This window comes from Coffea arabica, chromosome 11c, assembly GCF_036785885.1.
Source record: "Coffea arabica cultivar ET-39 chromosome 11c, Coffea Arabica ET-39 HiFi, whole genome shotgun sequence".
NCBI classification, from domain to species: domain Eukaryota; kingdom Viridiplantae; phylum Streptophyta; class Magnoliopsida; order Gentianales; family Rubiaceae; genus Coffea; species Coffea arabica.
Window position 1 is genome coordinate 33,724,693 of NC_092330.1, and position 68,710 is coordinate 33,793,402.

The following is a 68,710-nucleotide window of genomic DNA, read 5'->3' on the forward strand; positions in this document are numbered from 1 at the left end:
ACGGGCCAAGATTTAGAGAAACATAAATTGTCTTAGGCATAACATTAATTGACGCCCCCCAGTCCAACATTGCTTTCCTAATTGGAGTACCTTCTATCTTACAGGGAATAGTGAACATACCTGGGTCTCCACATTTTGGTGGGAGCTTTCTCTGGAGTATAGCTGACACGTTTTCTCCCACCGTCACTCGTTCATCTCCCCTTAGCTTCCTCTTGTGGGTGCACAGGTCCTTCAAAAATTTGACATATTTCGGTATCTGCTTGATTGCATCCAATAGGGGGATGTTAATCTCTACTTTCCTGAATACATCCAAAAGTTCCTTTTCCTTCTCTACTTTCCTTGTCTTTGCCAACCTGGAAGGAAAAGGGGGTAAGTTAGATGTAGTAGTGGGTGGAGAGGTGGAGGTTACCTTAGGATCTTCTCGGATACGTCCTTCCTCTTCAATTTCCTTTTCTATCTCCTACTCACTTTTACTTTTTAAATTTTTCACTTTAGACCCTTCCAACTCCTTGCCACTCCTCAGCGTCATGGCACTTACATTCCTGGGATTTACCTCGGGTTGCGATGGCAGTTTCCCATAAACGTGAGACTCCAAGCGGTTGATGGCAGTTGCCAGTTGACTTATTCGAACATCTTGGTCCTTCTTGTCAGCTTTGGTGTCCTGTTGGAGCTGCGCGGTATTCGCGGCCAAGGATCTGATCTCCTGTTGAAGCTGTGTAGTAGTCGTGGCCAGGTTGGTAGTAATCGTGGCCAGGTTCTTTACTAGGTCCTCCAAGGAGCTTCCTGTGTTGGAGGATGAGGGTTGAGATTTTGGTTGGCAAGGCTGGTGGAATCCTGGTGGACGATTCGGGAATGAACCTTATTGCCTGTTCCCATAACTGATATTGGGATGGTCTCTCCAACCGGGGTTGTATGTGTTGGAATACGGGTCATACTGCCTGCGCCTCCAGCCATATTTACCTGTTCCGCCCCGTCCTCTTGCAGAATGGGGCACGAATCCGTGCAGTGGTCCATGCTAGTACAGATTCCACACACCTTTGCTCGCGGTGTGTCTCTCATGGCCAATTGGCTGACTGCAGACGTCAACTCTGACAGTTACTGCTGGATGGATGATGTCTCTGCCTCATTTACTCTACGGGTAGGATTGCTCTCACGGAAGCCGAACTACTGAGAGTTTTCTGCCATGGCTTCAATAAGGTCCCATGCTTCCCTCGGTGTCTTGTTCGCCAGGGCTCCTCCACTCGCAGCGTCAATAATACTCCTGTCAGTTGACTGGAGTCCCTCATAGAAGTACTGGATCAACAGTTGTTCACTAATCTGATGCTGTGGGCATCTAGCGCACAACTTGTTGAACCTTTCTCAAAAATCGTACAATGACTCCCCGGAGTACTGCTTGATGCTGCAAATCTCCTTCTTCAAACTTGCAGCCCGGGACGCGGGGAAAAATTTCTCCAGGAATTTTTTTTTCAATTGTGCCCAATTGGTGATATTACCTGTAGATAGGTAGTATAACCAATCCTTCGCTGCATCCTTGAGCGAGAAGGGGAAGGCTCTCAGTCTTATTTGCTCCTCAGTGACCCCAGGAGGTTTCATGCTAGAGCAAACTATTTCGAATTCCTTGACATGTTTGTGGGGTTCTTCACCAGAAAGACCATGGAACGAAGGCAGGAGCTGAATCTACCCCGATTTCAGCTCGAAAGAGGTATTTTCAACCAGAGTTGGGAACGTGATGCACAAGGGCTGATGAGTCAGGTTTGGGGTAACCAGCTCCCTTAATGTCTGGGTGTTGGCCATGCTAAATTCGTTTTCTACTGGCTCGTTTGCAGAAAATAAGTGCCCTTCTTTTCGTCTCTTGGTCTCTTGCCTTCGCCTACGCGCTGCCTTCTCAACCTCAGGATCGTATACCAAGTCACCTGTGCGAGAAGAACGGGGCATAAACTAGCAAAAATACCAAGAAAAAGAAAAAAAATAAAATAAAACAAAATAAAAACTGAATTCAAAAAGAAGCAAATAATTCAAACGCCAGTCCCCGGCAACGGCGCCAAAAATTGACAGGTGCCGAACCTGTGCAATAATAATAAATAAAACCTAACTACCACTTAGAATAGTCAATAATCAATTCGAGTACTGGAGCAGGGACTCTAGGTGTGCAATGGGTTACTTGATTCACCCTGTTCCCGAAGAGTTTGCTTAATCCGATATACCTGAATTAATTATTTAACTGAATTCCCTAACTAGTAGACAGTGGTAAGCAGGGTCGTCTTCTCAGGGACTAACAAGATACTTTGTTTCTTTTCAAATCAGGATTAATGGGGGGGTTTTGGTATGTAACCAACTAAATAAATTAAATACAGAAAATTATTAATTAAAAGAAATAACTAAGAGAAACTCTAGCCAAGGGTACACCTCAGAAATGGTTCAGGCACTGATCATTGATTCACAGATAATTCCACATTTATTAATAGACTAGTTATAGTTGTCATGCACGCGATAAACAACCAACCTTTCCTTAATTTCTCGATAGTTAAGGTACGACCGTTAACTATTTTTCTAACCCAAAAATAACCCTAGGTACGACCGTAGGATTTAATTTCTAGATTGCATTAATAATTAGAAAGGCCCAATCCTAACTAATAAACACGCTACGAGGGTTTGTTTAAACTAGATCGTATGCTCCCCTGACATAAACCCAATTATGCCAGTCGCTACTGAGATAGAGATAACGAACAATTACGGATTCAATTACTTCTATTTAGCAAAATAGCCTATATGAATAATTAATTATTGCGCACTAATCAATCATACATAAGGACTATAACAATTAAAAACAGGAAACACATAAATACCAATAAATGAGGAAGCGATTAAAATAATTTCGATCTCACAGTAATTGTTCAACCAAGTCTTCAGTTGTCCCCTTGACTAGAATTTAGGGTTTAGTTCCTCATTAGTGGAAATTAGGCCGCGCGTGGAGAATTGAGAAAGCTGTGCAACTCGATTCTCCCGCTTCGATACACCACAGGAGGGAAGAAAAACACGAGATTGTTTCTGCTCTCCAATTCAATTCACGCAAGGTAGGACAACCAAAAGCAAAGTCAACAATGGCGGCTCCTTTAAGCTTTCCTACTTCTCCCACAAAGAAACATACGAGAGATTGGAGAATTGTTTTCATTTCTCAATTTGGTCAAAGAACAATGCAAAGCTCACAGAATCCCCAAAGTCAACAAAAATGGCTGGTGTCTGCAAAGAAAACAAAACAAAGCTGCCGCACTCCCGTGTCCTCCAAAAACAAAGAAAAAAGACTCCCCTTAAACCTAAGCCGCGCGAGAGATAAAAATACAATCCCCACAATAGCCGAAAAATTGTTACTTGTTCCAAATTTGCAGCCAGTCTCCCTAAGATATATTAAAATAAAATCTATTACAATTAGGTTTCTTCAGCTTCTCAAACGGGCCCCACGTCCGATGAATCTTCTAAAAGTTGAATTTAAGCACTTTTCAGCAACCATTCCTGCAATTAGCACCAAAACAAAATATCAGTAGAATCCACCCAATTAATGAAAATATTTAGTCAATTAATTGCGCAATAATGCCCAAAATACCCACTAAAATGCAACCTATCAACACATAAGGGCATACAAGAGACGACATGTAGCTTTATATATGAGTGGTGAGAAAGGATTCTTGGGAGATTAGAGATGCCATACAAGGGTTGAATTTGGATTCAAATTGTATTCTTGTATAAGATTCTCCTCTCATAATAAAGAAGGATTTCTCTCCGTGGACATAGATTTAATGATGAAGTCGAACCACGTTAAATCTTGTATGTCATTTATCTTTTAGGCTTATGGCTTGTTCTTCATTAAATTGTTGTGTACTTGATATCTCAATAGTTATTTGTTCTGCGCTTAGATCCCAACAAACTGATATCGGAGCAGGGTTCATGGTAGGATCCTGATTGACTATTGATATCAAGTAGGTTGATGGCTATTACCAATTGAACAATTTAATGGGTGGTATTCTTGTTTCAATGACTTGGTAAAAATTATTGATGGTGAGAAATGAGAAGTTGGAAAGCATAAAGATACTTGACAGTAAATTTAGGAAAGTGATTTAAAGGTTAAGAAAAAAGTGGAGTCCAATATTGATTTTGGACATGAATTGGTAGAGACTTTTTTATAACTCCAACGGTTGATATTTCATCCCGGATGGTTTTTAAATTCGAATCATATTCTTTAGGTGGTGTGGTATGTGTTCTAAAGAAATAAAGGGATCTAATTCCTAAGTGTCTGAAGACTTTGACAGTTACGAGTTTTTTAATTTTAGATGGAGTTTTGAAAACTATATGTGGCAAAACAGTCTTGAAAATGGGAAGAAGTATGATAATTTTACCACTTGATTGCATCAATGGGTAGAAATAAAGCTCACAAAAGAGGATTCCAAGTTACAAGTGGTGGTAAGAAAAAATCTTATAAAGAAAGATGGTGAATTGAGACACCTTCTCACGAGTTAACAAGAGATTAAACTCGAGATAACTATGCATGTCCATTTGCCGATTGAATTAATTGGATATTAGGACTGTATTGATTCGGATATGTAGTTCGGTACCATTTTATTGGGTAGTTGAAAGCAAATGATTACTAAAAGAAATATTCGCCAAGGTGAAAATTTGTTAGGAAATTGGTTTAATTTCTTTTAGGCAGGTTTTTTTTTTTTACTTTTTGTGAAAGTAACTAGTTTTCTAATTGGTTTTAACTACTTAAACTAGTAGCCAAGAAATTTCCTATTTTGTTTAAAATTTAGAAGTTATTTCCTATTCTGTACAAGTCTAGAAATTAACATTGGTTTCCTACTGTTATTTGATTTTTGGCCAAATAATGTTTTTTATAAATAGATGAATTGGCATACTACAAAAGACGCACATGGATTGGCATACTACAAAAGATGCACATGAGAACACATAAGAGGCGACATTTAACCTTATACAGGGGTGATGAGAGAGGATTTTTTAACTAAGGCATGCCATCACTTGCCATCAAGTTGATGTTTACACGGGGTCATGCGTCTCCTATCTTGCTGGAGAAAAGACTGAGCCAGGAAAAACATATTGCAATAAGGTGAGGAGCTTAATAGGGAACGTGAAGACACCAGCAGACAGAAGTGATCATGCAGGTGTTAAAGATGTAGCAAATCACTTCCCTCATCTCAAGGATGATATCCAGTATGTGTTGACGCAATCTTCTGGACTGTCTCTGGCTCATTTATTATTTCAGCTCTTGGATTAGCCTGATTCACTTGAAATGACACTCTGGGTGTCTCAACGCTGGATTCACATAGGTCTTGAGGCCTTCATCTCAGGGGTCTGCACCTCATTAGCCATGACCACTGGCTAACCTTTTTTTTTTGACTTCTGGCAGGGTTGAAAATGCAGAGGTGAGAGGCAAAAGAATGGTGAAAGATGACTTCCATTCTTTGATTGAATGAATGAAAAATCAAACAATGAAATATACAGAAAATAAGCTATAACAAATGAGGTGGCACAATATGGTTAGCCGTCAGTGTAAACAGGTTTCTATCGATAGTGTACAAAAGATTTACTCTTTGAGGATAAAAAATACTTCTTTTGTTCCACTGCATTTCATAACTTTTACTAAAGAAGGCTACTATTCTGCTGCATTTAGTTCTTCTGTTCAAGAAACTCACCAGAACTGAACAAACAGCAAATCAATTATAACGTTTGGCTATGCTTTCAAGGTTGATTCGTTTAGCTTACAGGGCTTCCAGAGCTCAAAACGCAACATGCGCTTTTGGACAAGTCAGTTAATTATTTCTACTTATCTATATAACGAAACATACATCTGATAATCTTGACAACTACAGTAGCAACAAACTTCGCGACAAATTGTTTCGCCATAGTGCAAGGGGAAACAACGAAATTTATTATCGAAGCATGACCAGGTGGTAGTATGTAATTTCCTTTCTAACAGTAGTGCCATTGTGCCAAAAGGGAGGTTCAGGAGCTCATGTTCAAAAACATTTCCAAACAGCCAAGGAATTGTCAGATTGTATGGAATGCGACAATCGATTTACATGTAATGTTTGCAGAACAGGCATTGCAACTATACTCCACTTTCTTCCTACTCATTTTTCTGCCTAATCCATCCCAAACAAAAAAATATGTTGTAAATGAACCCCAAATTTCAGAAGATAATAGGGGACTTGCAGTTTCCAATTGGTGGGGCTATCTTTTGCTTATCAGCAACGAATAGCTTCAGAAACTAGCCAGAAACATTAGCATTGCGGTTGGTACAAGTTATGGTGTCGGATACTTTGAACTAGCTTAAAAGATAAAGATTCCAGACCTGAAACATCAAATTAGCTAGTGAAACAATGCTTGGCTCTAGAGTCTGGATATCGAAATTCTCTATTTATTTATGTTAATTTTCCCAAAACAACACAGCTCATCTTTCTTCTGATGCTTGTTCTTACAAAGGAATAAAATATGTACAGTACAAAACAATTTGGTTTGCAAGATCGGATCGTAGAATCGGATCATAGAATCGGTAGATCCTACAAAAAATATAATAAATTGTTATATTTATAATTTTTAAGTTTGCAATTCATAAATATAGTAACAAATAATGTAATTCATGTGCAATCAATATAATTATATTGTTAATTAAGGTTAATTCATTTCTAAAGGCTCTAAACCATATTAATTTATTATAATAAAGACACAAAACACTAGCTCCATGTGATAACCTGTAACAAAGATCATTTATTCACTTTAGTGAATTATATGAGTCAAATTTAAAGATTCATCAAAATTTCTAGGTTTGGAATTGGGTTTAATTATTTACATGGATTTAAAGCACTCTGAGGCTCTGTTTGATAAAACTGAATCTAAATTCTGAATTCTGAATACTGAAATAATTAATTTGCTGAATATTAAGCACTGCAAAAAGATATATGAATATCTGAATTTTAATGCTGAACATATTTATACTGTTTGATAAACATTTATAACTTAATGTTTAATAAGCTAAATTGTACAATTTTGCCCTTCTATCTTTTAATCCAAAAAAGGAAATAGAACATATGATTTAATTAGTTTAAAATTGTTAGGTATGAAAATGACAATATTTATTTTTAAATCAAAGTACTATAAAAGAAGAAATATATTATGGAAAAGTTCAAATATCGGTGCAAATATATTTTTAAATCAAAGTTTGATAAGAAAAGTCCAAATATAAGCAAAAGGAAGCTGCAATAAACAAGTTTTAAATTCACACCAAATTATATAGAAATTTAATTACTTCAATGGAAAAATGCACTCATTCACTCCAAAGTGTATATGAAATGTATATAAGATGGCTCTCAAGACAACACAATAGAATGACACTACCATAAGCTTGCTCATATATCATATCTCCACCACTCACTCATGAATTTAAATGCAGCAATCAAGGGACTTGCAAGGTTGTAATGGGGTTAGGGTGAGAAAGTAGGATAAAAAGGAGTCAAGAGGGTGTAAAAGTATAAAGGAAGTGCTCAGAAATTCATTACACAGATTCTTGCACATTGGGAACTTCAAAGCATCTCAACCATTACACAAGTGAAGCAGATTAGCACTTGCCGCAACCTTCGACTTTTCTTTTCTCCTCCTTTCATTCATCTACTTCCCTTTTGTCATCTTTTTTTTTTTTTTCAATAACTCCCAACCAGCACCCTAGAAATCAATTTTACTTGTTGATTTCCTGCACTTTGTCTTCTTTTCACATTTCCCTTTCTTTTTTTTTCTTTTTTTCTTTCTCTCTTTTTTTTTTCGATACATAAATGGGTGTAATGCCCCCCGAATAGTACTCCAAAAGTCCGTATAATGAAATCAAAGCACTTCTTCACACGAGGTTCAAAAAGTCTAAAGAGAGGTTTTTCGGCTAAAAACTAGGGTCTCAAGCGAAAAATAGGATGTAACGCTCAACTTGGCTCCCTAATGGTAAATAATCCAAGGGTGAGTTTTAAGAAAGTCCAAAATGGCTCATTCCTAGGTGCCCTATCATTTCAATGCATTAAATTTATTTAAATGTGATCTTGACATGCATAACCGAGCAAGTTCTAGAATGACAAACCATGTGCACTAACCACTCAAAAAAACGAAAAATTAGGCTCAAAAATCGCACGAGTTGTCAAATTTATGTCAAGTTCAGCATATTCATCAATCAATTCGTCATCGAGGAAAATAGAACACCCCATGGCATGAACTTGCTACGTACACTCATATCTCGATTGCATTCATCACAGTTTAAAGAAAGGAACTACTAAGGCAATGGAAAAATTTAATCAGACAACTAAAAACACAACCAAAGCATAGTTAACCCTCCCCCACACCTAAACCTTACATTGCCCTCAATGTAAGCAAAGTAAGACCAAATCAGAGGTATTGGGGCAACGACACTTCCCTTAAAACGGAGGAGGGCAGAAATGAATCATGACTGCGGAGGAAAAGGCGGGTGGAAGCCCACGTGATGGAGATACTGCGCTATATTCTGGGCCATCCCTCCCATTTGACGCTCCATCCGATCCATACGAGTGTCCATGTGCTGCATCTGGAACCGGAGGGCTGCAAGCTGGCTATCGACGGAGGAAGATGGTGGGGGTGCCGAAGAGGATGGTCCGGGTACATCCGTGGACGGGCCACCAGCCTCCGTGGCAGTGGATTTGGATGCTCTGCGCTTCGGAGGAACGGAGATTGGCCCCGGAGGGGCAAACTGGAAAGTACCATTTACTTGTCGCACAAGACCCATTTTTTCCAAACAAACCAAATCAAGGGGCTCCATAATACAAGCACGATGTAAGTTATAATTATTCAAGTCCAAAACCCCAAGATTTACAGCTAACTAAGTGATAAAGGAGCCTAAGATTAATGGCTTATTTTTCTTACTTAGCACAGTTCGGAGGTGGAGGGCAAACCAGCTACCCAAATTGACCCTAGTCCGAGTGACCATGCACCAAACGAAAAAGAACTCGGGCTTAGTCAGAGTACCCGAGCTATCCTTCCTACCGGAGAAACTATAGGCCATGAATCTATGTAAATAGTGGTAGGCGGCGCTCTTAAGATAAGAAGCCTTAGACTGACTGGGGTCATAGCATTGCTGGTCAACCGACAAACCACTCCAATATTCGCACGCACTGTGCATATACTCCTCACTCTGAGAGTAAGGAATATCAATAAACCCAAGAGCCAAATTAAACTCAGTGATAGATTGGTTGAACTCTCTACCCATTAATCGAAACCTCACTACCCCAGGAGTGGTAACGGAGAATTCATCAGGAATACTAAATTCAAAGGTAGCATAGAATTCCCACGTGAGTTCAGTAAAAGCAAGTAGATTGACAGAAGCATAGCGGGTCCAACCTACGTTAGTCAAGTGCTGCGTGACCTCATCCCTCAGGTTAAGCATATCAAGTGTAGGGCCATGGATGTATTTACAAGGAATTATCTTTCTTGTGCAAGCCGAGGCATACCGCTCCTTGTCGGCAGCCCGGGTGAAGGTCAAATTACCGCCAAAATGGGCCGGAGAGGAGATATGAACCTCCCTATTCCGTCCAAGGCGGGTACAGGGCCTTCCAGGCCCAGTCGATGGGGCAGGTCCCTCTAAGGGGACCGTAGGCTGAGGGGTTGAAGTGGAAGGCTTGTTCTTGCCTTTAGTTTTTGGTTTGGTCATTTGGGCTAACGGGTAGGACAGAAGCAAGGCAAATGTGCACAAAAGAGGTCAAGAGGCAGCCGAATCAGCAAAGAGTCCCAATCACAGCTTACAATCGCAAACAAATGCACAATCAACAATATAACTACCCCAAAAGCCAATGAATCCTGTGAACAGCCAAAATTTTCTCCAAACACTACCAAATAACCCCAAAATCACTTAACAAGACAAACGTCGCAAATTTTCCCCAAATATTTCTGGTTGAGCACAAAATTTCACAAATAGACCATAATCAACCCAGATATATCACAGCACCCAAAATCAAACAAGAAATTAAAAATCTGGCCTCAGCTAAGAAAGTAAAAATCTGTCCTCTGCTAAACAAAAATTAAGAATCTGGCCTCAGCTAATTAGGGACAGTAAATGAAAGAGAGATATCACCGGAGAAAAATTTTTCAGCTCATTTGACAGGTTGAGGAGGGACGCGCGTGGCCTGCGATGGTGGTCTTGGAGATCGCGCGCAATGACTGCTGGAGCTCGCGCGCTTGGCTGCTGGAGCTCCCGCGCCTGGCGTCGTGCTGCTGCTGTGCGGTGGGGAGTGGCGCGCGGGCTGGTGGACTGTGCGGGGGATGCGCGGCTGGGGCTCCCGCTGAGCTCGCCCGGGCGCTGGGCTCGCGCGCCTGCTGCTGCTGCTGTGCGGTGACGCCCTTGAAGAGGAGCAGAGGAGCTCGCGGTGATGCGCGCAGAGAGGGGCTGGGCTGGGTCAGGCTGCTGGAGATGCGCGCGCGGTGGCTGCTGGCGGTGGAGGATCTGGTGGCAGAGCTCGCGCGCTGAGTGGCGTGGAGCTGCCGGGCGCGCGACTGGTGGACTGTGCAGTGGGTCTACGGCAAGGGAAGCTTGTGCGGCTGCTGCGAGCTGGGCTGGAGCTTGGTGGACGGCGGCGGGCAGCGAGGAGCGACGGCGTGCGGTGCGGCGGCGGACCAAGCAAAAGAAGGAAAAGGAGAAAAGAAAGAAAAGGAAGAAGAAAGAAGAAAGAAAGAAGAAAGAAAGAAAAGGGAAGAAAAGAAGGAGTAGGGCTACGGGTCTTTTGAATTTTTTTTTTTTTAACGTGATCACCTGGCGTGGGCACGCTCTACTGCCATAGAGTCCGCAGAACCTGAACGAAAATTTCCTCCGTCAGGCGTGACCATCTGACGTGGGCACGTCTAACTGCTATGAAGGTCGCAGAACCTGAGCGAAAATTCCTTTTCTTCAGGCGTGACCATCTGGCGTGGGCACGCTTAACTGCTATGAAGCCCGCAGAACCTGAACGAAAATTTTCTCCGTCAGGCGTGACCATCTGACGTGGGCACGTCTAACTGCTATGGAGGTCGCAAAACTTGAGCGAAAATTCCTTTTCTTCAGGCGTGACCACCTGGCGTGGGCACGCCTAACCGCTAATTCCCTGCCACCAAATATCAAACCATTAATTGACACTAACACTTAACTAAAACTTCAAAAATGTATGAAAACTAAAACAAATAGTCTTGGGTTGCCTCCCAAGTAGCGCCTTTCTTTAATGTCTTTGAATAGACATGGCCAAAACCCTCAAGCATGATAAAGTGGATCTTGGAGGTGTTCAACCTCTACTTCTTCAACATAGAAACCCTCATAATAAGGTTTGAGACGATGGCCATTCACCACGAACTTTTTCTTCGTTTTTAAACTTTGGATCTCCACTGCACCATAATGGAACACATTAGAAACGACAAATGGACCAATCCAACGAGAACGCAACTTACCGGGAAAAAGTTTAAGCCTTGAGTGATACAAGAGGACTTTTTGCCCCACTACAAAAGTTTTCCTAGAAACCTGTTGATCATGAAAGATTTTACTCTTTTCCTTATAGATCGTGGCATTCTCATACGCCTCATTTCTTATTTCCTCTAACTCTTGTAGCTGCAATTTCCTTTGGACCCCTGCTTTATCTAATCCCATGTTACACTGCTTCACCGTCCAAAACGCCTTGTGTTCGAACTCCACGGGGAGATGGCAAGCCTTACCAAAAACAAGTCTAAAAGGAGACATCCCAATTGGCGTCTTATACGCGGTTCTATACGCCCATAGTGAGTCTTCTAGCTTTAAACTCCAATCCTTCCTGTCCGGGCGCACCATCTTCTCCAAGATCGACTTGACTTCCCTGTTTGACACTTCGGCCTGACCGTTTGCCTGCGGGTGATACGGTGTGGATACCTTATGGAGTACACCGTATTTTCGAAACAAGGCCGTGATAGTCTTATTGCAGAAATGTGTCCCTCTATCACTAACCACAGCTCTTGGCATTCCGAAACGGACAAACATATTAGATTTTAAGAACTCTGCAACCACTCTAGAATCATTAGTACGGGTGGCTTTAGCTTCCACCCATTTAGAGACATAATCTACAGCAAGTAAGATGTATAGGAAACCAAAAGATGAGGGAAAAGGACCCATAAAATCTATCCCCCAAACATAAAAAATTTCAACAAACAATATGGGGGTTTGAAGCATTTGGTCCCTACGAAAAATATTCCCCACCCTTTGACACCTATCACAGGATTTACAGAATAAATAAGCATCTTTAAACAGGGTAGGCCAGTAAAAGCCACTCTCTAACACTTTGCGAGCTGTTTGCTTGGGCCCAAAATGCCCTCCACATGCAAACGAATGACAGAAATTTAAAATGGAGTGAAATTCACCTGCACTTACACACCTCCTGAGCACTTGATCCGAACATTGTCTCCAAAGGTATGGGTAGTCCCAAATGTAATATTTGGCATCACTCTTCAACTTGTCTCTCTTAGCCTTCGGCCTACCTGCAGGCAATTGATTCGTCACTAAGAAATTTACTAAATCGGCATACCAGGGTATAGACGCGTTCACAGCAAGTAGTTGTTCCTCTGGAAATGCCTCCCTCAATGGTGGCTCCTCCTTATGAGCAAGTAAGCGGCTCAAGTGATCAGCAACTAAATTTTCTGCCCCACTTTTATCCTTAATCTCCAAGTTGAACTCCTGAAGGAGCAGGATCCATCTGATGAGCATTGGTTTAGCATCCTTCTTCGTCATCAAGTATCTCAAGGCTGCATGATCAGAGAAAACTGTTATTTTTGCACCTAATAAATAAGGTCTAAATTTTTCTAATGCAAAAACCACAGCTAGCAATTCTTTTTCTGTTGTAGAGTAGTTGAGCTGAGCTCCATTTAACGCCTTCGATGCATAGTAGATTGCATGTGCAGCTCTGCCAATCCGTTGCCCCAGCACCGCTCCCACTGCATAATCACTCGCGTCACATATTATCTCAAATGGGAGGCTCCAGTCTGGAAGTTGGATAACAGGTGGTGATGTCAATGACTCCCTCAACCTGTCAAATGCCACCTTGCACTCTTTGGTGAAGTCAAATGCCACATCTTTTTGCAACAGTTTGAACAGGGGCGCTCCAATTTTGGAGAAATCTTTGATGAATCTCCTGTAGAACCCTGCATGACCCAAAAAGGAGCGCACCTCCCGCACACTTGCGGGGTAAGATAAAGCAGAAATAATATCGACTTTTGCCTTGTCTACTTCTATACCTCTGGCCGACACTACATGCCCTAAAACAATGCCCTGGTCCACCATGAAATGACACTTTTCCCAATTTAAAAGTAAATTTGCCTCAATGCACCTCTTCAAAATTAAAGCTAAATTATCCAGGCATTCATCAAAACTATCTCCATAAACACTAAAATCATCCATAAACACCTCAATAATCTTTTCTACATATTCAGAGAATATACTTACCATACACCTCTGAAAAGTTGCTGGGGCATTGCAGAGGCCGAAAAGCATCCGCCGATATGCAAATGTACCGAAGGGGCAGGTGAAGGTAGTTTTCTCCTGATCCTCTGGTGCTATTGCGATCTGAAAATAACCAGAGAAACCATCAAAAAAACAGTAATAGACACGGCCAGCTAACCTTTCTATCATCTGATCAATAAAAGGTAGAGGGAAGTGGTCCTTCTTTGTCACAGCATTCAGACGCCGATAGTCAATGCACTGGCGCCATCCTGTGAGTTTCCTCACCGGGACCATCTCACCCTCTTGGTTCTCTTCAACTGTTACTCCCGCTTTTTTCGGGACTACTTGCACTGGGCTCGCCCAGGGACTATCTGAGATGGCGAAAATGATCCCCACTTCTAGGAGTTTAAGTATCTCTTTCTTGACCACTTCCATCATCAGTGGGTTCAATCTCCGTTGCGCTTGCCTCACTGGTTTTGCATCCTCCTCAAGCCGGATCCGATGCATGCACAAAGAGGGGCTAATTCCTTTGATATCTGCTACACTCCACCCAATCGCCCCCTTATGATCTCGAAGAAGACGAATTAGTCTGTCTTCTTGCCCTGGTGACAGGTGTGCAGATATGATAACTGGTAGTGTCTCATTGTCCCCGAGAAAAGCATACTTCAAGTGCTTCGGGAGGGGCTTGAGCTCCAACTCAGGTGCCTGCACAATAGAAGGCAACAATTTTGCCTGAGTTTCTGGTGTAAAGACAGAAGTAAGCTCATACCTTGGAGAACTTGGTGGGAGTGAATGCAGTGCTCCAACAGCCCGGTATAACTCATCACTCAATTCTACATCAGGAGTTGCTCCCAACTCAAGATGTTTGGCTAATGCCACTGCCAGTGCATCAACCCCATCCAATTCAAATATTTCCTGTACAAGGGGCTCAACAACACTTAAAGCATAAACAGAGTTAGTCTCATCTGGGTACTTCATCGCCTCAAAAATATTAAAATTTACAATTTTCCCATCAAACTCCATCAACAAGGTACCCTCATTTACATCTATTTTTGTCCTAACAGTGCTTAAAAATGGCCTACCTAACAGAATAGGAGACGGATTTAGTGCCCTTTCATCCCCCATGTCTAGGACATAGAAATCTGCAGGAAAAACTAACTCATTGATCTGTACCAACACATCTTCAACTAACCCTTCTGGGTAAACATTGGTACGGTCTGCAAGTTGGATTATAATGCCTGTGCCTTTTAACGGGCCAAGATTTAGAGAAACATAAATTGTCTTAGGCATAACATTAATTGACGCCCCCCAGTCCAACATTGCTTTCCTAATTGGAGTACCTTCTATCTTACAGGGAATAGTGAACATACCTGGGTCTCCACATTTTGGTGGGAGCTTTCTCTGGAGTATAGCTGACACGTTTTCTCCCACCGTCACTCGTTCATCTCCCCTTAGCTTCCTCTTGTGGGTGCACAGGTCCTTCAAAAATTTGACATATTTCGGTATCTGCTTGATTGCATCCAATAGGGGGATGTTAATCTCTACTTTCCTGAATACATCCAAAAGTTCCTTTTCCTTCTCTACTTTCCTTGTCTTTGCCAACCTGGAAGGAAAAGGGGGTAAGTTAGATGTAGTAGTGGGTGGAGAGGTGGAGGTTACCTTAGGATCTTCTCGGATACGTCCTTCCTCTTCAATTTCCTTTTCTATCTCCTACTCACTTTTACTTTTTAAATTTTTCACTTTAGACCCTTCCAACTCCTTGCCACTCCTCAGCGTCATGGCACTTACATTCCTGGGATTTACCTCGGGTTGCGATGGCAGTTTCCCATAAACGTGAGACTCCAAGCGGTTGATGGCAGTTGCCAGTTGACTTATTCGAACATCTTGGTCCTTCTTGTCAGCTTTGGTGTCCTGTTGGAGCTGCGCGGTATTCGCGGCCAAGGATCTGATCTCCTGTTGAAGCTGTGTAGTAGTCGTGGCCAGGTTGGTAGTAATCGTGGCCAGGTTCTTTACTAGGTCCTCCAAGGAGCTTCCTGTGTTGGAGGATGAGGGTTGAGATTTTGGTTGGCAAGGCTGGTGGAATCCTGGTGGACGATTCGGGAATGAACCTTATTGCCTGTTCCCATAACTGATATTGGGATGGTCTCTCCAACCGGGGTTGTATGTGTTGGAATACGGGTCATACTGCCTGCGCCTCCAGCCATATTTACCTGTTCCGCCCCGTCCTCTTGCAGAATGGGGCACGAATCCGTGCAGTGGTCCATGCTAGTACAGATTCCACACACCTTTGCTCGCGGTGTGTCTCTCATGGCCAATTGGCTGACTGCAGACGTCAACTCTGACAGTTACTGCTGGATGGATGATGTCTCTGCCTCATTTACTCTACGGGTAGGATTGCTCTCACGGAAGCCGAACTACTGAGAGTTTTCTGCCATGGCTTCAATAAGGTCCCATGCTTCCCTCGGTGTCTTGTTCGCCAGGGCTCCTCCACTCGCAGCGTCAATAATACTCCTGTCAGTTGACTGGAGTCCCTCATAGAAGTACTGGATCAACAGTTGTTCACTAATCTGATGCTGTGGGCATCTAGCGCACAACTTGTTGAACCTTTCTCAAAAATCGTACAATGACTCCCCGGAGTACTGCTTGATGCTGCAAATCTCCTTCTTCAAACTTGCAGCCCGGGACGCGGGGAAAAATTTCTCCAGGAATTTTTTTTTCAATTGTGCCCAATTGGTGATATTACCTGTAGATAGGTAGTATAACCAATCCTTCGCTGCATCCTTGAGCGAGAAGGGGAAGGCTCTCAGTCTTATTTGCTCCTCAGTGACCCCAGGAGGTTTCATGCTAGAGCAAACTATTTCGAATTCCTTGACATGTTTGTGGGGTTCTTCACCAGAAAGACCATGGAACGAAGGCAGGAGCTGAATCTACCCCGATTTCAGCTCGAAAGAGGTATTTTCAACCAGAGTTGGGAACGTGATGCACAAGGGCTGATGAGTCAGGTTTGGGGTAACCAGCTCCCTTAATGTCTGGGTGTTGGCCATGCTAAATTCGTTTTCTACTGGCTCGTTTGCAGAAAATAAGTGCCCTTCTTTTCGTCTCTTGGTCTCTTGCCTTCGCCTACGCGCTGCCTTCTCAACCTCAGGATCGTATACCAAGTCACCTGTGCGAGAAGAACGGGGCATAAACTAGCAAAAATACCAAGAAAAAGAAAAAAAATAAAATAAAACAAAATAAAAACTGAATTCAAAAAGAAGCAAATAATTCAAACGCCAGTCCCCGGCAACGGCGCCAAAAATTGACAGGTGCCGAACCTGTGCAATAATAATAAATAAAACCTAACTACCACTTAGAATAGTCAATAATCAATTCGAGTACTGGAGCAGGGACTCTAGGTGTGCAATGGGTTACTTGATTCACCCTGTTCCCGAAGAGTTTGCTTAATCCGATATACCTGAATTAATTATTTAACTGAATTCCCTAACTAGTAGACAGTGGTAAGCAGGGTCGTCTTCTCAGGGACTAACAAGATACTTTGTTTCTTTTCAAATCAGGATTAATGGGGGGGTTTTGGTATGTAACCAACTAAATAAATTAAATACAGAAAATTATTAATTAAAAGAAATAACTAAGAGAAACTCTAGCCAAGGGTACACCTCAGAAATGGTTCAGGCACTGATCATTGATTCACAGATAATTCCACATTTATTAATAGACTAGTTATAGTTGTCATGCACGCGATAAACAACCAACCTTTCCTTAATTTCTCGATAGTTAAGGTACGACCGTTAACTATTTTTCTAACCCAAAAATAACCCTAGGTACGACCGTAGGATTTAATTTCTAGATTGCATTAATAATTAGAAAGGCCCAATCCTAACTAATAAACACGCTACGAGGGTTTGTTTAAACTAGATCGTATGCTCCCCTGACATAAACCCAATTATGCCAGTCGCTACTGAGATAGAGATAACGAACAATTACGGATTCAATTACTTCTATTTAGCAAAATAGCCTATATGAATAATTAATTATTGCGCACTAATCAATCATACATAAGGACTATAACAATTAAAAACAGGAAACACATAAATACCAATAAATGAGGAAGCGATTAAAATAATTTCGATCTCACAGTAATTGTTCAACCAAGTCTTCAGTTGTCCCCTTGACTAGAATTTAGGGTTTAGTTCCTCATTAGTGGAAATTAGGCCGCGCGTGGAGAATTGAGAAAGCTGTGCAACTCGATTCTCCCGCTTCGATACACCACAGGAGGGAAGAAAAACACGAGATTGTTTCTGCTCTCCAATTCAATTCACGCAAGGTAGGACAACCAAAAGCAAAGTCAACAATGGCGGCTCCTTTAAGCTTTCCTACTTCTCCCACAAAGAAACATACGAGAGATTGGAGAATTGTTTTCATTTCTCAATTTGGTCAAAGAACAATGCAAAGCTCACAGAATCCCCAAAGTCAACAAAAATGGCTGGTGTCTGCAAAGAAAACAAAACAAAGCTGCCGCACTCCCGTGTCCTCCAAAAACAAAGAAAAAAGACTCCCCTTAAACCTAAGCCGCGCGAGAGATAAAAATACAATCCCCACAATAGCCGAAAAATTGTTACTTGTTCCAAATTTGCAGCCAGACTCCCTAAGATATATTAAAATAAAATCTATTACAATTAGGTTTCTTCAGCTTCTCAAACGGGCCCCACGTCCGATGAATCTTCTAAAAGTTGAATTTAAGCACTTTTCAGCAACCATTCCTGCAATTAGCACCAAAACAAAATATCAGTAGAATCCACCCAATTAATGAAAATATTTAGTCAATTAATTGCGCAATAATGCCCAAAATACCCACTAAAATGCAACCTATCAACACATAAGGGCATACAAGAGACGACATGTAGCTTTATATATGAGTGGTGAGAAAGGATTCTTGGGAGATTAGAGATGCCATACAAGGGTTGAATTTGGATTCAAATTGTATTCTTGTATAAGATTTTCCTCTCATAATAAAGAAGGATTTCTCTCCGTGGACATAGATTTAATGATGAAGTCGAACCACGTTAAATCTTGTATGTCATTTATCTTTTAGGCTTATGGCTTGTTCTTCATTAAATTGTTGTGTACTTGATATCTCAATAGTTATTTGTTCTGCGCTTAGATCCCAACAAACTGATATCGGAGCAGGGTTCATGGTAGGATCCTGGTTGACTATTGATATCAAGTAGGTTGATGGCTATTACCAATTGAACAATTTAATGGGTGGTATTCTTGTTTCAATGACTTGGTAAAAATTATTGATGGTGAGAAATGAGAAGTTGGAAAGCATAAAGATACTTGACAGTAAATTTAGGAAAGTGATTTAAAGGTTAAGAAAAAAGTGGAGTCCAATATTGATTTTGGACATGAATTGGTAGAGACTTTTTTATAACTCCAACGGTTGATATTTCATCCCGGATGGTTTTTAAATTTGAATCATATTCTTTAGGTGGTGTGGTATGTGTTCTAAAGAAATAAAGGGATCTAATTCCTAAGTGTCTGAAGACTTTGACAGTTACGAGTTTTTTTAATTTTAGATGGAGTTTTGAAAACTATATGTGGCAAAACAGTCTTGAAAATGGGAAGAAGTATGATAATTTTACCACTTGATTGCATCAATGGGTAGAAATAAAGCTCACAAAAGAGGATTCCAAGTTACAAGTGGTGGTAAGAAAAAATCTTATAAAGAAAGATGGTGAATTGAGACACCTTCTCACGAGTTAACAAGAAATTAAACTCGAGATAACTATGCATGTCCATTTGCCGATTGAATTAATTGGATATTAAGACTGTATTGATTCGGATATGTAGTTCGGTACCATTTTATTGGGTAGTTGAAAGCAAATGATTACTAAAAGAAATATTCGCCAAGGTGAAAATTTGTTAGGAAATTGGTTTAATTTCTTTTAGGCAGGTTTTTTTTTTTTTACTTTTTGTGAAAGTAACTAGTTTTCTAATTGGTTTTGACTACTTAAACTAGTAGCCAAGAAATTTCCTATTTTGTTTAAAATTTAGAAGTTATTTCCTATTCTGTACAAGTCTAGAAATTAACATTGGTTTCCTACTGTTATTTGATTTTTTGCCAAATAATGTTTTCTATAAATAGATGAATTGGCATACTATAAAAGACGCACATGGATTGGCATACTACAAAAGATGCACATGAGGACACATAAGAGGCGACATTTAACCTTATACAGGGGTGATGAGAGAGGATTTTTTAACTAAGGCATGCCATCACTTGCCATCAAGTTGATGTTTACACGGGGTCATGCGTCTCCTATCTTGCTGGAGAAAAGACTGAGCCAGGAAAAACATATTGCAATAAGGTGAGGAGCTTAATAGGGAACGTGAAGACACCAGCAGACAGAAATGATCATGCAGGTGTTAAAGATGTAGCAAATCACTTCCCTCATCTCAAGGATGATATCCAGTATGTGTTGACGCAATCTTCTGGACTGTCTCTGGCTCATTTATTATTTCAACTCTTGGATTAGCCTGATTCACTTGAAATGATACTCTGGGTGTCTCAACGCTGGATTCACATAGGTCTCAGGGGTCTGCACCTCATTAGCCATGACCACTGGCTAACCTTTTTCTTTTGACTTTTGGCAGGGTTGAAAATGCAGAGGTGAGAGGCAAAAGAATGGTGAAAGATGACTTCCATTCTTTGATTGAATGAATGAAAAATCAAACAATGAAATATACAGAAAATAAGCTATAACAAATGAGGTGGCACAATATGGTTAGCCGTCAGTGTAAACAGGTTTCTATCGATAGTGTACAAAAGATTTACTCTTTGAGGATAAAAAATACTTCTTTTGTTCTGCACTGCATTTCATAACTTTTACTAAAGAAGGCTACTATTCTGCTGCATTTAGTTCTTCTGTTCAAGAAACTCACCAGAACTGAACAAACAGCAAATCAATTATAACGTTTGGCTATGCTTTCAAGGTTGATTCGTTTAGCTTACAGGGCTTCCAGAGCTCAAAACGCAACATGCGCTTTTGGACAAGTCAGTTAATTATTTCTACTTATCTATATAACGAAACATACATCTGATAATCTTGACAACTACAGTAGCAACAAACTTCGCGACAAATTGTTTCGCCATAGTGCAAGGGGAAACAACGGAATTTATTATCGAAGCATGACCAGGTGGTAGTATGTAATTTCCTTTCTAACAGTAGTGCCATTGTGCCAAAAGGGAGGTTCAGGAGCTCATGTTCAAAAACATTTCCAAACAGCCAAGGAATTGTCAGATTGTATGGAATGCGACAATCGATTTACATGTAATGTTTGCAGAACAGGCATTGCAACTATACTCCACTTTCTTCCTACTCATTTTTCTGCCTAATCCATCCCAAACAAAAAAATATGTTGTAAATGAACCCAAATTTCAGAAGATAATAGGGGACTTGCAGTTTCCAATTGGTGGGGCTATCTTTTGCTTATCAGCAACGAATAGCTTCAGAAACTAGCCAGAAACATTAGCATTGCGGTTGGTACAAGTTATGGTGTCGGATACTTTGAACTAGCTTAAAAGATAAAGATTCCAGACCTGAAACATCAAATTAGCTAGTGAAACAATGCTTGGCTCTAGAGTCTGGATATCGAAATTCTCTATTTATTTATGTTAATTTTCCCAAAACAACACAGCTCATCTTTCTTCTGATGCTTGTTCTTACAAAGGAATAAAATATGTACAGTACAAAACAATTTGGTTTGCAAGATCGGATCGTAGAATCGGATCATAGAATCGGTAGATCCTACAAAAAATATAATAAATTGTTATATTTATAATTTTAAAGTTTGCAATTCATAAATATAGTAACAAATAATGTAATTCATGTGCAATCAATATAATTATATTGTTAATTAAGGTTAATTCATTTCTAAAGGCTCTAAACCATATTAATTTATTATAATAAAGACACAAAACACTAGCTCCATGTGATAACCTGTAACAAAGATCATTTATTCACTTTAGTGAATTATATGAGTCAAATTTAAAGATTCATCAAAATTTCTAGGTTTGGAATTGGGCTTAATTATTTACATGGATTTAAAGCACTCTGAAGCTCTGTTTGATAAAACTGAATCTAAATTCTGAATTCTGAATACTGAAATAATTAATTTGCTGAATATTAAGCACTGCAAAAAGATATATGAATATCTGAATCTTAATGCTGAACATATTTATACTGTTTGATAAACATTTATAACTTAATGTTTAATAAACTAAATTGTACAATTTTGCCCTTCTATCTTTTAATCCAAAAAAGGAAATAGAACCTATGATTTAATTAGCTTAAAATTGTTAGGTATGAAAATGACAATATTTATTTTTAAATCAAAGTACTATAAAAGAAGAAATATATTATGAAAAAGTCCAAATATCGGTGCAAATATATTTTTAAATCAAAGTTTGATAAGAAAAGTCCAAATATAAGCAAAAGGAAGCTGCAATAAACAAGTTTTAAATTCACACCAAATTATATAGAAATTTAATTACTTCAATGGAAAAATGTTGACGCAAAACAACAAATAATCAATTGGAAATAATGAATTTGACATTGGTGAGCACGGTAGCAATAAAAAAAATTGGGAGGAAAAAAATGACAAAATTATGAAAAAGTAGAAAGGTGGAAAAAGATAAGGAGTAGACAGGTGTAAGGAGTATGGAGAAATTGTAAAAAAATCATTAAATAGGGAGAAAATAGAAGTAGAAAGCCATTAGACAGAAAATGTCAGGTTGTTTAATTAGATAAGGATTTTGAATGTAATTAACAAACAATGATAGATTTGGTAGATAAGATAAAGTAGTTGAAGTAAATCTCTTGATTCTTATCAAATTAAGCATTCAGTTATGATTCTTGTGCTGCAAAAAATACCTACAAATTCAGCACCACTTAATAAGTTCAGCAGAAAAATTTTTATTTATCAAACACCCAAAATATCTGAATGTCTGAATGAATTCAGTTTCAGCACTTTTTTATGTTATCAAACAGACACTGAATATAGTTTACAACGCAACAAACGATTAGAACTCTGCATCCAACTCCAGCACAAGGTCATGGGGACCGAAAATAGAGGCCAGGGTGACAGCTTTTCGTTGTGGGATTTGGCTAATTTTTTCCAACTCTTCCTCAGACAATGACCAATCAAAGATTTGGAGGTTCTGCTTCATTCTTTCCTTGTTGTAACTCTTTGTTACCAAACTCACCCCTTGTTCATACACCCACCTTAGTGCAACCTGCATTGCATTTTTCCAACATATATTACAATTGGGATCACCAATATATAAAACGAGGACTCGAAAGATCAAATCTAAATCATGCTATGTTCTAGAGGCGCAAATAATTAAGGTCAAAAGCTTGGGGAAACAAAAAACAGAGAGGAGTTGCCTAAGCATATGCAAAGACAATTGAACAGACTCAAAAAAAAATGCAATTGAACATATTGAAAGTTTGACTACTTCAATAGCAGAGACTAACTAGGTCAAGCAAGCAGCCAAAAACTCAATGCCCTTTTGTCCTCCTAACAACTTTTGTGCTGGTTCTTTTCCAATTTTGAAGAATTTTGACCCTGTAAAACCAATATGATCTACCTACCTAACTTACATCTCTTTTTTTTCCCTCAAAACAGGATCAACCTAGCATCAAGAACAAATAAGAAAAGAAGGTAACAGGAAACCACGTAATTCAAAACAAAGTACATAAGACAGTCACATGCTTAATTTGGACGCCTGTTTAAATGCTTTTAGTTGTTTATTTGGAAAATGAGGCTTAATCTACTGTTAAAATTTCTGGGAATTGGCTCTTTTTCGTTTCTGGTTTTTCTTTTATAAACCTGTTGGGAGTTGGGACACAGGTGCTGAACATCGGCAAAAGTCATAGTTCATTTATTGTTGATAATGGCAAGGAAATCAATGAAAATGTTAAAGAAAAGAAAAGAAAGTAAAAGACCTGAGCAACAGTTTTCCCTCTAGACTTGGCTATCTCAGCTAGCACATCAGAGTCCATAACTCTGTTATCTCCCCATTTGGTGTTGTTGGCCCCCAAAGGAGAATAAGCAGTGATTTCGATACCCTTTGCCTTGTAGAACTCCCTTAGCCCCTTTTGCTGCCAAGTTGGATTCAGTTCCACCTTTGATCACGCAAGACACAGACCATCAGATCAACCCCACTATATACAAGAACAAAGGAATTAAAAAATAGAATTCAATTTCAAGATTTTTCATAAATCACACTCACTTGATTAACTGCAGGAGGAATTGTAGCAACTGCGAGTACTTCCTCAAGTTTCTTGCAAGAGAAGTTACTCACACCTATGCCCTTTGTTAGGCCAAGTTTTACGCATTCCTCCATGCCTTCCCATACCCCCTTCACATCCAGAGGCTCTATTGCATCTTTTTCTACCGGCGTTGAACGGATCGTTCTAGTCAATCTCACAGGCATATGTATCAGATACAGGTCAATATAATCCAATTGAAGATTCCTGGAGAACACAGACCAAAAAGAAAAAAAAAATCAAAAGGGGCAATAATTAGTCCAATCATCTTAACAGGACAACAAAAAACCATTGCCAGCAGGGTTCGGCTGAGCTATTAAGGCTCGGATTTCGACTCAGAATCAAGATTCGTATCTTGAAATGGGGTAACCTCTCTTTTTCATAAACTTCTTTTTATCATCCAAAAGATGATAAAATGATGAAAGCAGCATATTAAAAAAGAAAAATACAGTTTGATGTTACTTACTGAAGGCTCATTTTACAGGCAGGAACAATCTGGTCACGTTCAGCAGAGCTGCTCCATAGTTTAGTGGTGATAAAAAGTTCATCCCTGGACATGATCAGGCCAAGTGTCAAAGCTTCAGCTATTGCCTCACCAAGGGGCTTCTCAGAACCATAAGTAAACGCCGTGTCAAAGTGGCGGTAGCCAGCTTTAATGGCTTCGATGATCGCTGTTTTTGTAGTTTCCAGGTCCGCCGGAGGGAACGAGGAAGTTCCCATGCCAATAACTGGCATGGTTTTCTCACAACTGCTCAATGTTACCTCTGGTACTTTGGCCATATTCTTCTGCCTGTAACTCTCTCCAATTCCAATTTGTTGGTATTTGAGAGTGTTTTGAGTACTCTTATATATATGAGTGTGTTGGGGGGGTCTTTTAACTTGAATTCTTTTCAGTGTTTTTTGTAGATTTGATTTGATTTTTGATGTTATATTTTGGTAGGATTCAGTCGCGTGAGAGACACTATGAGTGCCTGTTCCACTCTGCTGCTGGAGTTGAATATGGAGTGGTCAACTTTTAGCAAGAATTTTCACAAACTACAAACTAAGCTAATCCCATAAGTACAGCTAAAAAGCAATTGCTGACTTGTTACCGCATTACTTAGTACTCAATTTTCTACGTGGAAGTCAATTTGGACCGTCTAGACGGCAATACAATATTGACCATCACAATACTTATGGAGCGGTCAACTTGTTACAGCATTACTTAGTACTCAATTTTCTACGTGGAAGTCAATTTGGACCGTCTAGACGGCAGTACAATATTGACCATCACAATTGGCATGGTTATTTGATAAAAGGATTCAAGGATGCCCCAAAGAAGAAACAAAAAAAATTATCTCAGTCCACTGATCAAATTGAAGATGTTATATTACCTAGTGGAATTATAGTTTCAGAATTTGTAAAGGGAATTTTCTAAATAGGGAATTTTGTAATTTTTCCTCAAACTTTATTTTATGTAGACTCAATACTTATGGGTTATATATAACATAAAAAGTTAATCCATAAATATATATATATATAGGAAATTCAAAATGCCCCTATATTTTCTTGTTAAGTCATGAAGATGTTAGGCCATGTTCCAATTGTATTATTCATTTAGGAGATGGTCTTGTTTAGTTCCCTAAGTGGACTCATTGGTTGTAATTTTTTTTTTTTTTTTTGAGAGAGAGAAAGACTCAAGGTACTTGGCCGTAGTAATTTTTGTGGGATGACAATCCCACAATTTTAAGCATAAAAGGATTTTGAAAATAAACTTGTCACTATGCATATAAGTAAAGTTGTATGTGGTTATAATTAATTTAATTTCAGTTTCTTGACTTTTTTGTTAAATACTCAAGTTTCCGGCACATTAAAACTCTAATGATTCCTCCAACTTTAGAATTCAAGCTTGCCAAACTCTAGTGATTGAGATGATTTTTCCTTCTAACATGCTTTTCAAATCAGACACTTTGACAATGTCCCACTAACTCTGACATTTCTATTCATCCCATTCTTTGTAGCTGGCAAACTAAGAGAGCTGCGGATTGAAAACGTAAGAGAACTGATTTATAGTGCACCCACATCTAACTCATCAAAGATTGCTACATATCCTGCCTTGATCGAATCAAGGACTTAAAATTATTGTACAGATGTAACTGATAAACAAATGGATGATGAAAGAAGTTGATTGAAAGGTTCTCGGAGTTGAACATGTCATTGAATTTGAGAAAAAAAAAAAAACTAGGCTGATGATTGCTTAAACAAAGTAGATTTACGCTAACGATTGAATAAAATTCAACAAAACTCTTAATTCTAATTGAGACCGAATTCTAATTCCTAGAAAAGCTAGAGAGATTGTGAAACCCACGACTGTTGGCCCAATTTTATTACTTTATCTTTATTATTTTATTTTCTCGACTAATTAAAAAGGATAAAGTTGCTATGAAAAAAAAAAGAGAAAAGAAAAAGGGAAAATAAAATAAAGTAACTGTAGGATGGGTTAATGGGCTCTAATACAGTAAAACTTTTACCCAAGCCACCTACTAATAAGTAGTGCTAGGTTTAGGGTTTCATTAAACCCTAGACAGTAAAATAACCCAAGCCTTACTTTCTTTCGTCTGCCCTAGAGCAAGAGCCCTCAGAGAGGAGAGAAGGAGAAGCAGGCAACAACGTCAATCGATCCGTCAACTAGGCACCTAAACCTGTAAGTCCCAAATTCACGTGAAACCTCTCCTTTAAATTCTAGTAATCGAATTAATTATCCTAAATATTGGTGCGTTCAAGGCCTAGAGCCAGTTCCTGAAACTGTGTTTGGTCAAAAACTGTGATGCTCCCAAATGCAACATAAATGACTGATTGGACTGGTTGTTTATCCAGCCACACCAAGCAATCCAAGTCTTTAGGCCAGTAGGAACCAACTGATTTTCCAAGCCAGTTGCTAGATAGAAGAGGGCCTATAGGTAACATTTCTGGGTACGAGTTGAAGACCGATGTCTCTAACTCATTACTTGAGTTGCAGATAATCCAATCAGCCAATTTTAGTGTTGTGATATTTTTTAATATAACATCAAAAATAATTCCCTGTGTGGTCGGATCACCAATACAGGCCCAAACAAAGTGTGCAGAGTCCATAGCTAATATGGTAGGTGATAACTGAACCATCTGGTTCTTCAAGACACTTCCTGCGACAAAATTTGCTACACCCAATGTCAAATTTGGCAATCACTGTTTTGGCAATATTTTCTTTTTTGGGCTGCTAAAATTTTCTTGCATTGGTAAAATCTAATTCACTTGGATATGCTTTCAACTTTCAACCTATTTTGCAGCAACCAAATTTCACCATTCTGTTTCCTATGAGTTTGTTACTTTGCTTGCATTATAATTTCTAGCTTCATAGCTTCCAATTCTGGTCAGCTTAATATTGTTTACTGTTCCATGATTATGAGGACTTTAAGAGCTTATGCAGAAGTGTTGAAACTGTAAAAGCATTATGCTGAAAGGAGTCTTACCAGAGCTGTCTATGATTCCATCGTGAATGAGCTTTGGAATATTGAGTTCCAGAGCCGATACAGCTGCTGCTGCAGGCCAGAAGGCTACAGCCCTGACTCCCATTTTCTTCGCGATCTCCAGTGCCCAACCCATGCTCTCATCAGTAATAAGGCATGTGATTTTGTCAGTTTCAGATTCATTTATCTTCTCCATTAGAGCCTCCAACTTTGCAGGCAGAACACGAAAAATTGTCTTTGTTAACTTCCCCAGGTCATTTCTATCGTCCCAGGATTCCAGGCCATCCGGGATAGATACCAGATGCATCATATCTGGTACATTCCCTTCACCTGATAATGATTCAATGACTGGTTTGTGATCAAATTCCGTGTTCACAAATGTAACCTTGATACCACTCTTGACTAGGCACAAGGCAAGTTCCATTAGGAGAAAGTACATGACCTTGTGCTGTATAAGGTATGGCTAGTACATGTGGAATGCCCATATTGTTTCTTCAACACTACACTGCCACAAATCTCCATATAGGTGTCCCTATTTATATGTTAAATTCATCTTTTTCTAATTAGGTAAAGCACCCATGGCACATCAAATGTCTAATGACCAATATGTGGTCAAGTTTTCCTGAGCCTGAAGGAGGCAATCTACTCCTCTCATTTATACGGTGTCCTTTGTCTTGAGTGCACCCTTCTTTGTCCTGATTTTGGTATCTGTCAAGGGTTTTCACAATCTTGGAATTGTTGCTAATCAATAATTTTAGATTGAAATAAAAACTGAAGATGGATTGCAAGGGACACATTGAGATCGAAGACTGTTTTATTATTTTAATTTTCTTCATAATTGAAAGGTAGGTTTCAGTTTTGTAACTTCGTTACCATGATTGATATTTTGAGTTAAATATTGTGCCTCAAGAGAATCTGAGACCAAATTCTGCTGAAACTCTTAAAAAAAACTCATGATATTTTTAAAAAGTGAATAAATTTTCTTTCTTTGAAATGTTTGGATGCATATACTTTTAATTTGAAGGGGCAAGCTTTATACCAATTTGAATGTTGTAATTAATGGAAAATCTTTAAAAAATTTGCGTGGTCGAAACTTTTGATAGGAATGAAGACTCATATTGTACGGGAAGTTGCCATTTTTGTAAGACTTGATTGCCCCTCACTGCCTTCTAAAAATTTTGTGAGATCAAAAGTATTTTATATCTAAAGAGTGAATTCGAATAAAGAAATCTTAAAAACAAATCTTATAAGATCAAAACTTTTTATATTTAAAGAATCAATTCTCATATTTTACGGGGAATAAACAATTTTCTAGAACTTGTCTGCTCTTTCACTGTTCTCTAGATCCGTCTATGGTCCTTAATATATTATGTGATTTTATATGATTTTCGTAAAAATATTCTTTTCATCTCTCATTTTTAAAATGAAACAAATTCATCTTTAACATTTAAAATTGAATAGATAACATCTCTCAATCCAAATTTCAATATGAATCAAACCATCTAATAATCTGGTAATAAATTTCGGGGATAGAATTGATAGATTATTCGGTCAACTTCATCTTTTTTTTTTATTTAAATAATTACTTTATTCATTCCAGATCACGAAGACAACGAACACCAGGAAGAACCCCAGTTACTACAGCCTATGCACACCCTATCCTAACACGCCTAACCGATGGCACCCCAAGTCTATTCATCCTGCACTCTCCCCGGGCCACCGAGGGAAGAGTGCGCTCAGTACAGTAAGCCCTGACCAGCTCTTGCGGATGAGATACCCCCACATTCGCTAGTATATCAGCAACCTTATTTGCCTCTCTGTAGCAATGCTCAAACCGAGTCCCCTCTACCAGGTGCTAGATTTGCTCCACCTCCCTTCTAACGGACCAAGGACAAAGGCATCGCCGCTGGAGTATGTCAACTAACAACATTGAATCCGATTGCACTACTGTGGGGAGAAGCCCCTTTTCAAGACACACCTGAACACCCTTCAACATGGCCAAAACCTCAGCACGAAGACTAGAAGCTGCCCCCAAGTATGCCGAAAAAGCAACCAGTAGTTGCCCATCAGAGCCTCTAAGTATGCCGCCTCCACCACTCGCTCCCGGGTTTCCCTTAGAACAGCCATCCGTATTGAGCACCATATCCACTGGACCCCCTGCCCTCCACCGTACAACTGTGACCTCATACCGATCAGTCGATTGAGCTACCCTCTCATAGAACAGCGGGAAATCGCTCACCTGGACGGTCATGCTGAACTGAATCTCAAATGCTGATTGAACATCATGGAAGACCGCCCCACAGACCTCCTTCGCACGAACTCTAGTCCCCTCAAAAATCGCTCTACACCTCGCCTTCCAAATGTTCCAGCAGATAAAAACTGGGACAATGTCATATACAAATCTCTGCTTTCCCTTTGGAGAAGGTGACATCCACCAATCAAACAAATGCGCTCGGAGGCTATCGAATGACCAGCCAATACCACATACGTTCTTAAAATACGCCCAGATCTCCACCGCAAGCTGTCCTGTAGAAAACACATGCTCCAGTGTCTCTCCTGAGGCAGGCACACAACAGAAGCACTTTGACGCCAACTGAAATCCCATCTCCCCTAAGACGTCATCCAAAGGCAGTCGCCTCATGAGCAAGCGTAGCATGAACAAGGACACTCTCACAGGTATTCTAGCATGCCATATGCGAGAAAACACCAATGACCTGTTGCGACCTTGGCGGACCTCCTGAAAAGCTGATGCCAAAGTGAAGAGCCCTGACTGCGTCAATCGCCAGACCACTTGATCTGTCCCCCTTCCACTCAAAGCCGGCGATTGCATCACCTCATCCACAATGTGAAGCGGCAGAATCTGTGACAGCCGACAATTATCCCAGGTACCATTGACCATAACATCGGAAAACGATAAGCCCGGAACCACCGATGCTCTGAGAAAAAGAGGCCCACTCCCCAACCAATTATCAAACCAAAAATCACATGTCCCATCGTTAAGCAGCCATACTATGCACAATTCCGTCTGGCGACTCACATTGACCATACGTCTCCAAGTTGGTGAAGCAGTCTGAGATCTACCCACCTGAGAAGGATGAGCCCCTTTACAGTACTTTGCCCGCATGAATGTTGCCCAGAGAGATGACCCAGTGAGCAAACCCCACCAAAGCTTACAAGAAAAAGCATTATACACATCGCGAACCCGCCGGAAACCAGCGCCACCTTCCTCCACCGGACAACAGAGTTGAGACCACTGAATCCAGTGATGCTTAATCTGCTCACTGGAGGTCCCCCATAAAAAATTTACACAGACTCGCTCAATACTCTTGAATGTAGCCACTGGCATAACTGCAGCAGATAGAAGATGCGTCGGAATCGACGATAAGACATGCTTGATTAGCACTAACCTGCCTCCAGGCGACAAAAATTTAGACCGCCAAGAGAGAACCCTTGCTGAAATAGCATGACACACCTCCCCAAAATACACGGATTTGCACTTGCCAATGTACAACGGGAAACCCAGGTACCGGACCGGAAAGTGCTGCCTTGAGAAGCCCGTAATTCGCTCAACCACCCTCCGCCTAGCGAGCGACATTGACGGGTGCACTAAGTATCCACTCTTCTGAACACTCACCAACTGACCAGAGGCCAATTGATACATCTCCAAAACCCGCATAATATCCTTCAAAGATCTAGAAGAGCCATTAGCAAATATTATTACATCATCCGCAAAGGCTAGATGGGTGACTGGCGGACAACCCCTGGGTACCGTGAAACCCAAGAATCCCGCCTGTGCAGCAAGACTATTAAGCCCCCGGGATAACACCTCCGCTCCAATTACGAATAATGCTGGCGACAGCGGATCTCCCTGCCGGACCCCACGACTCGACTTGAAAAAACCATATGATGCCCCATTAATGATGACCGAGAACCAAACATTCGACATTAACCTCCAAACCATGTCAATGAATCGCTCACCAAATCCAAATTTGCGCAATACACTGACAATGAATATCCACGAGACACGATCATATGCCTTTGCCATGTCAAGTTTTAATGCGACATTTCCCCCCCTCGCCTTATTCCTAATCCCTGATATCAACTCCTGAGCAAGGAGATAATTCTCTGTTATACTCCTGCCTTTGACAAACCCTGTCTGCTGTGGAGACACAATCTTGGGCAGTATACATGCCAACCTATCCGCCAGAATTCTAGACACCACCTTGTTGAAAAAATTGCACAAACTAATCGGCATATACTTAGAAAAGTCCTGGGGGCTTGGCACCTTGGGAATCAAAACGATGGATGTGGATGTTACAAAACGAGGCAACTCCGCCCCACAAAAGAAACTCAATACCGCATTATAGACATCCTGCGCAATAACATCCCATGCAAAAGTAAAAAACTGACCGGTGAAGCCATCAGGTCCTGCAGCACTATCCCCATCCATCTCAAATACCACCCGTTTCACCTCCTCCCTAGTTGGGTCAGCTTCAAGGGCTGCCCTATCTGCCTGTGTCACCATATTAGGGATCAAGTGCTCCCAATCACCAGCTGGCCTGCCAGAACTCGAGAACAAATCCGAGAAGAACCGCACAGCCTCATTGGCGATCCCCTCTTCATCTTCAACCCATACGCCATTCTCATCCTTCACTCTATGGATAGCACTCTGCACCCTCCGTTGCTGAACCGTTGCATGAAAATATCGTGAGTTTCGATCACCGTATCGAAGCCACTTTACTCTAGCCTTCTGACTCCAAAACTTTTCTTCATTTAGCAACGCGTGTCGTAGCTCAGCTTGAGCTTTACTCAGCTCAACCTGTGCCTCCATCGAATCATCCAGCTCCATACGGTTTTCTGCTGCCAGCACATTCGCTTCCGACCTCCTAACAGCCTCAAACACATTTCCAAAAACTCCCTTGTTCCAGTCCTGGATGGCCCGCCTGGTACGCATTAGCTTGGAGCACAATACCTTTAACGGGGATCCAGAGCTCTCTACTTGCCAAGCCTGGCGAATTACCGCCAATAGCCCTGGATTCGATGTCCAAACGTTTAAAAACCGAAATGCCCTAGGCTTGTTATTCATTCGCGACGCCAACGAGATCTGCAGTGGCGCATGATCTGATGGATGTCGGGCCAAGTGGACCACCGAGATTGACGGGGTACTCTCAGCAAATTCGCCATTGATTAACACCCTGTCCAGTCTCTTCCAGCACATTCACATAACATTTATTGAACCAAAAAAGGAAAAAATTAAAATATTATAACATAAATGGCCGTTCTTTATTTTGGAAGAGTAGGGTTTCTTTTTTTTAAAAAAAATCTTTTTATATGCTATTAGAGTATACACTTACGAGTTTAGATGTTATCACACATACAAAGTTTGGTATTTAAATTTAAATTGAAATGATGTGGCAAGTATTTAGACCCATCAGTGTATACATGACAATGTAGGAAAAATTAATCCTTCTTTTTATGTAATAATTTTTTATTTTTCCTTTTTGGGTTCATTAAATTTCATGTAAATATCAAGTTAAGTTAACCAAATAATCTATCAATTATACCTTTGAAATTTGTAATTGGATTGTTGGTGGTTGGATTCATATTAAAAGTTGACTTGAGGAATGTGATAGTTTCAGTTTTTAAATGTGAAAGATGAATTTGTTTTATTTTAACAGTGAAAAACAAAAAGAATATTTTTGTAAAAGGTAAGGGATGAAAATGATCATTTTCCTATTTAGTTTTGTCCTATTACTTTGTAATTGTGCCCCCACTGACATTTTAGGTGTCGGGTACTAGAAACTTTATATACTTAACCAGTTAACTTGTACAATGTCCACATGGATGTATCCATAAGAGATTTGATAGCAATTCTTTATTAAGAAAGCAAAATAACAGATATAATTTATTAGTTAATGATTCCTACCGGTGCAAGCCCAATACATTAAGGAGTACAATTCGCTAGTGAGTTTTTCTATACACAAAAATTCTTTGTACTCAAACGAATTCCTTATACAATATTTGAATGAGTTGTGGACCTGTGGTCAAAGGAGTTCGAATTTTAACCGCATAGATAGAGGCATTCTGGAAATGTGGAATATTTTGTAGTTTTTTTAAAACTTTAGGTACAATTAAGAGTAGCATCTGTTTAGGTATATTTATCGAAATGCCCTCATTTTGATACATTTAAAGTTTTGATTTATGAAGACATCTAGTTATTTCTGGAATGTAAAATTATTTTGCAATCGTTTTTGCATGGAGTACAACTCATATAAGATTATGTATTAGTATAATTATTGAAATGGTGTTATAGACATATTTAATTAAAGTATGGCTTTTGTTGTGCAATTAGCACATAGATATATTAATACGTTGTGTAATTAACACGTTGTTATAATTAGCCATTGGAGGATATTCCTTTGTTTGAAATAACTTATATCTGCTCTTGGACGATTTTCAACTGACATTTGTAGGGATCTTTTGGGAATGGTAAAATTGTAAAAGTATTGATAAAATAAAGTGTACAAGCATATGCTACAATTAGAATGTACTATTATTAGTTTTGTCATATTTGATGATTATTGTTTTCCAAAATGTACTATTATTTGTCCAATGAAAATTTTTCTCTAACAGCAGGCACTAAACACCTGCACGATACACGGGCACTCCGCCTAATATAGGATATTAATAGGGGAATTATAGGATTTTAATAGGGTCCTCCCATTCTCTTATGATAGTTATTAAAAATATATATTGCTACTTGCTAGCTACTACTTGCTATAAATAAATATATGCCCCCACTGAATATACTATCCTAGCTCAGCCCCTGGTAACACCACCTTTAATCTTTTAATCAGCACCTTCTAATATAACACTCTGAGTAATATATTGAACAAGCAGTAGGACTAAAATATCCTTCACACTTGCAGGATTTAAGACCAAAGTAATATCCTTCACACTCTGGACTTGGAGTCATAATTTCTTCCAAAGTAAAGTGTAAGGTACGCTACTATGCTACCATCTTTCTTTTAATTCCTGGTCCCCATAGTCTGCATTCCAATTTTGATGACTTTGCACTTCATTTCAATTTCCACAGCCCAAATTGACTGAATTAGAGCTTTAAAGCTGTACTTGGGTATCGATCAAAGGATCAAATCTTTTAACTTGCATTCTAATATCCAAACTTTTCTAAAAATATTTAGTCATCCTGCGTAGGCAGCCGTCTAAATAGTTGTGATTCACCGGGTTTTCCTCGACCGCTTTAGGTCGCTCTTCCCATCATGTAGAATAGGAGTAGTTATAATATAGAATCTATCATGTTGACAAATAAAAAAAAATTGACCAAAATAGAAATTTCTTATAAACAAAAACACGAAATAAATGCACTCAAAATAATAACGCAATATAAGGACCATGATAATAAATGAGTTAATCCGTGGCGTTGCTTTCATGAATGTGAAAAAACCTCAATAGCTAATTCTGGACTTTGTTGGCACATTTCCAACCATGAACATGGGAGTATCATTGGTCAAGTTGTAACTGGTAAGACCGCCAAACGGGTCCCCATTCCAAGAAAAGTAATATACCATGAATTAGTCAAATAAGGCTTTTTTTTAAGCCAAATAAGACTTATTCAACCAGTTTTAGGTTTATTTAGATACTATGTTATTTCAAATAATATTTCGCTTGCAGCATAAACATATTTTCTAACTCACCTTTTTATATTTCGAATCATCTTTTTATTTCACATACATTACATCAGAAAAAGTACAACAATAATTATGTCAAATAACACTCTATTCAAACAAAATGATTTTCTTTTTTTGGTAAAAACTGGTGAATTATGTAATATTTCTATGAGACATAGCATTTGTTACATCATTGATAGTGACTCTAAAGAAAAATCGACGAAATGTCATATTTTATCACAAGGGGTGGATAATTCTATGTCTCCAATATCTCTTCTAAGTTTAGTCCATGAGAAAGTAATGGATTATTCTCGGTCATTTTGCTTATGTTAATTTTTCAATTGGAAAAATTACGTGTTTTTTATTAATCTCCTATTTTCGCAACGATACAATTGAGTGTCTTCCATTCAAAATAAACTTTCTTTTATCCCAAAATCCATCTCGCATCACTTTTTTGCGTCATTTGCATGCTAATATCAAAGGACAAAAAAGGCATCACAGTTCATTCCTGCTGAATACAATTAGAAGAATCCCTTAATGAATCAAAATCATGCATGTTAACTTGATAGATGAAAACAATGAGTCAAATACTAGGAAGCAGCCACCAAGAAAACACAGGTGCACTTGCCAAAACATTTGCGCGAGTTACACGCTCAATATTTGTCTACTGCCCCTTGACCAGTACGAGTAGTCATATTTTCTTTAAGTGTAGAAACAGAATGTTCTAATTTTTATTAATCATTAAAATTATCAAATTTGTATTTGATAATTTATTTGTTTTAGTGCCATGGACCAGTCTTGAAACATACTTTAAGTTCGAGCTATTGCAGCCACCGATTTGAACATTTAAATCAGACTATTCTTTTAAGTCAATGTCTATCGATGACTATTGAGCAAGGCTTGTGGGTCTCCGTTGGTTAGGCTTTCTTTCCCCTAAATTAGATTATACAAATACTATCGTTACGATTAAAAAAAAAATGTCAATGTCTACCCCACTAAAGCGGGCCAAATTAAGTTCCGACTTTAAAGACTTTTTTTTTTTGAGCATGCAACTTTAAAGACTTAAACCTGAGTTGACTCGTTGAGGATACGCAACTAGAAGGAATACAGGATTATAAATTATCCTGCCTTCCATTTTCATAACAACACTTTCCTTCACTAATTCTCCATACTGAAATCATGCGCGGCCATTCCATTCTGATTGCCTCATGGGCTCTTGCTGTATCAATAATACTCAACAGAAGACAACTTTGCTCAGGTTGCTTTTTAGAAGAAAAACATGCTCTCTTGGACTTCAAAGCTTCCTTAAATGTGACTACAAATGCTCATCTTATCCTTTCTTCGTGGACTGGAAAAGAAGGTGACGGAGCAAATGATGATTGCTGCACCTGGGAACGGGTCAAGTGTAGTAATATTACTGGGAGAATTGTTGAACTCCACCTTAGTTATTTGCCAGAGAATATGTATGTGGATTGGACCGATAGGTATGTAAACATTAGCACTTTCATACCTCTGAAGGACCTGCGAACTCTAGACTTGAGTAATAATCTCTTCAATGGTGAAGTGACAGGTAACTATCCTACCATCTTTTTTTCAAATCATCGGTTTCTTTAGTGTTGTAGTCGTTTATATTGTATAATTTGAAGTTTCTTGTTCTTGGTATCTACTATTTTGATATTCTCACCATCTCATGAAAGAGTTATGGCACAATATTTAAGAAGATTTTTTTGAAGGTTAATATATTTAAACTTGACGTGGTACAAATGTTAGATATAGTAAGTGTAGTTAGTGATGTATTGCTTGAGAATCCCATATTGATTGCAAAGCTAGCTACAAGAAGATGAAAATTCATACATTGCAAAACTTAGTTTGTACCAATCCAATTGGAGGGATCGTTATATTCCTAATGATTAGATTTGACTTTGTTAATCTTGGAGGAAAGTGCTATTTATTTTACCCGACAGCAACATACTGGGAGCATAATTTCCTGGATTATTCGCATCAAAACCTAATTTTTACATTATGTTGTTATATAAATTTCTCCAACAACACAAGGAGGCAAACTTTTTGAGTTTTGAGATGTTAGTATGAACAATGAATGGCTTGAGTTTTGATTAAAGGGTTTAGTTCTTTGTATTAGTCAAAGTTGGTCAACCCTAGACTTCCAAGAAAGCCCCCGTCATCTTAAACTTCTTTCGTTGCTAATTCATCCTTTGAATCACCTCTCAACCAATCATCCCATTCTTCATCACTGCAAGAAAATCCTTTAATTTTCCCCAATAATAATTGAATCTTGGCCTAAACCACATACACCATGTTGAATCTTTTCTTTCTTTGTACTTTGTAATTTACTAATTTTCCAGAGTAAAATATAAAATTTAATCTTGTATATGTTTTGATTTTGCTAAAATATAAAATTTAATCTTATATCGAAAGATTGGCCAGGAATTCATCTTTCTTTTTTCGTTCAAGCCTTACTTTTGGTATTCTTGTCCGCAGCTTGAGGCAAGCTTTTCATATTTCTTCATCTTTTTTTCTCAGCCTTATTTCTTTTAATTTCTCATGTATTATAATTGTAGAAGACTCAAAATCCCGTACAAACTGACGATAGTTTAATTAAGCAGGAAACTATTTTGTATTAAATTTTAGCTGCGAGTTAGTCATTTGCGCCCTTCAAAACAACAAGAATTAATATATCATAAATTGAAAGAAGTCAAGAAAAAATAGCAATTAAAAAAATAGATCATACAGTCATAAAACATCAACCTATCGTGATGGATTAGGAGCAATAATTAAGGAATGTATACACGAGTAAATTGATGTCTCTAAGAAAAAAACAGGCAATTTATGTGGAAACAGTGAATGGATCAAGAGAAAAGACTAAGATATTGCATTACAAAGTATACTTTTTATTTTTTGAATTTGAATTACTCTCGCTTCTTACAAAGTATATTTTTACTTCCACGTTTTTTGATAGTGTGTCTTATTTATTTATCAAATAGTTTTCAATTCAATGGGTGACCGGTTACAAATTAGTACAACAATTTTACCACTTACATCAAGTTTTATGCATAGTAGTTACCCTTGCCTTCTCGTGCCTCAAAGTTGGTTTTTTTCAAATCTTCAACTAGTATGTGCTACTCACAACTCGCTACCAGCAAAACTCGAAAAAGAAACTTGCACAAATTGAAGTTTATTAGCCATTTGATGATAAAGACCCCATATCATGGACCAAAGCAGAATGTGATGAGAAAAGCAAATCTATATGCTCATTGAAGAATGTAGTTTTGGAGTGTAAGTTGCTTCGAGGACTAAAAGAGGTCTTAAAACACTGAAAAAAAGTAGCACATGCAAAGTGAAGAAGAAGAAGAAGAGGTAGATGGAGCTAGAGAGACCACACAAGTTGAAGCAGTAGTAGAAGTATATATATTAAAAGGATTGAAGGGGTTGTTTAGTTTCCTGTTTGCAGATGAAAGCTTTTTTTTTTTCCGTTTTTTGGGAGTGTTTGAAGGAGAAAATGGGAGCTAGCTGGGGACAGAGAAGAGAAGAGAAGAAGGTTGAAATGAGCAGGTGGAAGAATATAATGGGAGCAAAGAGCGGCTTCATCTGCCATCCGGCGGAAACTTAGAGGGATACTTTGAGGGGGGCTTTTTAATTCTTTTAAGATTTTTTTTTTAATTTTGTCTGGTTTTGTATGGAGAAGAAAAGTGGGGGACGAGAAAGACTAGTAAGTAGTAGATTACAACTATTTGATTTTAGTATTTTTTTGGGGGGTGAATATAAAAATCTAAAATTTACTTGGGGGTTTAAAAAAATATTAGTAAAAATAAGTGAGCAGTGACTTTTGGCTCTGCGGAGAAGAAATTTTGTCTGCGAAAGATCAAGATGGATTAGGAGCAATAATTAAGGAATGTATACATGACTAAGATTGATGTCTCTAAGAAAAAAACAGGCAATTTATGTGGAAAAAAGTGAATGGATCAAGAGCAAACATTTATATCTTTGTCACGTAGAAAGTATAAAAGTGTGAAAAATTTTAAATCTTACATCATTTTATTTAGAGTCAAATATCGAAAACCTCTTTTGGTAGAAGGAATAGATCAGCTCCCTTTGGATGACCGCTGCAAAGCTCTAATAAGTGTTTCTTTTGCCAGAAATCAATAGGGAAGAAGAAGCTTTGTTATGAAATTTAATTTTTGCGATGATGTCATTTTGGAATTATATTTGACACCAAATTTTGTCTATAATTTATTTATGACATATGGTTCAAAGGTCGATTTGATTATTTCATCATTGTTTTTTTTATTAAAAACTTTGATAGTGCTCGATTATTAAATTTAATAAAAAAAAACTAACAGTTTCACTAAAATCCAAAACCAAGCAGGTACATTGGATTAGCCAAAGGGTTTTCTTTGGTATTTAGTCCGTTTATTAGAATCTGACTCGTGCTTTGCAAAATCTCAAGTCCTTATACCTTGATTACAACAAATTCAACAACAATACAATTCCATGTATAACTGCAATTACTGAACTTAAAAGGCTGTCTCTCCGTTATTTGGGTTTAGAGGGATCGTTTCCTATAGAAGGTATATTCACTTGCTATCTATAATTCTTATATGAGACTTTCTTTAACCTTTTTACACAATTTTCTTTGACTTTGCGTCTGTTTGGCACATAGAAATAAATGAATATCTAAACTTAGAATGAATATTTATTTGTAATCTATTTCAATTAATAGCTCTTAAATGTGAACTTTATTGATGTGGAGCAAACTGCAAAGCATCTTATTTGTTTTTCCTTTTACCTTCGCAAGCATGGGATTAGAGGGTAACTTAATTTACATATCCAAAGTTTGTTTACATTTTAATAATTGGCTATGGACTTAAGAAAGAAAAAAAAGGGCAAATTATATTTTACATTTTATATTTTACATATTTTACATTTTTTGTACATAACCTCTTTATGGTTTCAAAAACTATATATAACCCCCTCATGGTTTAGAATAAAGTGTCAAAGTGACGGAAATGATCATTCGTAATGGAACCTTTAAAAATGTCAAAATTACACTTGTTTAAAAATTAAAATGGTTGAAGTGATCAAAATATATAAACATAATATACATGATGCACTAACCCCATATGATTTTATATTTTATCATATAACCCCCCCTTATGGTTTAATATTTTACCATATAACCCCCTTATGATTTTTAAAATATACACATAACCCCCATTGTGGTTAATAAATAATTTTCAACTTTACATAAATGTATTTTTTACATTTTAGGTGATTTCGTTATGAATTGCAGATACCATTACTTTGACACTTTAATCTAAAACATGAGAGAATTGTGTATAGTTTTTAAAATTATAAAGAGATTATGTACAAAACACTAAATTACAGGGGAATAAAGTGTAATTTGCCCAAAACAAATCGCCTGTAGACTAACATGTGAGCAGTTGTTTGAAAGATGCTAATTAGTTAATCTTTTTTTTTTTTTTTTTGTAGTTGTGAGAGATGTTGCATATGCCAAAATTATAGAGCATAGATATACAGAAAAGATAAAATTGTAGAATCCATTAGCATGAGAGTTGTTGGACCGCAATCTGCCCATTCAAGGAGTTCTAATTGGATCATCTTCTTGCTGCAGATTTCAAGCGTCTGTAAAAATTGGAGTTTCTTGACTTGAGCCATAATCAATTTTCTGGTTCCTTGTCCTTTAAAGGTACGCATATCCAATTTGAGATAAAGGTGTATATAGTTGAACTGGGATACGTTATTCTTTTTTACAAAAAATAAAAATAAAAATTACGGTCCTAGAATAAGCTAGATGCGAAATAATTTTCTTTGGATGCTGCCACATGATTTGGAGTATAACCATTATTTTCTCTTTCTATTTCAAGATTATAAGGATAGGACAGAACTATTTGTATACTTTTCCCTATTTCTATAATTTGATGTTATATTATGTCCAAATTCCAATAAGAAAATAAATTCCTAAAAATTAACAAAATTTGCCTAAATTTCTAGATTAGCTGTACATTAGAATTATCCATTCGTTTTAGGTGGTTTAATTAACTTTCAATTGCAAAATGGAACACGAATAAAATGTGGGAGTTCTATTTGTGACTCTAGAAGGATCAGTAATTTAATTTTTCTTTTCATTTTAATTTAGAAATCCATTCACTAACTACCAAAGAAAAATCAAGTACATTTTTGTCGTATTCTGATCTTATGTTAAATATCAATACTTAATATTATAAGTGAATTTGGCTATTTGGTTTATGAAGTTACAGATCTAGTAATGAATTCAAAATGTTAATTTTCAGGATAAAGTGAATCACCAATCACCAAACCTTTCTAAAATCTAATTTAGCTTACTGTAGCGTTTCCTATGTCAACTGAACTGCTAAACTCCTAAAAATAATTAATGGGATAATTTCACAAACCTCCCCTATGGTTTTTAACAATTTCAGAGAACTCCCCTCAAGTTTTAACAATTATACATACCTCCCTTACTTGTACTATTTATGTCACAATGTAGGTCCAACAAGCTAGATTTTCTCATAAAAATCCTAAATTGCCCTTTTGTACAAAATTAAGGAAGAAAAATATAGTATACTCAATTATTTTCTTCCACATTTTGCACAAATCAACAAGTCTAATTCCTAACAACCATCCAAGCATAAGTTTCAAATTCAAGTAGCCATCTAAAAAATTTCGAATTGCAAATATAGCGTTAATAGTTGCCATGCAAAAAAAGAACCACACACACATACACAACCCCTTATTGACAACCAATTTTATACCCAAAAATTAAATCTCAATATTCAAATACCTTTTCAATAGAAGTTAATATATCCTAGAACTATCATTACAACCCTCCTATGGCCTTAATATTTCAAAAGTAGATAACATTTATAATCCAATGAAAGAAATCCTTATGTAATTATTAACATTTTGTAAAAGTTTTTCTTGAAAACAAACAAAATATAACAAATTTCACATCTTTATTTCTTATTTCTATTTCAATCATCAATTTCATTATTTATCTCTCTATCACTACGAACCTCTTTATTTCCTTTTAGTTTGACACACAATCTGTTCCTTCTGTTGATTTTGTAATTTCAATTTGCTAATACCCACGAAAATAAAAATAATAAAAAGGGGGTGTACCAGTATATTAACTAGCAAAGAGAGAAACAAAAATAGATGAGAGATAGAAAAATAGACTTTTTTTGGGTTTTGTAAATCTATTGCCTTAAATTTATAATTGTCTACCAAGTAGAGGGCATTATAGGTATTTTACTATGTCAAGGGAGGTAAGTGTAATTTCTTAAACCTAAGGGGAGCCAAATGAAATTTTTAGAAACCTTAAGGGAGTTTTTGAAATTATCCCATAATTAATTGGTCGTTCTATTTATTTTTTTTCAATTAAAAAGAGACAAAATTTACGGCATGTGAATTGCACGTTACATTTGGAACATTTTCATCACTACATATATGAAAATAGTAAATTGGACTAAATGAGAATTTAGAAAAGCTTATTGATTGTTGACATGCTTTATTAGAAAACATTTTGGAAATTAAATGAAAAATAAAAAAACTATATCAGCAAAACATTATGACACAGGTGGTCCTTGCACTCCTAAATCTTTTCAGAAATAATAGAAGTACTTTAGTAAGAAAATAACTTGATTTATTAAATAATAGAGAAATAAAATTTACAAAAAAAATGTCACTGCAAATTTTTAAGAAAATATTATATTGGCCAACACGTAAAGAAGAATATAATGCAGAATTTCTTCGAAAAGAAAGAAATTTAGCATTTCCTTTCTAAAAAGAAATATTTCCCTTTTATTCTTCTTTCCTTACTCATCAACACAATATATCCTTCAACCTGGCGTCCTTATACCTCGATTGGAATAGCTTCAACAATGGGTTTTTTTTTTTTTACCTCCTACACCTTCCTTATTTTCTTTCACTCCCAACTGCCAGATCCAAAATTCAAACCTTAAATTTGGTAGCTAAGAGAGGTCTAAAATTCCTCTCCTAACCACTAAGCCAACTCAATTACTCAACAGGATAATTCCATGCATAACTCAATTACAAAACTTAGAGGCGTGGTTTCCTTTAGAAGGTATATTCACTTACTATCCCTAATTATTATATGAGACTTTCTATGACCTTGCGTAATTTTCTTTGACTTTCTGCTTGTCTATTTTATCTTTCCGCTTCATTGTTTTAGGTCTTGTTTAGCACATAGAAATAAATGAATATCTATAGTTAGAATGACTTAGCATTATTTATTTGTACTCTATTTCAATTAAAAGCTCTTAAATGTGAACTTTAATTGTAAAGCGCCTTATTCTTTTCCATTTTTCCTTCACAAATATGGGATTAGAGGGGCGACTTAATTTACTGATTCAAAGTTGTTTACATGCATTTTAATAACTATCTGTGGACTAACATGCGAGCAGTAGTCTGAAAGATGGTAATTAGTTGATTTCATTTTTAATGTGGGGATATACCAAAATTATAAAGTATCGATATACCAGAAAAGATAAAAATGTTCATCTATAGGCATTAGAGTTGTGGCGGCGCAATCTGCCCATTCTAAGAGTTCCTGGATCATCTTGTTGCTGCACAATTCAATTGTCGGAAAAAATTGGAGCTTCTTAACGTATATGATGCTGGATTTTCTGGTTCCTTAACCTGATAAAGTTATACATGGTTTACCTAGACTAAGTTAGAATCGACATTATTTTCTTTGGATCCTATCACATGATTTGAAGTATTAACTGTCATTTTCTCTTTCCATTTCAAGATTATAAGGATTTTTTTTAATATAAGTGAAAGGACTCGAATCTGATATCTTTCACTTACACTCCACCACCCAACCCATCCACCCCCAAGTTTATAAGGATAGAATGGAAATATCTGTACAACTAATTTGATGTTAAAATATGTCCAAATTCCAAAATAAATTCACAAAATTAACAAAATCTGCTTTAGGTTAGCTGTATCTTAGAAATACTCCATTCGTTTTAGTAGGTTTGATTAACTTTCGATTGAAAAGTGGAACATAAATAAAAGGTGGGAGAATTATTTGTAAATCTAAAAGGATTAGTTATGTAAATTTTTCTTTTGCGTTTAATTCAGAAATCCATTGACTAACAATCAGAGAAATTCAAGTACCTTTTATTTGTATCTGGTGTTTGGTAAAAGAACTTAAGTACAATGTATACTTAAGTATTTTGTACTGCCTCTTTTTTTTGTAGTTTTTCTTACTTCATTTTTCAAAATGCAAATCATTCTTGTTAAAACACTTCTGTTAAAAGAACTAGAAATGCAAGGACTAGTTTGTGTTTTAATTTTTCTCTGAAAGATTTTTGTTATTATTCTTTGGTTTCAAAAAATTTTTCCAGAGTCTCATTTAGCTGGTGTTTGGTAATTCCACTAAGTATTTAAAAATGATGTATTAAGTGCTTTTACTATAAAAAAAATACTCTCTCTCTCTCTCTCTCTCTCTTAGATACACACATGTAAAAAGTTAATATAATACAAAAGTAAAACGTAATATTACTATTCAATTATATAATTAAGGGCAAAATAAAATATTTTAATTCAGTGCTCGAATTTAGCTGGTTATCATACATATTTGACTTTATGAATTCATTAAATTTAGGCTTCAATTAAGTTTCAGTTTTCTGTTTTCAGTTTTATCAAACATCCCCTTAGTCTACTATAAAACTTTTTACTAACAAATGACAAAGACACCCCGGCCTAGTGTGCAGCTCACATGCAATGAATTTCGTCTATTTTAATCGAGCAAATGGATAGAATAGCCCAGTTTGATCCTTTTTGGCTCTTCAATGGATCAATTGACGTGAAAAAAATAGTATAGTGGATTAAATAAGACTTTGAAAATATTGTCGACCTGTGACATAATTTACCTTGTTTGAAATATACAAATTCTTATAGAATAGGGGATGGAGATGCAACAATAGTTATGTAATTTTGATATATCCAAAACTATAATACTAACATAAAGTTTTGAACTGCAGAATTGAAGCTGGAGAACTTGAAGCTACTCAATCTTGCATATACAAAATTTAACAAACTCTCAGACATTGAGGCTTTAACTTCTGTCAAAGCCTTATCTTTGAGCCTTATCTTTGAGCCTTATCTTTGAGCAGTATTGGTTTAATTATTGGTTTCTGAATTGGCTATATATTGACAATTCATACCTCGCATCAACTATTACTGTACGAAAAGCTTATAATGAACTTGTTTTTTGGACAGGAATTTGCAGTTTGAAGAATCTCGATGAACTTGACGTGAGTCACAATAATTTTTACGGGCCTACTCCTATGTGCTTCAGAAACTTGACGTCTCTTCGAGTTCTTGATCTCTCCAACAATATTCTCAGAGGAAACATCCCTGCAGCTCTCATTACTCCTCTCGTACACCTTGAGTATCTATCTCTCTCTGGCAACCTTTTTGGAGGTTCTTTTTCTTTCAATTCTTTGGGCAACCATTCAAAGCTTCAGGGGTTCGAACTTGGACCTTTGAACAATGATTCACATGTCGACACTGAGGATCTTGCTCTGCTCCCACCATTTCAGCTAAAGGTTCTCTATTTATCTGGCTGCAACTTGAATAATCGGACTCGAAAAATCCCAAGTTTCCTGCTCTATCAGAAAGAAATGCAAATTCTTGATCTGTCTTCCAATAAGTTAGTCGGCCAGATTCCTACTTGGCTTCTGCAAAATAATGCAAACTTAGAAGCTCTTGTTCTAAAGGATAACTCTTTTACGGGTCCGTTTCTTGTAGATGATTCTCTGGGAATAAATCTAATTCAATTAGGCATCTCAAACAATGACGTCAGTGGTAAGGTTCCTCAAAATATCGGTTTATCTTTTCCAGCTGTGTGGTACTTGAATTTGTCACGAAATTCATTTGAAGCCAATATTTCCCACTCATTGGGAAACTTGACAATGGCAGAAACAATTGATTTGTCCCACAACATGTTTTCAGGGGAGGTGCCAAGTCAAATTGGAACTGGATGTTTACGTCTTAGAATATTGGTATTGTCTTACAATAATTTGCATGGCAATTTTCCTTCTGGGTCCACGAACTTAACAAGCCTAGAATTCCTTCACTTGGATAATAACCATTTTATTGGGAGCATTTCACATGGATTATCTCGTTCTCCAAGTTTATCTTGGCTGGATATTTCAAACAACTCTTTTCAAGGCAAAATTCCAAGTTGGATTGGAAATTTTTCATCATTGGAGGCTCTTGACATGTCAGCCAACTTGCTAGAAGGTAGCTTACCAGATGCTATATGCAAACTTTCACATCTTGAATTTTTAGACCTCTCCAAAAATCAGTTGATCGGACCTTTGCCAGCTTGCTCCGAGCTTACGTCATTGATGTTCATCCACCTGCATCACAACATGATCTCAGGGCCCATCTCAAACATGCTGTCTGGAAGCTTCAATTTGATGACACTCGATTTGGGTTACAACAAGCTGTCTGGCGGTATACCACGCTATATTGGTAAGCTTAAAGAGCTCAGGGTTCTTCTATTGGGGGGAAATGAATTGCACGGTCATATTCCTTTGCACTTATGTCAGCTGCAGAATGTGACAATTATGGATCTTTCTCAGAATAAGTTTTCTGGGCCACTACCTACATGCTTCAACAAAATTTCTTTTGGCAGCGGGCAGTTCTCCAAAGATGCATTCACAATAAACCTTCATTTTTCGGCTGTGGAGATAATCTGGAGTGAGCATTATATGACTACTTTTTCCGAACAAGAAAAAGTGATATTCACAACAAAAAATAGAAGCGAACACTATGCAGGGAATATATTGAATTTCATGTCTGGACTTGATCTGTCATGTAACCAATTGATTGGAGCGATTCCTCCTGAATTTGGTGATCTCAGACGTATCCGGGCATTAAATTTATCCCACAACTACTTGCAAGGATCTATTCCCTCAAGACTTTCAATGTTGAACCAAATAGAGAGCTTGGATCTTTCTTACAACGATTTGAGTGGTGAAATACCTTCAGAGCTGGCATCATTGAACTTCTTGTCCATCTTCAATGTGTCATACAATAACTTGTCTGGCAGGGTACCTGATACAGGGGAGTTTGCAAACTTTGACGACAGCAATTATAGAGGAAATCCAGGTCTCTGTGGACCATTGCTCAAGAGAAGTTGTAACCCCTTTGCTCCACACCCTGAAAATGTTGGTGATGAAGACTTAGAAGTTGATGGTGCAATTGATGTGGCAGCATTCGCTTGGAGCTTTTTTGCTTCATATATGGTGATCGTGATTTCATTAGTGGTAATTCTTTGTATTAGCCCTTATTATAGAAGAGCATGGTCTTTTTACATTGATTATTGGATTCTATCGAGATTCTTCGAGTATTGCAGGTCTTGTTCTTCAGAGAAAAAGCAAACATGGAAAGTGTTCAATTGGAACATGAGAAGGAGATGAATTGGTCCTAATTACTCTATTGGGATTCTTGAATTTGGAAAAAGGTCCAATGTATCTGCAAGTATTGAAAAAGGAACTATACGAGCTGAAATTTCAATCATATTCTTGCTCTTATAAAGATTGAAAATATTAGTGCCATAGAACACAATTAGTTGCTTTTGCTGCCAAAATGGGTTCATGTGCATAACCAGAAACAATAATAAACTGAATTATTGATTGTGTGTTTGTTAGTTTCAGCATTCCTTTCTGTTTGTCGAAATTAATTTTTATTTTCCAATAGAGTTAATCTTGGGGAAGGGAGTAGAGCAATGAAAATGAAAATGAAAAACTTAGAATATATTTTGGGGAAGGGAGACCATCAACAATATATTTTGCACTGTAGTTTTTTTTCTCATATTTGCGGTTTAATTTTCTTTATTTGCACAATTACTATTTCGTTTCTGAATAGCCATAATTTTTTTAGATTATTTCTCCAGCGTAACTAATTTATACAAGTTACTTTTAGATATTACGATAATAAATATCTCCAGCTTAAAAATAGAACCTTGTAATTTTACTCATTAGAATTACCAAATGTGATATTTGAAAATTTTTTTTTGTCACCAGGTATTGCCTTGAATACAGACTTTTAAGGGCTAATTCCTTCGTTTATTGCTTAAAAAAAATCGTGCATGTGTTGGTCTGACAGAGAGAATGTATTGTACTACACCTATCTGGCTTAATCAGGCTACGAATTTTTATTTTAATTGCTGAACTGCTAGGCTGAGTCAGCCCAGCAGCCAGCTGGATTTTAAAAAAAATAAAAAAAAACTGATGGCTACGGGAAAACAAATGTCAGCGGTCACTCAACTTTTACGTTTTTTCCATCCGTATGAGTAGCATATGGGAAGGAAATCTTTCATTTTGCAACCTAGAATTGTAACAAAAATATTTGTAAAGGAAGAATTCATGTTTGCTCATTTTAGGAATATCATAGACAATAAGGCTGCTTTAAATCGTTTGATATCAATGTTGAAAAATACTCCCAAGTCAGCATCATTTTTTTTTGTGGCTATCACCTGGCAAAGCTTTTTTTTTTATTATCTTTTTTTGGAAATGATATCTTTGTTTTTTTCTTTTTTCTTTTGGCAATTTTTAAGATTTTTCAAGTCTTCATTTATCAGCTATTTGCAGGCATTTTGTGATCCATGGATGGAGATCAATAATCACGCAATGTTCTAAGGTTAATGTTTAAGCAGAAACATTTGATTGAGATGGTAATTTTTGTTTTTCTGCTTGAATGATATTTGCTACGCATTCCTAAAGAATAGACTAATTAATTTTTGCTCAATTGGATCGATTAGCAAGGTTGACTAGTCATTTTTTTTAATAATTGACTGCTGACATTTTTTTTTTTTTTTTTTTTTTTGCTTTTGATGATGACTCCCAGGCAGTTTTCTGTTTGAAAAAAATCCAGCTGGCTGCTGGGCTGAAAAAAATATATTTCGTAGCCTGTCGGCTTGTTGTTCAATACATTCTCTCTCTCTCAGATCAATGCTTGCATGATTTTTTTTTTTTTTGAGTAATAAACGAAGGAATTAGCCTACTTTAAGTCCGAGCTATTAAAGTTACTGATTTGAGCCTTTAAACCAGACTCATTGCTCTAATAAGAGATGCATGTGGATTTAGAGAGAAAGCAAAGTTATTAGCTAATCAAATTACATTTAAGTTAGAACTGTAGGTTGTAAAGTTATTGTAATTGAAGACCTTTAATTTCTAATAAAAAGGTTAATTAATCAAATGTAATCAATTGCCACCAACTCCAAAAAAGCCGTTACCAAATTTCTCTCTTGTACCATATGCATTTAATTAAAAAATTGACTATTTTTTAAAATACTACAACAATCCCCCACTTATTTTAATAAAATAACATAGTATACTACAATATGGCAAGAAAGAGCTACTATACATAATATGGTTAGCAATGCCTTGAACTTATATTGAATGTTATAGTAATTTCCAATACTAGAACCGAGAGTGACTTTTAGTCTTGAACTATGGCTGCTTTTGGGATATTGGATATTATCTTACATACACAATAGTCCAAGTGTTGTCATAAGCTTTCAAAACTAGCATTTTACGGCCTGGGTTTAATCCCGATTTTTCATGAATGTATAAGAGAACAAGTTCCAATTCCCTTTATGGCGACCCCACTGTTGCACTCATATAGGTGAAATTCATCAAGGATACCCCCGTGTAACTCAAACACACCACTTATCAGAGTTATAGATTCATTAAAAGCAATATAGCTCAACCTTTCTTTTGTTATGGGATGCATACAAATACACCATAAGGATGGATCATAATTATCAAAAGTTGTGCATACCTATTTTCAAATCACCATGTAATTCATTTTTTCCTTTGAACCTAACTCCTCAGGTTTCCAATCATTAGGTTGGGTATCCTTCTATGTGATTTATGATTTATGAACTTTAGTTACATCCCTCTCATAGATCTTTGCTCAAGCTTGAGTTACTTACTATCATCACAAAAATATAAAAACAAAGTGATAGAGTGCAAAATTGTTATTCAATTTATAATTATTTCCCCTTGATTTTAGCCAAATATTATTTTAATTACTAAATTCTACTTATATTTAGTTAATTGTGCTAATTGTAGGGAATTATGTGAGACATGAATAAAAGAAGTAATTTTTCAGTATTCTAAGAGTTACTTTGATGGTGACACATTTGGGGCCGATTTCCAAGTCCGAATCGAATTCAAGGCAAATTTTGAAGGAAGATTTTGAAGACTTTAATTTTCATTATTAGTCTTAGTATTGAATTAGAAAACTTGAAATATTATCTTTAGAAGTTTCCTTTTTCTATTTTGGGGAATATATCTTATTATTAGTCGTTGAGGTTAAGTAGAAAACAAGAGAAATTAGAAAAGTCAGATTCCCGTTTGATTAGGAGTTGGCCAGCAACAATTTCTCGGGAGGACTCTTTGAAGTATTAGACACGGCCATCACTTGTTTCATTATTCTTCTTATCTTTCGTTAGTTTTAGGGCAAAAACCATATGCAATTGTTATCAATGGAGTCCAGTGGATTTCCCTCGATGAAGCGTAGCTAAATCCTTTTTCTAGCGGAGGAGTAACACGGATTTGGTTCATCCACATCTATGAGATCTAATTATTTTTATCAATTTCTTTTATTCATTAGTATTCGTATATCTTCTAGCTTAATTTATTATGATTATTTTGTTATTTGAATATCAGGACCCGATATTTAATTCAACTTGATAATCTATTGTCAATTAGGATAGTTGAATTCGTAATTGTTTAATTGTCCCAAATAAGTGATGACTAACGTGATTGGGGCCACGTTAGGGAGATGTACGATCTAATTTAAATAAATTCTGGTAGTGTGTTTATTGATTAGAATAGGATTATTCTAGTTTTTAATGCAAGTAAGAAATTAAATTTTACAAGCATACTTAGGGTTGCTTCTTGGTTAGAGAAGTAGTTAACGAGCGTACCTTAACTATCGAGACATTAAGGAAAAGTTGGTTGTTTATCGTTTGTATGACAACTATAACCCGTCTATTAGTGAATAATTGAGAAAATTCTTGCATCGATGATCAGTTGTACGAACCACTTTCGGAGTTAATTCCTTGACAAGAGTTTGTTAATCCATGGTTTAATTTAATATACTCTTGTTTAATTAGTTTTATTTTCATTAAGTGCTTTATTCTAATTTTAAATCTCCCAGAACCCCCCCCCCCTTAATTGACTCTGTTTGAAAAGAAATAAGTTTCCTCCCAATCCCTGCAGAGACGATCCTATTTGTCATTGTACTCGTTTACATCTTTTAGAGTAGGAATTTATTATTACACGGTGTGACGCCTATCAATTTTTGGCACCATTGTCAGGGACTGGTGTCTGATTAATTTGTTTCTTTTTGAATTCATCTTATTTTCATTTTTATTTTTTCTCTTTTTTTTACAAGTTTATGGCTGCTAACACTCAATATTTTGGTAATGGACTAGATTTTATTCCTAAGAGAGCTAATAAGGCTTGTGTTTTTTTTTTTTTTTCTGATGATCAACATTTAGATTCACTGAACTCTCTTATAGAAAAAATGGCTGTTGCAACATGTGAAATTTGTTATGCCACGGCTCATTCAACCGATATGTGCCTCGCATTTCAAGATTAGCTTAATGTCTCAATCAATTAATTTGGAGATTTTTCACTTCGATTTCAAATGTGGTATGACCCTTATTAAAACAAGTATGATCAAGGATGGTAGAATAATGTCAGCTTGAATTATGCAAAAGGGTCAATAGGTCTTCAACATCAATATCAACAGTAACAACCATCAGCCATGTCAGATATGTCTCTTCAAAAAATGATGGAATTAGTAACTGCTAACACATATCGACTTCAACAGGAAACACAAATGATGATTAAAAGGATGGAGGATGGAATGCGTGAATTGGCATAATAAGCCAATTGATCTCTCCAATTTGTGAAGAATTGCCCTCATAGACCATCATCGACCTTAAGGAAGATGAGAGTACAATTATCTTGACAAGTGACATGGAACTGCAAGAGTCTCGAGAAGAAGGACCTAAAGATGCAGTTGAAGTACAAAAAACAAGATCCCAACATCAAATTATTCAAGTAAATGAATCCAGTGTACAATCTCTAAATATGGTAACATCCATTCTATTCCCTAACCAACATTCTCCTAACTCTTATTCTATAATTTCTATTAGTGAAATTGATTTTGTTATATAGGAAGATTTTGAGTTTCATGGCAGAAATAAATTAGGAGTTGCCATGGTCAAATATTTGGAACCAGTAAGTGCTCATGATGAAGGAGTTTGTGAAGAATTAAGATCATTACTTGTTTGTTTGGCGCCATCTACTAGTCCATGGAAGACTATAGCTCATGTGTTCAAAGATTACTCTATTTACAAGAGTTACCAAAATTACATAGAGGATGAAGCATTGAAACGAGTTACAAAATTTTATTCTCCATAAACAAGCATAATAATGTCTAGCTAAAGACATTAAAAAAAGACTCTTATTGGGAGGCAACCCAATTCAATTTTTAGTTTCTTTTTATTATTAGTTTCATTATATTTATCTTGGATTTTTCATATTTAACATGTTTAATTTTGGTTTTTATGTTTCAATGGTCAGAAAACTTCCTCCCGATAGGACGTGCCCCCGCCTTGAGGGCACGTGGTAATGTGCTAATAATTTGCTCCACCATAAGAAGCGTTTACACCAACATGCTGTACCTACGCCTACTTGCGTGGAGAGCTCATGTTTCGACTTTGAAGGCCGATAAGGCAACATGACGCGCGAGTGCCTAGAGCGCAAGTTGTAACTCGTAATTAGTCAAATTCATCATCAGAAGAGTTTCGAGAAACAAGACGTGCCCACGTCACATTCCAACAAGGGGGAAGTTAAAAAAAAGGAGACAAAATGATTTTTTTTTCTCTTCTTCATTCATTCATTCATTCTTCCTTTCCTTTTCTCTTTCCTTTCCTTCTCTCTTCCTTTTTTCCTCTCTTCTTTCTTTCTATCTTTCTTTCCTTTCCATTTTCTTTGCCACAGCCGTCTGTCTTTCTTCACTATCAACTATTGCGCCCCAAGGAAGGTTACCATTGCTACTGGATCAATTTCATCCCCCTCCAATTTGCTTCACTGTCAGCAATCATAGCCCATAAATTTGTCGGTCGAATTGGTGTACCATTAAATGGGATTTCTTACCTATATGGGCAAGTCCATCAAATGGATGGTCGGTTGGCCAACGTCGAGTTTCATGTCTTATGCCTCTCATCTATAACTGTGCCACAGCCTCCCCTTGATGATCAGGGAAGTTTCGTTGCTCCCTTCCTCTACTTTTTTTTTTTTTTTATTTCTTACATAGGGACAATGTAAGATTTAGGTGTGGAGGAGGGGTAGTATTTGATAATTATATTGAAAAGTGCAAGTGTAGGTATTTTTGTTGGAATTTTTGTTCGACTTTATTGAATTTTATCCAAGATTTGCCATTTCTTGAATATTTTTGTGGTTATTCCTGATTAATAATGGTTAGATATTTCAAAATTTTCTATTGATAAGGTTTTATGTATTAATGTATCAAGTATGACATAGTTAAGTCTAAACGTATCTCTCTGGCAAATATTTGAGATTTTGTGACTTTTACAATTTTTGATTAATTTTTCTAGATATTGTAAATATTTGTCTGCCATTTTTCATATAAATTGATTCAACTATTGATCTTAATTCTCCATGTTCAAGAGATGAAGCATGTTTGTGATCTTTAATTTTATTTTGATGCTAATCTGTGAATCATATTTGGTTATACTCCGCTAGTTATCGTTGCCTAGTAATCGGGGGTTTTCACTAAAAGTGTCGACTCTCAAGTTAAAATATGGCGATAGCTATGAGCATGTAGTCATTAAGCGATGAGAGCTGAGTAACCGAGTTCCTTCATTTAGTAGATATTGAAGTTCGCGTCAAAAGATTTGAATGGCCAAGAACTATTCTTTCTCTCCTAAAAAGAAAAAAAGAGAAAAAAAATGAAAAATGTACGAGTATGAAGTTGATTATGTTAGCCTACCAATCCATGGGTTTAATGTTGAGATTTTACCTAATAGTCGAACTGTTTGCTGATAAATATTGGTTGAATATTTTATATTCTTAGATTAGTTAGCCAAGAATTGGAAGAGTCTTTGAGTTTAAAAGTTAACCAGAGAGATATTTCTTGGGATTTAGCCACTAATGCTTGACATGTATTTTAATTGTATCTTGGCAATGAGTAATTTGATTAATAGCCGTTGTTTGAATTTGTTTGCTTGATTTGTTGTTTCTCATACTTGATGACAAGCATGATCTAGGTGTGGGAGGAATTGATAGAATGCAAAATTGCAGACGGGATCCTCTGTCCATTATGTCTGTCCATTTTTCCTATCTAATACAAAACTACATTGTTCCATTTACTAATACTGCTGATGTGGCACATAACATTAAATGCATATTTATGGGATGTTTGGTAAATGGGTTTCAATTTAATTTTAGCATGGATGGCCTACTTTATGAATCAATATGACTGCACGTAACTGCAACTCTAACAAATTCAAGAATCTCATCCTCAAATGCTTGTCTAATCTCATCTGAATCATACGGCGTGAAATTTCAAAATAGAAGACTATGGATATAATTAGGATATTATTGAATCTGAAACCTATTTACCAAACACCACTTACATATGCATTTAATGTTATGTGCCATATCAACAGTATTAATAAGTGAAATTACGTAGTTTTATATTAGACAAGAAAAATGGACAGATATAATGGAAAGAGGATCCCAGCTGGCAAAATTGTTATTCAATTTATAATTATTTCCCCTTGATTTTAGCCAAATATTATTTTAATTACTAGATTTTACTTATATTTGATTAATTGTGCTAATTGTATGGAATTATGTGAGACGTGAATAAAAGGAGCAATTTTTCAGCATTCTAAGAGTTACTTTGATGGTGACATGTTCGGGGCCGGTTTCCAAGTCCAAGTCGAATTCAAGACAGTTTTTGAAGGAAGATTTTGAAGACTTTAATTTTCATTATTAGTCTTAGTATTGAATTAGGAAACTTGGAATATTATCTTTGGTAGTTTACTTTTTCTATTTTGGGGAATATATCTTATTATTAGTATTTCATATTAAGTAGGAAACAAGAGAAACTAGGAAAGCCGGATTCCCGTTTGATTAAGAGTTGGCTAGCAATAATTTCGGGAGGACTCTTTGAAGTATCAGACACAACCGTCACTTGTTTCATTATTCTTCTTATCTTTCGTTAGTTTTAGGGAAAAGACCATATGCAACTGTATCAATGAAGTCTTGTGGATTTTCCTCGATGATGCGTGGCTAAATCCTTTTTCTAGCTGAGGAGTAACACAGATTTGGTTCATCGACATCTGTGAGATCTAATTGTTTTTATCAATTTCTATTATTCGTTAGTAATCTATATCTTTTAGCTTAATTTCTTATGATTATTTTTTATTTGAATATCAGGACCCGATATTTAATTCAACTTGATAATCTATTGTCAATTGGGATAGTTGAATCTGTAATTGTTTACTTGTCAAAAATAAATGATGACTAATATGATTGGGGCCACGTTAGGGAGATGTATGATCTAATTTAAATAAATTCTGATAGTGTGTTTATTAATTAGAATAGGGTTTTTCTAGTTTTTAATGCAAGTAAGAAATTAAATTTTACAGGCATACTTAGGCTTGCTTCTTGGTTAGAGAAATAGTTAATGAGCGTACCTTAACTATCGAGACATTAAGGAAAAATTGGTTGTTTTATCGCATTTATTGTGTATATGACAACTATAACCTGTTTATTAGTGAATAATTGATTTAATTCCTACATCGATGATCAGTTGTATGAATCACTTCCGAAGTTAATTCCTTGGCTAGAGCTTGTTAATCCTTGGTTTAATTTAATTTACTCTTGTTTAATTAGTTTTATTTTCATTAAGTGCTTTATTCGAATTTTAAATCTCCCAAAACCCCCCTTAATTGACTCTGTTTGAAAACAAACAAGTTTCCTCCCAATCTCTGCGGAGACAACCCTGCTTGCTATTGTACTTGTTTACATCTTTTAGAGTAGGAATTTATTATTGCACAGGCATGACACTTGTCACAAAGATATGATCTCATTGGCATTTGAGTCAAATCATTTCACCAGATATCACAATAACACAATGATTTTATACGAATATTTCATGAGAATATTTCTCATATAATTGCCATACAAGAAATTATATTCACTTCAAGTGAAGACTCAACCTTTTCAATTTTTTCAATCCTGTTAGCCAATAATCTCACCAGAAATCATCAACATGGATGACCACTAGTTTACTATTAGGAACTACTATTTTCTTGCCCAATAATTCTTTGTTTCATGTAAATGGCCGTAGTCTATTTACCTACTAGGAACCATTCTCACAAATCTCCATGGATTTTTTTTTTCCAAGAATATCACATAAATAACTCAAGTGCATTCACATTATGTTTACACTTTTGAGTATGTATCCATTTGACAAACTCAAAGAAGACTCAAAGAAAGGATTAAAAAAATTGAAAACATGATACTCAATTTCATTTAATGCCATAAATAATTGCAACTTTAAAATTCATATTCACAAGTTGAAAAAACAACATGGTATCACATGAAAATTACATACACTTTTTTTTGTGCACAATAAAAATTCATATCATTTGATTGTGTACCTTCTAGAAATGACTCTAATTCTTTGCATTCATTTTTAGCAAAGAAAATACCTCCACTATTTGTAGTACTTTAACTGTATGCAACTAAACACAGTGCAAATCTCTTGTAGCGTACATTTATTTACTTCAATATAGATGGTACAAAAGTCCAATTATTATAACTATAAATTATATAGTTGGAGGTATAAGGATCTCACTAAAGTTGTTTCAAGTAATATCAAATAAGAATATCGTAAATTAAATCCCATTGAGCACTTAAATCCATATGCATCTATATGATAGTGCATTTCATAAGAATGCAAAATTTACAACTTGTGAAAAATGGGCACTTATATGACGTTTATTATAGACTCAAAATTCTCAATCATAAATTTCAGTGGTGACTCCAAGCACTTTCCATTCCTTTCTCATTCTGAATTTGATATGCCATATTAAATAAGCAACAACAGCATGAAATTCATTTCACTCGTTATGGTTTACGAGCTATATGAGATGTAACAGCTCTAGGACACACATCATGGCCATAAACACCAATCAATCGAAATATGGAGTAGTATCCATATACTAGTATAAACAAGAAAGTCACAAGCACAGATAATGGGTATATGATACATGTACAAGCATGCATATCTTTTATTAAAGATAACACATTATCACACAAGCCTCAAGTAGTGTGCAAAACCTTCAATGGCATGCACATAATCTATGAATTGAAAGAGATTTATTACTTTGTATACAACATATCAAATTTATCCAAATTAGTGGTTGCAAGTTAGCTAGCTAGTCAATCTGGTCAAGCACAAGTTGATTACATTAATTAATATATTAATTCTTCTCTATGTTTTTTTTTTTTCAGTTGTGTATTATATATACTTACCATTCGAGCCAATAGACATATTGTCATTGCAAGTAACTAGATTTACCTTAGTACAATCATTGTTGTTACCAGTTTGCTCATTGGAAGAAATAAGAACTCTTTTTTTTTTTGTTAAGTAGGCACCTTTGAAATTTCTTCCAGAATGTATGGTGGCAACTTGTCTAGTGCAGCAATGAATTGCAATTGTTCAACAATTTGAACTCCCTTGATCTGCTTTTTTGATGCCATATTTTTTCCTACACATCCTTCCAAATATTTTGACAATTGGATAAGAAATTTCATAAAAGTTATGAACTTCATTAGAAAGATTATATAATAAATAATTCAAGCAGTGGAATTCAACAACTTCTCTTTTCTAACTTTTCCTCGTGAACTTTCTTTTTCCGCTTATTTATCTTACTTGCTGAGATCTTCTTAGAACTTTTTTTCTTCATCCATCAGTAGGCTACTCTAGTCATTGAGTTGATAATAAGAACTTGCAAGTTGAACTCCATTTTGATCTAAATCACTTTAAAATTATTATTCTGCTAGAACAAAAATATAAATGTTAAATAGAAAAATCAACAATAATAAATAATCTTAAGTATAACAATATAAGGATGCATAAGTGTTAAGGGTTGAGACGCGAATATCTCGTTATCTTTAAGGTAATTAAAGTGTCTATAGAAGAATCAACTCCGATACAGGAGGATCTCCTGTTTATCACCTTTAAGATACAACAGTCTAGTCACATTTACTATCACTCTCACCATTCTACACAACTAAGAGAGTATAACTCCACTAACACCGATTTTTCTTGCCAAGTTATGAGATAGAAATGTAGAGAAAATTGGGTGTCTTTCTCTTGTTACTTATCACTCTCAAAGTACAAATAGTAGTAATATTAGTACCATTTTCTAGCTGAAAATTCACACACATATATAGGTGAAAAAGACTAGACAAAAGCATAATTAATAGTTGTAGTAGGCTACTAATAATTCTATCACTAGCAACGCTCTTATATATAGATGATAAAAGTTAGTTAAACGCCATATGTTACAATAGTAATAATATGCTAGATAAATAGTAAATAAAAGTTATTTTAATTGAAAACCTTTAATTTCTAATAAAATGGTTAATTAATCAAGTGTAATCATTGCCACTAACGCCAAAAGCCGTTACCAATTTTTCTCTCTTGTAACATATGCATTTAACTAAAATTTGAGTATTTTATTAAAATACTGCAACAATTGGCATACTAGAGATTTAGTGAAAGTATCACCTTTATTAACTAGTATATTTCCATTGTCCTTACAGAAAATCTTCCGAAAAACACTATATATTAATGTTAATGTTATAGCCACATGCTCTAGAATCAGAATCCAGTTTTAGAATCAGACAGTGTGTAAACTTAAATAAATCAACATAGAGAGAAATTCACTTTACACACTAATATAGACTTAAACAGTACTTCATCTTTAACTGCTCTGGTGTACCGACAAACAGCAGGTCAATCATTAGAAAGAGTAGATCTTTAGATGCATAATCCTTTAAAACAAACAACTTTCGCCCAGTGAACTTTTGTATGGTCCTCTTGCAACACTGTAAAAAACACCTTACTTCCTAGGAAGCCAGTACATTAAATCTTCTTTGTTACAAAGAGGGGAGATGACTAAGGAACTAGCCGCTTGTTGGTCATTTCCATTGATCTTCATCAACAATTTCACCTCAGTGCTATTATAATTGCTACCAAACATAAGCGAGGAGCGGCAAGGACAAACAAGTCATCAGCCAAACAAACATAAGCAATATTAAGTTTATCACATTTTGGGTGGTAATCGAAACCATCATGAAACAATATTCCTTTCCAAAATCATCATAACTAAGAGGAAAGATAAAATCAATAAGGCCACCATGTCTAAAACCTCTTTCACGAGGAAAGGGAAAAAAAATTAAAGAATCATTAAAACTGACTGAAAAATGAGCAATGGTTACACGACTTTGCACCCACAAACAAGAAAGCAGGAAACCCCATCAATTCCATGTTAACATATAATCAGAGATAGATCTACAAGCTGCAACTACATTCTTAATCTTGCTAATAACAATAGGTACCATCCAAGGGCTTGCCCCGGGGGGGAGGGGGATGTGCCCTCTAGTGGCTAAAATATAATTCTAGTTTTAGGCATGGTATTTTCAAATAAATTTAGTTTTGCCTTATAAATTTGTAATTGTGCCCCTCCTGACTTTTAAGACATTGGATATTAGAATTTTTTTTTTATTTTTGCCCCAGATAACTTGTAGACAGTCAATTTATAGATGTACCTATAATTGATTTGATAACAATTCTTAATTAAAAAACAAAATAACAAATATGAAATATTATCCTTAATTTAAAAAATAACAATTCTTATATAGATGTACCTTTTTTGATCTTTTTATTAGCGCCTTAGAATATATTTTCTCTGTCCCATTTTGGGAATACCACATACTTTCAACACTGCTTAGATTTTAAAAGGCTGTGGGTTATGTTCTAAAAATGCCGTGTTTGAACTGGCTATGGAGCCTGGCTTGTTGATCCATTCAAAGTAGGATCGACTGGTGATGGGATTACGGGCCCATTCCTATGAAATGTTTTCAAGCTCCTTTGGGTACAGTGGGATCCCTTTATGGTAGGAACGCATTGACCGTTCCTACCGGCTACCGTAGTCCGTAGGAGCACAATGTGGGCGAGGCACGTGCGAGAGACTTAGGTATGGGCACCTGCGGAGAATAGTGATAGTTGAAGTTGGATGCGCATGAATGAATGAATGGATGGGTAGGAGGAAACCGTTTGGACCAAAGCATAAGAAGAATGCAAAGTTGAAAGTTGTGTGTAGATTGCAATGGAACAAATACGTGGAAATCTATTATACTAGAAATTTATTAGTCCATGTTTTCTAAAAGATTTCTAATAATATGACATATATTCTTGAATTATTTGACTCCTTAATCAATTCAAATAATGTAATTTAATAGTTATTAGTTTGTTTAGTTCAAATGTTTAAATCACTATATTTTAGTTAGAAAAATATTTTGTTAAACTAACTTATCGAAAAGCCTCTCTAAGTAAATATTTTATTTTAACACTTCCTTTAGACATAAAAATCCTAGTTGAACTAACTTATCAATAACCTTTTTTAAGTAAAATTTACTATATTTACTACTTTTAACGTTTTCCTTAGTTGCAAATGACAAATAGCACATATATATTTTAACATGTGTCATTTCTCAAGGATTTTGAATTATTTTAGTTTTTAATTAATTTCAATTAATGTCATCTAATGATTATAGTTTGTTTAATTTACATGTTTAAATCCTTATATTTTAGGTAGGAAATATTTTTGTTAAATTACATTATCAAAACACCTATCTTTAATTTAACATTTCTTTTAGGCAGAAAAGGTTTGGTTTAACTAACTTATCAATAATTCTCTCCAAGTTAAATTCTTTACTTTAATGTTTTCCTTAACTTCAGATGACAAATAGCATGTATTGTCATTTGTAAAATTTTTTTGTGTATACGATATTATAAATTTAAATGAATGGTTTGGCAAACTGATAAACATCAATGCATGAGTGTCGTAAAAATGTAAAAACAATACATTTTTCACTCAATCCTATTGTACAGATTGAGAATTTTACTTATTGTCTTAGTTTTATATATATGTAATAGGTGGAGGGGTTTTTATTATCAAAAACCTTCACAAATTTCCAAAATCCCAATCCCTTTTTCCTAGAATTTTACATTTATTTTAATTCACACAATTTGGTACAATCAAACCATTTCAAATTCTTTTGTTTGTTATCAGTATGCAAATTAAATTTTCACGATTTTCAATTCCTCCCTATGTCTAGTTGACCCTTACTTACAATTTCAAATTTATGTAAAACTTATCCAAATAACATTTGCAAAATTTTAGATTGATAATACAAAATTTAATTACAATTCCCAGGGTTGTATAATAATGAACTAATAGCACAAATTATTTACAATTTTAGTATAGACCTCTTTAGAGGCTCCCAACTCTCTATCATTTTTCCTTATATTTTTTTAATTATTTTTAATTAAATAAATAACTTTCAATTTTTGCATTACATACTTACCATGTATGCGGTTATAAGTTAGTTACATTTTTGAAATATTAACAACATTCAAAATACTAGCACAATTTGAAATTACATACTTATCATATAGGCATTTATGAATGAGTAACATTTCTAAAAATATTGACTAAACTTAACATACTAACACAATACCACACTTATAAATGATTATTGCTAATAAGGAAATAATATTTGAAATCCTTCAAATTGGTAATAACAAAATGAAAGCAACTTATCAAATATAAAAGATAAAACATACTATCAAATTCAAAAAAGAACTAGCATTTACTTTAGTGATTCTTTTAGGTAATCCCAACATAAATATGTATTATTAACTTTGGTAATTCTAACTTAAATATGTAACTACTGTTTGATAAGTGACTAATTTACGTAATAATTGTATGATATTTTATATTATTTTTAGTCACTTTGGTTATATTATTGGACGAAAATGAATCATTTTGGCTATAATTGGTGAAAAATGCTTTTAAGTGGTTAAATGAGGTTTTTATCACTTTTTACTTGGATTTTGTGCATTTTGACAGTTTTGACATATTTTCGTATTTCAGCTATAACTTGAGTTACAATGATAGGATTGAGATGATTCTTGAACCAATTTGAAGATAAGAGATAGACCTACAACTTTGGTGAAGATATCGAAATCCAGTTCTAAGGTTTTCCAGGTCAAAAATCCGAATTGCAGTAGCCAATTTCTATTGGTCGAAGCTGAAACAGGGCATTGAATAGTCAAGGGTATTTCAGCCATTTTTCAGCCTACACAAATCCAAATGAGGTGATTCTTGATGCATTGGAAAGCTAACTCAAAGGGCTACAAGTTTCATGTTTTAGTCAAGAGCTAAATCAGCTTTTATCATCAATAAAAGTTCATTTGAAATTGATGCAAAATCAGAGCAGAGCTGGAAATTGAACAAAAGTGCACCAAAATATCACTGTAGCAATCCGGCCGGAACTTGGCCAGATTTATGGCTAGATTTCTGGCCGAATTGTGGTCAGAAAAGGCTGCTTTTTACGTGAAAAACTCAATTTCATCTCCACTAAGTCACATGTAATGCTAGACATGTAAGAAACATTACCAGCTGTAAAAGAGAAGTGTAGGCCTGATTTTCTTGACTTCCTTTGTCTTGAAATAGCCAAAACTTGCAAGATTGAAGAGAGAGACTAGAGAGACATACGGGAGAACTTGGAGAGTGCAGAAATGTAGCTCTTATATTTTCTGAGTAGTAGGTTAGTTTAGTATAGAGTAAGTATAGTTCATCCATTCTTGCATATTGGTTAGATTAGGATGAAGATGAAGATGAAGATGGAGATGAAGATGGAGGAGTTGAAGCTCAAGTGACATGGGTTATCTCTTCTCCAACTCTTTATCTTTTGTATCAAATTCTTAAGTATAGTTAATATGCAAGTTCTGGATTTTGTGTTCATTGTGTATCTTTAAAGTTTATGCCTTGGGTTTGGTTGAACTTCCTCTGATTGTTAGTATTTATTATTTGGCTATTTGATTGCTATGTTTTGAGCAAGTTATTTAGCACTTTAGTTCTTTAAATCATGATTATTCTGGTACCATTAATTGTGATTATCTAAGGTGTTGTTTCTGCAATGAAAATTGAGATTTAACACTAGTTCAAGAAGTGCTAAACGTAGGGAGTATGCTCACGAGAGTAGAGGTGCACCTATGTAGTTTTAAGTGATTCATTTCATGTAATTTCATTGAAGAAATGAACTTGTAGCTAATTTCATAACCATGAGAATAGGTATGGATTAGTTATGAGTATAATTGATTCACTACGAAAGTATGATTCATATGCATAAGGAAATTACACCATAACTAGCCTAGATAGTAGTATTCAATGATCCAAATATAGCACTTGCATGAGTAGTTAGGAATACCATAACCTAAGGAGCCTTCATTTGTTATTTTGCATAAGTTCAGTAGGTTTCATTTCTTATAATTCATTGATAGTCTAAATAATAGAAAATCTTTAGTAGTACCGGTAATTGTTCAGTCTTTCTCGTGGGATCGACCCGATATATACCATAAACTATTTGTTGACCTGTATACTTGCAGTGAAACGGGTGTATTTCGGATTTTTTAACTTGTACGAATAACAAAAACCCGTCACTATTTAGACATTAAATTAAAATGTCCAATTTATAAACATACAATATTTATTTTGTCTAAAGTTAAAAAATCAAAAGAACAAATTTATGTATCAAAAGACAACATTTTAATTTTTTGTTAGTTTAATTTTTTGTTAGGGCACTACCCAAAAACATACTATTAATTTGGCGAGAACAAAATTAAAAATAACTTAGGAAATATAAAAAAAATAATATCAATTTCAAAAAAGAAATAAACAAATGACGGTAGTTTTTACATTTCATGTTCTTTATTTGGGACAGTTAAGCGTGGGCAAAAATACTCGCTAATTTAAAAATCTGTCAATTCATATAATTTGATCGGATTAAAAGAGAATTGAGTACCAGTTTAGATATGGAGCGAGTTAGGGGTCACATAATTAAAAAAACAGAGATACCCGATGTGCTCGCATATATATATATATATATATATTTTATTTTTATAGATATACTATAAAATAATATTTTTAGAGCTAATTGAGTAATTTCATTCAACAAATTGCATTACAAATATGAAAAACTATAGTTTGTTAATAAGTTTCATTTGTAGAGGTCATGATCTTATATTTTTTTAGAAAAGAGTTTAATTAATATGAATTTTATATTTACAAACATATGCTACTTATTTCAAATTTTTATTGATTTTGAATTCTTTTAATTTTTTCCTTTTTTCTTGTATTCTCTTCACATATTTGTTTCTTGGTAGGAGATTTTTTTGAGAAAAAATCTTTATTAAATCTTATATGAATATGTAACATAAACTATTAAATTATTATAAATTATTTTTAAAAAAATTAAATAATAAGCAGGGCAGAACGGGTACCCATTAATCTGATCCTATTTGACCGGGTTACCCACTGATATGCGGAGTAGGTAAGAGTAAAAAAATAGTTAATCTACAAGGTGCTGAACGGATCAGTCAAATGATGCACAAAGTGGGTACTCGATCCGTGCTCACCCCTAGGAATAATGTCTATCAATAATGCTAAAAAAAAAAGTTAATATAGACATTTAAAACCTTCCTTTGGATTTTGCTGTGATCTGTTTTGAAAACAAGGACGTACTAGAATAAAGTAAAAAATACAACTACACAAGGCCCCGTTAGAATATATTTCAGGTGTCATATTTTTAGAAATGTATGATTAATAAAGAAAAGTAAATAAATACAAAGGATGACAAGTAAGATTAAATAAGGAAAGTATATAAACATAAGGGAAAGTAATAATTAATAATATGTGTGTGTGTGTGTATCGTAGATTAGGTGAATATTGGGTATATTAACGAGTGCCCAATGGATACCTGTTAGAGAAATCCAATTTCTATTCTTTTCATGTACTATTTTAGATATTTCATAATTGAAATTCAACGCTAATGATAAGGTTTCGTTTATAGTAATAATTCAAATCGGTATTAAGTAGCTACTTTCATTAGTATTTATATTTTTTTTCCTTATTTTTCTCATTATTATTATGTACAAGTACATAGTGTTGCTTTGTTTATTTTTGTTGACTTGAGTCTTTCTTAAGGTTCATTTGGGGTTACATTGGCTTGTCAAAAAGTACTTATACTAGTTGAGATTTTGAAAGGATGTGTTGTGTGGTTGGTGAAGAAAAAGGTGTTGATGTGTGGGTATTTGAGTGTTTTGGTGTGTCTTTTTTTATGGATAGTGGTTAAATTTTTTTGAAAATGTTTTATAGAGGGTTACTATATGTATGTTTTGATCATTCAAAGACAACTTTCAATCAATTAACCATCATATTGAATGAAACTTTCATTTGTATAAAATGCAAATTATAATAATGGAACACGAGCAGTACAACTATGCAAAATCAGTCATTATTTGTTGCAATTCAATTAAATTTGATTTATTTTAAATATTCTAAATTTTATATTTTGGGTTCGACTTAAAATATCTTTTAACTTGTATAAACGACCATTCGTTCCTATAAATTTTTATTAATTCTTATGCTCTCTCCTTTATTAATCATGGCGTTGTAAGTGCTTTCCAAAATTACTGATGTTAGCACTTAATACTTTGAACGGAAATTCAGTTCATCAAGTATTAGTTTGCTTTTGAATTTCTTTTTAGCCGTGAAACACTTCACTCATATGTTGACTTAGCGCTATCAAATATATGTTTTCAATCTTCTCCAAACTATATATTGCTTTTAAAATACCCCAAACAACATTTTAATATTGTCCAACGCAAATGAGTTATAAATCTTCTCCATTTGCCAGGCACGAGTCATTGGTTGGTACTCCTGATAGGGTGTTAATTGTTGGTTATTTTATTGTTAATTTTCCCCTTTATCCTTGCCAAATATTGTTTTAATTATTAATATTTACTTATATTTGGTATTGGACTCAATTTCAGGAAGTGGAACAGAAAACTACAAAAATGAGGGACTTTTTGGAGATAATTGGGATTTCAAACAACCGGGCCCACATGGTGCTACAAAGAGATTGCATTCCCTTTGCTGATTAGGAGATTGGAGTCCTACGGGCAATAGGAAACTAAAAGCAAGGAATTCGGTAGAGCCCCACTTTTGGTTTGATTCTCAATTTCAGCGGGGACCACAGGGATAAGAAGCTTTAGTCATTGTTGGCTTTAAAAAGGAGACAAACGTACAGAGAACTCTTATCAATCAATAGTTTTAGTTTAGGCTTTTAGCATAGTTTTAGTTTTCTTTCCTTAGCTCATTCGCATGGTTGTTCTCCATTAATGGAGGACTAACCTCTTAATTCTAGTCAAGGGGACAACTGAAGACTTGGTTCAACAATTACTGTGAGATCTAATTTATTTTAATTACTTCCTTAATTTATTGGTATTTATATGTTTCCTGCTTTTAATTGCTATAGTTCGTGTGAGTGATTGAATAGATGCGCAATATTTAATTATTCACATAGGCTATTTTGCTAAATAGAGGTAATTGAATCCGTAATTGTTCGTTATCTCTATCTTAGTAGCAACTGGCGTAATTGGGTTTATGTCAGGGGAGCATACGATCTAGCTTAAACAAACCCTCGTAGCGTACAGATTTTGTATATAGCGGTGAGTAGATATTTATTATTGTACAGGTTCGGCACCTGTCAATTTTTGGTGCCGTTGCCGGGGACTGGTGCCAGATTAATTTGTTTCTTTTTGAGTTCATCTTGCTTTCATTTTTTTTATTTATTTATTTTTTCCTCTTATTATTTTTTTATATAGTTTATGACTTCTAACACTTCGTACTTTGGTGAGATACTGGATTTTGTTTCCGGGAAAGGCGATGCGACTAGTTTTTTCGCTAAGTCTGCATACTCAGAGGCACTAAACTCTATTAGAAAAAGAATGGCTGCTGCAACCTGTAAAATTTGTTATGCCAGGGATCATTCAACAGGTATGTGCCCCGAGTATTAAGATAATCCGAGTGTCCCATTCAATAATTACGGAGATTTTTCACCCTGGTCTCAAACGTGATATGACCCTAATCCAAACGGGTATGATCAATGATGGTGGGATAACTCCAATTATAATTATACAACGGGGCCAATGAATTTTCAGCAGTATGAGTCTTAAGAATCGTCATCTATGTCAGGTATGTCTCTTGAAGAAATAGTTGAACCAATAGCTACTAACACATACCAATTCCAACAGGAGACACAAATGAGAGATGAGATGATGGAGGATGCAATGAGTTATCTGGCAGATCAACTATGTCTATTGACATCCAGAATAAATCGATGGGTTTCTCAAATGGAAGAATTGCCCTCGAAAATCGTTGTTGATCTAGAAGAAAACGAGAGTGCAATTTGCTTGACTAGTGATGAGGAGATGCAAGAGTGTCAAAATGAGAAATCTGCAGATGCAATTGAAAAAGAAGCCGAAAATGAAGAAATGGAACCCCAACCGCAACCCATTCAAGTGAATGAATCCAGTGAACAATCTCCAAATGCGGTGACATCTTCTCCACTCCTTAATCAATATTTTCCTGACTCCTATTCTTCAATTCCTGTTACTGAAATTGATTTTATTATACCAGAAAATTTGAAATTTCATGACATGAATAAGTTAAGAGTGGCAATGAAAAAATATCTTGAACCGAAGAATACATGTGATGGAGGAGTGAATGGAGAATGCAAATTATCGTTGACTTGTTTAGCACCATTTACTAGTCCATGGAAGCCCCCAATTCGTGTGCTCAAGGATTACTCCATCTATGAGGGTTACCAGGATCACATTGAAGATGAAGCATTGAAGCGAGCCACAAGATTTTATCCCCCGTGAACAAGCATAGCATGTCTAGCCAAAGACATTAAAGAAAGGCGCTACTTGGGAGGCAACCCAAGACTATTTGTTTCAGTTTTCATGCATTTTTGAAGTTTTAGTTAAGTGTTAGTGTCAATTAATAGTTTGATGTTTGATGGCAGGAAATTAGTAGTTAGACGTGCCCACGCCAGGTGATCACGCCTGAGGGAAAGAAATTTTCGTTCAGGATCTGCGGACTCTATAGCAGTTAGACGTGCCCACGCCAGGTGGTCACGCCTGAGGGAAAGAAATTTTCGTTCAGGATCTGCGGACTCTATAGCAGTTAGACGTGCCCACGCTAGGTGATCACGCTAACGGATCGAGAATTTTCGCCGGATGGTCAAAAGATTAGGGAGCGGTTAGGCATGCCCAAGCCTAAGCTAGAGATTCTTTGAAAAAAAAAAAAAAGAGTTAAAATTTCACATTGAGAAAATTCAAAAAAAATTC

The 68,710-nt window shown here is 36.0% G+C and overlaps 3 protein-coding genes across 3 annotated transcripts; 1 reads left to right on the forward strand and 2 right to left on the reverse strand.

The window, feature by feature from the left end:
• Positions 1–22,446: 22,446 nt before the first annotated feature.
• On the reverse strand, positions 22,447–24,686 carry LOC113718765 (D-galacturonate reductase-like). The gene is made up of 4 exons (XM_027243683.2): positions 24,293–24,686; positions 23,790–24,033; positions 23,503–23,682; positions 22,447–22,790 (listed from the first exon to the last, which is right to left on the reverse strand). The coding sequence occupies exons 1-4, from the start codon at positions 24,604–24,606 to the stop codon at positions 22,578–22,580; spliced, it is 951 nt and encodes a 316-aa protein (XP_027099484.2). The 5' UTR covers positions 24,607–24,686; the 3' UTR covers positions 22,447–22,577.
• A 1,882-nt stretch (positions 24,687–26,568) lies between these two features.
• LOC113716068 (UDP-glycosyltransferase 83A1-like) lies at positions 26,569–27,713 on the reverse strand. The gene is made up of 2 exons (XM_027240370.2): positions 27,315–27,713; positions 26,569–26,987 (listed from the first exon to the last, which is right to left on the reverse strand). Exons 1-2 carry the CDS (start codon positions 27,619–27,621, stop codon positions 26,569–26,571), a joined length of 726 nt encoding a protein of 241 aa, XP_027096171.1. The 5' UTR covers positions 27,622–27,713.
• An 8,465-nt stretch (positions 27,714–36,178) lies between these two features.
• LOC113716070 (uncharacterized) lies at positions 36,179–47,525 on the forward strand. The gene is made up of 3 exons (XM_027240371.2): positions 36,179–36,569; positions 45,305–47,361; positions 47,451–47,525. Exons 1-3 carry the CDS (start codon positions 36,179–36,181, stop codon positions 47,523–47,525), a joined length of 2,523 nt encoding a protein of 840 aa, XP_027096172.2.
• Positions 47,526–68,710: the final 21,185 nt, after the last annotated feature.

Excerpts from the sequence above, each read along its gene's own strand:
- LOC113718765 (XM_027243683.2), bottom strand. The coding sequence starts at position 24,606 with ATGGCCAAAGTACCAGAGGTAACATTGAGCAGTTGTGAGAAAACCATG. Across the intron at positions 23,683-23,789 it reads TTCCTCCTGCAGTTAATCAA|GTGGAACTGAATCCAACTTG; the intron begins GTGAGTGTGATT and ends GCGTGATCAAAG. Across the intron at positions 22,791-23,502 it reads GAGGGAAAACTGTTGCTCAG|GTTGCACTAAGGTGGGTGTA; the intron begins GTCTTTTACTTT and ends AATGCAATGCAG.
- LOC113716068 (XM_027240370.2), bottom strand. The coding sequence starts at position 27,621 with ATGATGCATCTGGTATCTATCCCGGATGGCCTGGAATCCTGGGACGAT. Across the intron at positions 26,988-27,314 it reads TGGAATCATAGACAGCTCTG|GAAGTGTCTTGAAGAACCAG; the intron begins GTAAGACTCCTT and ends ATTTTGTCGCAG.
- LOC113716070 (XM_027240371.2), top strand. The coding sequence starts at position 36,179 with ATGCGCGGCCATTCCATTCTGATTGCCTCATGGGCTCTTGCTGTATCA. Across the intron at positions 36,570-45,304 it reads CTTCAATGGTGAAGTGACAG|GAATTTGCAGTTTGAAGAAT; the intron begins GTAACTATCCTA and ends TTTTTTGGACAG. Across the intron at positions 47,362-47,450 it reads TGATCGTGATTTCATTAGTG|GTCTTGTTCTTCAGAGAAAA; the intron begins GTAATTCTTTGT and ends CGAGTATTGCAG.